At 51.6% G+C, this 71262-nt stretch overlaps 1 protein-coding gene and 1 long non-coding RNA gene across 2 annotated transcripts; one reads left to right on the top strand and one right to left on the bottom strand.

Annotated features, from left to right (window-relative positions):
• Window positions 19713-65947, top strand: UBE2QL1 (ubiquitin conjugating enzyme E2 Q family like 1). Its single transcript, XM_021076776.1, is given in 4 exon segments — window positions 19713-19922; window positions 19925-20063; window positions 20066-20616; window positions 64676-65947. Coding segments are annotated over 4 exon segments (927 nt in total). The 5' UTR covers window positions 19713-19817; the 3' UTR covers window positions 64808-65947.
• LOC110257244 lies at window positions 43518-48647 on the bottom strand. The gene is made up of 2 exons (XR_002339604.1): window positions 46553-48647; window positions 43518-45277 (listed from the first exon to the last, which is right to left on the bottom strand). It is a non-coding gene; the product is annotated as an uncharacterized LOC110257244 (long non-coding RNA).

Genomic DNA, 71262 nt, shown 5'->3' with positions numbered 1-71262 from the left:
GACGCCTCCATGAAAACCCAAAAGGACAGGGCTGGGAGAGCCTCCAGGTGGGTGAACAGGTGAAAATTCAGGGCCAGTGGTGCTCGGAGGCCTGGATGCTCCTTGTCCCTGCCCCACACCTCGCCCTGCGTCTCTTCCATCCAGCTCCGAGTTCGTTGCTTTATAACAATCGGGAGATGGAGAAAGTAACATGAGTTCTGTGAGCCGTTCCAGCACATTCGTCAAACCCAAGGCCGTGGTGGGGGTGGGGGGACTCCGAGGTTATTGGAATCTTGGATCCACAGCCAGCAGGTCAGAGGCACGAGTGACCTGCCATTCGAAGAGGGGGGAGGGTTCGTTCTTGAAGGACTGAGCCCTCAGCCTGGGGGATCCCACCCTATCTCCAAACGGATCGTGGTAGAATTATTTTTTAGGGTTACACTCACGGCTTATGGAAGTTCCCAGGTCAGGGGTCGAATTGGAGCTGCAGCCGCTGGCCTGCGCCACAGCCACAGCAACATGGGATCTGAGCCACGTCCACGACCTCAGCTCAAGGCAATCCCGGATCCTTAACCCCTTGCGCGAGGCCAGGGATCCAACCTGCATCCTCAAGGACACTATGTCAGGTTTTTAAGCCGCTGAAGCCCAAGAGGAAGTCCTTGTGGTGTTAGACGTGGGTCGAACTGCAGGCTCCCACCCGGAGACTCAGAATTGCTTGGTCGTGCAGGGAGCTCACAGCACAGGAGCTGCGGTCAGAGCAGTCGCATAGGAGCCCTGCCCTGAACACACGGGATGAAAAGTGCTGGATGCTCTTTGAAATAGCTTCAGAGGGTTTGGGTCTGAGTTGCACAAACCACCCCTTCGGAGTGGCATTTTAATGAGCCTCGGGTTCCTGCACCTGTCCTGGAACCCTGGGTCTCAGCGCATCAAAGACCCCACAGGAAACGCCTCCTGGGGCCTCAGCCTCCTGGCTGGTCCCTCGGGCAGAGCTCTTTCACTCAGGGTATCCTCACTTCTATCAGAAGATTCCCTGTTTGTATTCAGCGGCATCCTTAATTAGGGAAATTTCATTAAAATCCTTTAAATAAATAATCTCAACTTTCGTTTCAACGTCACCAGCTTCACCATAATTGAAGTGCCCTGGCAGATGTGAATCACCCAGAGGAAATCAAGGCCTCGAATTAAATTTCTAAAACAAGTGTGCAAATTCTTCTTACAAGCATCTGGACTCAACTGTCACTTCCTCCAGGAAGCCCTCCCTGACCTCCCCCAAAGCAGACGAAGCCCCTGGTCAGGGGCCTCCCGCTCTGTTGACTTTTCTGCCCGTCACTCAGCATCCGGAGCCGTTGATCCCCATGTGATTGATTCGTCTCTGTCTGCTGAGGCCCTGGCAGCTGGGTGGCTCTCTCCTGCCCTGCGGGGCTGGGCCAGTGCCTGGCACCATGCTCAGGTAAATGCAAGGCTCTTCCTCCTGCTCCAGAGACACGTGTCCTTTCTCCCACCTTGGCAGCCTCCTCCACCTGGCGAGATGCACTGAACACGAAATCAAAGGGAACGCAGGAAGTTATGGCTGGACAGGGACAATTATTAAAACCAGGAGCCAGGGGAGGGATACGGCCACTCCAGGGGCGGCTGCACAGCGGGCGGGGCTGCTGGGTTTGGGTTCATTCCACCTGGATTGCTATTGCTCAAGATCAAACACACACACGCACAAAAGAAAAGAAGAAAAATGGCATTTCTTGTCACGGCTCAGCAGAGAAGAATCTGACTAGCATCCATGAGGATACAGGTTCTATCCTTGGCCTCGCTCAGTGGGTTAAGGATCCGGTGTTGCTGTGAGCTCTGCTGTAGGTCGAAGACTTGGCTTGGATCTGGCGTTGCTGTGGCTGTGGTGTAGGCCAGAGGCTATAGCTCCGATTCCACCCCTACCCTGGGAACCTCCATATGCTGTGGGTGTGGCCCTAAAAGACCCCCCCCCAAAAAAAGATGATCAAACACAAAGCAGGGGACGTGCCACAGTTCTGGAGGTCAGCGAGCCCCCAGCAAGGCATGAATAAATGCCATCACAGAGAGGGGGCACTAAAAAGAGGAGACCTTTGCTGTTTTTAGGGCTGCATCTGCAACACATGGAAGTTCCCAGGCTAGGGATCGAATTGGAGCTACAGCCACAGCAACACAGGATCTGAACCACATCTCCAGCCTATACCACAGCTCTCAACAATGCTGGATCCTTGGATCCTTAAGCCTCTGAGTGAGGCCAGGGATCGAACCCACATCCTCACGGAGGCTAGTCGTAATCTTAACCCACTGAGCCGCAGCAGGAATTCCAAGAGCGACCTTACTTAAAGCCAGGGCCCTTCTCCTAATTCCCTGTGATGGATTGTACCCGGAAAATCTCTGGACAGGATTACAATTTTAGCGTTTGTCCTGGACTGAGCAGTCTGCTCCCAAATTCGTACGTTGATGCCTTCACCTCCAACGTGGCTGTATTTGGAGGCAGGGCCTTTCAAGGGGTGACGAAGGTTCAATGAGGTCCTGGGGTGAGGGGCTAATCCAGGGGCTGGCCTTTTACTGGAAGAAAAGAGACGCTAGATCCCTGCTCTCTGAGCACACACAGAAAGGGCGTGTGAGGACACGGCCAGACGGCGCCACCGGCAAGGGGAGGAGAGCGGTCCACCAGCCGCCCACCTTGACCTCAGACTTCCAGCCTCCAGAACTTCGAGAAAATACATTGCTGTTGTTTCAGCTGCCTTATCTGTGGTTTTTGTTTGCTTTTTGTGATGGCCGTCCCCCAAACTAACACAGCGTTAATCATTCCTGCTTTATCCATACCTCTGTGTTTGACGTCCATGTGTAAACTCTTGGGCTCCAAGGCCCCTTCAAGGAGATTGACCTCAAAGCCTCTGGTCCAGAGAGGAATTACCAGACCCTTATCATGGCCCCGCCATCTCCTGGTGATGCCCCTTCTCCTCCATTGAGCCACCTGGCTTCGTCCTTCCTGCCCCTATGAGGAAAGGTATGTGGCCAATTCCTCTTCTGTCGCCTCTAGGGGCAATACAGCCCCAATCAACCTGCAAGACCCCTCTTGTATAGCAAGACCTCTGCTCTCCCTGGGCTGTAAAAGGACAGACCACGGCGCCCCCTGATTATCAGGAAGTTGTCCTGCTCCACCAGCAGCATCTCTATTCTCAATTTACCCTTCTTTTGACCCCAGTATGAATCCTGAAATTCTTCCCCGCATGCACGCGGGCACAGACCCGAGGAGGCAGGGGGCACCCTGGGAAAATAAACAAGATGATTGACTTCAGAAGGCAGAACTGTTCAGAAGTAAAGCATGTGCTTGGATTCCTTGATGCTCCAGCATGAGGCACTGTTATCAGCAGCTCCGAGTCCCTCACATTTGGCCTTAAGTCTTTGAAACCTGCATAATCCCTCACTCTCTTCCTACAACCCACAAGTTCAAAACTGTGACAATGTCATCTTTTCACCAGGTCACTTGGTGATACTTCTTTTCTTTTTTTTTTTTTTTTTTTTTTTGGTTTTTTAGGGCCACACCTGCAGCATATGGAAGTTCCCAGGCTAGGGGTTGAATTGAAGCTGTAGCTCTGACCTACGCCACAGCCACAGCAAAGCTGGATCCAAGCTACGTCTGCAACCTAAACCACAGGTCAAGACAACACCAGATCCCCAACCCATGAGCAAAGCCAGGGAGCAGACCTGCGCCCTCATGGATCCCAATTGGGTTTGCTACCGCTGAGCCACCATGGGAACTCTGACCCGTCTTATTGTCACAACCAAAAGAGATGCTGCTGGCATCTGGTGGTAGGGCACCAGGATGCTGCTAAATGTCCTACAACACAGGACACACACAACCCCCCCCTCAGAAGGACCCTTCCCCAAGGGAGATCCTGCTGAGAAACCTGCCTCCACACCACACAGATTCAGGTTCTAAGTTGTCACCACGTTTTCAGACCCCAGATTCATTCAACCAAACCAGACGCTCTTAGCTGAAGGATGTAAATAACTACATGATAGAGACCAAAACAAGTCATGGAAGAAAACAGAAAGGAAACGAGTAACGATTACCTTTCCAGTTGGCCTTTATCAAAGTTAAACAGTCTTGTCAGACTTCGCATCGTAGCACAGTGGAAATGAATCCGACTAGGAACCATGAGGTTGTGGGTTTGATCCCTGGCCTCACTCAGTTATTGAGGATCCAGCATTGCTGTGAGCTGTGGTGTAGGTCAAAGACACAGCTTGGATCCCAAGTTGCTGTGACTGTGGTGTAGGTCGGCAGCTGTAGCTCTGACTCGACCCCTAGCCTGGGAACCTCCATATGCCACAGGTGCAGCCCTAAAAGACCAAAAAAAAAAAAAAGTCTTGTCACATCATAATGCAAATAAAATATTAGGTACCAAATAAGATGAGCCTTCTTTTTCGCTGACTTTTGTCACCTTGGCCTGTTTTCTGATGAGTCTCACATCAACAATGATAGCAAGAGCCCATGTGACAATCAGTGTCAGTGTCGGCTGACACTAAAATTCAATGTCAGCCAACAGAGAGGTGGGTAATTATACCCACAGGTGACTGAGCTACCCAAGAACCAGCTTTTCCAGCTTCGCATTTTACAATTTAATAAAATCCCATGTAACGATACATTGTTACAGCACGTGATGTCACAGATGCACTCAAAACTTTTCTTTGGGGGATGTTTTAGTGGCTATGCTGCACCCAAACGCTCTCCCAATCTTCAAACTGTGCTAATCTTTTCATCTTCTAGGACCACACCCACAGTATATGGAGATTCCCAGGCTAGGGGTCAAATGGGAGCTGTAGCCACTGGCGGGTCAATCCCTCCACAAAATCAAGGTGTAGGTTAAATTTAGTCCCACTTGCACGCAGGGACTGAGAGGACATTTACAGGAGCACATCTGCTCACACAGCTGGGCGTCCTAGCATCAGACTGAAGAACCGGGTCGGACCAACTCTAAAGGCCGTGCCCCTTCCAGTCCAACCTGTCACTCCCACTGCTTCCTTTGCCAGGAGAAAGGAGAGAGGGAAGGAAAGAGGAAGAGAGTGTTGCTGTGGCTGTGCTGTAGGCCAGTGGCCTGATTGGCCCCCCGAGTCTGGGAACCTTCATGTGCCACGCGTGGGGCCCTAAAAAGACAAAAATTTTTTGAAATTTAAAAAAGAACAAAAAATTAAACTGATGCAGATGAACGCAGCGTGGGGAGCAGCAGACATGGGGTAGCTCCATACACACGTCCTAACTTCCAATTCCGGGAAAGCTCCTCGAAGACAGGGCTCTATCTGCAGGCATGTTTTCAGGACTTTCTCCATTTACGTATTTCTACTTCAACTATTTTCGTATCTGGATGTTTTCGTATTGGTTCCAAATTTGAATATCTAAAACGTTTACGCTTTGGCAAAATTCAGCAAGTCCTAGATCTTTAACAGGGAGGTCTCGCGTGCCTTTTGACCTCAGGGGGGGTGACGTTTGCACACTGTCCTGAGATGGCTCACACTTCCCGCGTGGCGTGCAGACTAGTTCTATCTCACAGACAGAGCTTCTGTGTATTACTTTTAAAAATAGCTCCCTCTGGTTCCATGCCTGGGCCGGCTCCTTGTTCGCTGCTGCATTCGCCTGGAGAGCTTCCCAGGCTGGAGGGGCGCGGGGCTGAGTGGGAGCGGAGCCCTGCCCAGCCTGCTGCAGCCCGGGGCTCAGGGACCCTGCACTTAACAGGGGCCCAGGCAACGACATTGCTCTCTGCCTGGGAAGGCTTTTCATGGGGCGCTGCCACCCAGGAGCCTGTCTCCTGAGCACCAAGTGTTTTTGGGGCTCCTTCACTGGGAGATGGAGGAGCAAGCGGCTCCTGGTTTAGGAAGCTGACTCTCCTTCTCCACAGGTGCCAGCAGGTGCCAGCCTCGCCCCCTACACAGATGCCAGCTTCTTCCTCCCACAGGTGCCAGCCTCTCCCCCTTCACATGTGCCAGCCTTTCACCCCCACAGGTGCCAGCCTCTCACCCACACAGTTGCCAGCCTCTCCCCCTGAAAGGTGCCAGCCTCTCACCCCCACAGGTGCCAGCTTCTCCCCCTGACATGTGCCAGGAGAATTCCCCAGGTGCCGGGAGGAGAGCTCCCCGACAGGTGCCAGCCTCTTACCCCCTGACGGGTGCCAGCCTCTCCCCTCCCCATTACGCTGTCCGCTCCTTCCCTACAGAGCCATAAGGTCCTGAGTAACAGTGCAGGAGGACAGGGAAGAAAAGGAATTTTCTCTCGTTGGGAGCAGGTGTCCACGTTAGGAGAGAAGAGGCTGGAAGGTCCCCTCTGCCTTCGCACCCTCCCTAAGGACACAGCCCCTTTCAGCACCACCCCTGGACTCCTTGTGGGCACCTATGGGTGCCAGGGATTCTGCTGGGCCTGAAGGCTACAGAGAAGAAGGTGGGGTCAGCTCATAGGCAGGCAGTTCACAACCCACTTGCAGAAAAGTATGAGCAGAACCACCCATTAAAGCGACTTGCTTTCAAAGAGCAGGATGCAGGCTTGTAGGTCCCCCACCCCACCCACTCCGTCCCAGGTCCCACCTGGGTCTCACCCAGCCCCAGCACCAGCTCCGGGGATGAGCCCACGGGAAACTGCACAACACAGAAAGCAGCGAGCCCTCCAGGGCGGGGGTGAAGTGTGTGTGTGTGTGTGTGTGTGTGTGTGTGTGTCTGTGTGTGTCTGCCTGAGGTTGTGAGACAAAGCACAGATTGATCAGCCAGGTAATAATTCCACATATTAAGGTTTCAAAGGCCACCGTACGACGGTCTGAGCACATAACCACTGCCTATAACAGTTTTTCTTTCCTTTCTTTCTTTCCCTCTTTCTTTTTCTTTCTTCCTTCCTTCCTTTTGTCTTTTTAGGGCCACACCCTCGGCATACAACAGTCCCCAGGCTAGGGGTCGAATCAGAGCTACAGCTACCGGCCGATGCCACAGCCACAGCAATGCTGGATCCAAGCTGAGTCTGGAGCCTACACCACAGCTCATGACAATGCCAGATCCCTAAACCAATGAGCAGGGCCAGGGATCGAACCTGCATCCTCATGGATCCTGGTTGGGTTCTTAACCTGCTGAGCCACAACGGGAACTCCCATAATAGTGTTTTTAGGACCAATGAAATGTGTGCTCCAGCGGACTTAAGAGTGAGCCTTGGTGCTTCCCAAACCGGCTGGAGAAGGTGGGACTAGAAGCCGCGCAGAGCCGGCCGTGACTCTGTGCTCAGGGCCCCTGCCCTGAGCCGGCACAGCAGAGGGGCAGAGGGCCAGCAGACCTCCTGGGGGTGGGCTGAGGGGTAGGGGGCTCGGGGCAAGTGTTTCCCCGTTTACTGAGGCTGCCTTAACAAAGCACCATGCTTTCCCACTAGAAGATGCTAGAAATCTGAGACCAGGGTGCGGGCAGGACTGGTGCCTCCCGAGGCCTCTCTGGGCTCGCAGACGCCGCCTTCTCCCTGGGTCCTCCCTGACCCCCCTTCTGTGCCTGGCGTCTCTGCCTAATCTCTTCTGCTAAGGACCCCAGGCATATTGGACTAGGAACCACCCTAAGGTCCTGGTTTTACTTTAATTCCCTCTGTTACGGCCCTGTCTCCCAGACAGTCACATTGTCACCTGCTGGGGTTAGGACTTGAACGTGGGAAGCAGGGGCTGGGGACACAGTGCGGCCTCGTCACAGCGGGGACGCTGTGAACGTGTGTCTTGGGGAGAGGGAAGGATCTAGCTTTCTCCTTACCCACCCACCCCTGTACCTGTGCTCAGGGGACATTGTTGATTCATCCAAATAACGGGCAACCCGGGGGCCACAGGTAACTGCAGAAGGTGAGCTAAGGCATCTCAGGGGCCAGTGAGCCTCTTGGGGTGAAGGAGGGATCGCTCTCGGGCACAGAGGACACACGTGGGGTCAGGGCGGGGGGCAGGCCGAAGCCCGGGGGCAGAGCGAGTTGGCAGGAGGGAGGGGACAAGGGGCGCAGGGGGCCAAGGAGGGCTGGATCCCACCTGCCTCAGCCCAGTCCTGGCCCAGGTGTTCCTGAAGCAGAAGGTAGATGGTCCCAGGCTGAGCCCCTGGAACCTGCTTCCTGTGGACAGGTAACTTCAAGATGAAAGATGTGTCCTGCTTGGATAAAAGGCAGAGACCATCCCTGTCTCATTCCTGAGGTCAAGGAGACCTTTGGAACCACACGCTCGCAAAAACCCTCCTCAGGGGTCGGAGACGGGAGGGGCAAGAACACAGTCCATCCCAGCAACTTGCAGAGACCCCAGGGCTAAAATCCATCCTGAGGGCAGGGCCCTGAGTCAGGCCAAAGCCAGAGAAGCAAGATGATTGGCCAGAGGAAGCCGGGAAGGACCGCCCCCATGCAAATGATTTAAGGGACCCCCAAGGAAGGGGGTCTCTCTTCCTCTCTCGTCCTCTCTTGCTTTTTCTGTCTGTCTCTCTGTCTTTCTCTCTCCCCCTCCACCCCCTCTCACCAGCCTGCCCGTTTTTCCTCACGGCTCTCTTCGCTCTTTAAATAAACTCTTATCTGCCTCACTACCCTCCGTCTCTTGGCCAAATTTTTTCTCCAAAGGGAAAGTTCTGGGGACAAACATCAAGTGATTAGGGGTCAACGTTCTCACCCCACAGCCACCCGAGAACACTTGGACAAGGCTGGTAGTTCAACACACATTTTTTTTTTTTTTTGTCCTTTTAGGGACGCTCCCGCGGCATATGGAGGTTCCCTGGCCAGGGGTCTAATCAGAGCTGCAGCTGCTGGCCTACACCACAGCCACAGCAATGCCAGATTGGAGCCGAGTCTGCAACCTACACCACAGCTCACAGCAACACCGGATCTTTAACCCACTGAGCAAGGCCAGGGATCGAACCCACAACCTCATGGTTCCTAGTCAGATTCGTTTCCACTGCGCCACGACGGGAACTCCTCAACACACACGTTTGATGTGAGTGAAACAACAGGCAACCATCAAAAAGACACACACCTCAGCTTGAGGGGTGCCTCCACCTTGCCAAACATACATTTGCAAAAATGCTGTTCCCTGCAAGACAACACTACATTCTAAATTCCTCTAGCCCAAACCCCAAACATTGTTTATGTAACGAGTTAGAAAATAAAAGAAAAATATGAGAAGACGTTCTTCATGAATTCTGATAAGGATATTATTCTGTTCCGAGGCACCCTAATTACAAAGCTGCACAATGAGCCTCAATTCCAACAGAGTTATTTTTCTCTATCAGGCAGATGGTAATTGCTTTAAAAAAATATATGTGCACAACTCGTGGCTTATCCGTTTAAGTTATCTGTTTGCAGGAAGTAATATCTATCTTCTTAAATTGCCTAATTTTTTATCCTGCAGAGGCTCACTCTGAATAAAATTTCTTTTCAAGAAAAATATTGCTGCCTAGATGAAATAGCAGCACTAAAAATATAGGATATTTTTTCAGGAAAAGATGAGATTGCAAAGTGAGAGGTTTAGAAGGAGGGCTTTCTGGGTTTGCTCCCCAGTGATCTGAGAAAGCAACGAGCAGCAGTGAAGTTGTTGGCTATTCAGCCACCTGGGCTCAGGTACGCTGGGCAGGTGGGGATGGGGCAGTTCCAGGCATTTCAGAGAAGCCCCGGGGTGATGAGTCATAAGGGGAGGACCACCCTCTTTCTTTAACAGGTGGCTCCCTCTCAAGTGCTCCAGCCCCAGCTCCTGCCAATGCTTTCCTCCCTATCAAACGCTTCAAGGCTGGAGCTCCCCTTTTGGCTCAATGGGCTAAGCATCCGACTAGTATCCATGAGGATGTGGGTTGGATCCCTGGCCTTGCTCAGAGGGTTAAGGATCCAGTGTTGCTGCCAGCGGCAGTGTAGGTCGCAGACGAGGCTTAGATCTGGCGTTTCTGAGGCTGTGGTGTAGGCCTCAGCTGCAGCTTCAATTTGACCCCTTGACCCCTAGCCCAGGAACTTCCATATGCAGCAGGTGTGGCCATAAAAAAAATATTTCATGGAAACAAATATTTCAGGGTGTGTTGGGGGAGAGGGGTTACATTTTACTAGTAGCAGATGCTAAGTAGTAGATGGGGGAGGAGGGGGCCGGAGTGGACAGCAAGACATACTGCAGTCGACTTTGAATTGCTAAGTAGTTTTACAGAGCTAGGTGTGTGTGTGTGTGTGTGTGGTGTGTGTGTGTGTGTGTGTGTGTGTTCACATCGAGGACTAGTACTTACTGTTTCACACCCGGGAGCTGGGAGAAAAAACCTGTACAGTCTTTCCCTTTTGTGTAATAAAACGGGAAAATGCACAGTTGGGCATCCTTCCCCTCCCCCCCAACCATCCCAACCCCCCACAAATAACAAGCATTATCTGTGCCGGGAAGAATTTGCTGTCTTTGTAATTTGAAACTTTAAAATAAAATCGAAAAATAAGGAAAAAAAAAACCAAAAACTTATTAGAAAAGAGCAAAGTCAATTTAGCATCTTCTAAAAATGTCAGTCATAGAATAGACTAGCCTGGATAAGGGCAGGACAAATAAGAGAATATCCCAGTGGAGGGGGCATAAATTAGGACGTTGGGATTAGCATCTGCACACGACTCAGCACTGAACAGGTAGGCAACAAGGACCTGCTGTATCGCACAGAAACATCCACTCAATACTCTGAGGGCACAGGGAAAGAACCTGAAAAAGAACGATGTGTGTATACGTATAATGATTCACTTTGCTGTATGCCTGAAATTAAGTAAGTCAACCATGGCCCAATAAAATTTAAAAGGAAGGGAGGAAAGAAGGAAGGGAGGGAGGGAGGAAGAAAAAAGAATCCCACTGTCTTGCACAAAAATGTGTTTGTGGGAACCCTTAGCCCTCTAGGATGAAAGAATTTGCTCTGGGTGTTCGCACTCCTGTCACCAGCCCTCTGGGCAGAAGGGGCTCGTGCTGCCCCTGAGCCATTTATGCTAAGACCAAAAGCACTGGAATTGCTGGAAGGTGACCTCGAGACAAAGTGTCACATCACAGTACGGACCAGGAAGTTCTGTGGGGCACAACTGTCTCGGTCGGAAGGGGACGCGCGCTGTCTCTGCTCACTGCTCCAGAACAGCAAACACTCAGCTTCTGTTTGTTGACTCGCGAGCTGGGCTCAACAGAGATGCAAGCCCATAGCAAAGAGGAAGAGGATGGTCCCAGTACTAAGGTGCACTAAAACATGCACCTTTGCCACCATGGAGATGGGACATTTGAGATGTTTTCCGAAAGAGTCCATTTACTGCTAGTGACTTTGCTGTAGAGTTTTCCTGTCATTGCTGATATGTACGTTACAGCCCACTCACATATCTGTGTGCCCAAAACACATCAACGTCTTGCAGAAATGTTCATAATTAAAATTTACCTTTTTTGACAAGATAAAGAACAAAAATGAAGCCAAAAGTGGGTACGGAGGTGGAGACAACTCAGAAATATCACCCGCTCCTGAGATAAACATTTGATGTCTCAAACCACCGGCATTAACCCCCTCCAATATTTTTTTAGGGCCACACCCATGGCATATGGAGGATCCCAGGCTAGGAAGGGGTTGAATTGGGACTGAAGCTGCCAGCCTACACCGCAGCCACAGCAACACCAGACCTAAGCCACATCTTTGACCCGCGCCACAACTTGTCGCAACAGGGGATCTTTAACCCACTGAGCAAGGCCCGGGACTGAATCTGCAGCCTCACAGAGACAGCGTCAGGTCCTTAGCCCACTGAGTCACAGCGGGAACTCCTCCCCTCCAACACCTTGCTTTCATCTGGTTAAACAATCTTGCACATTGCCCTACACGAGTCTCTAAAATCATGATGGGACAGTCACAGTCGCATGTCCTATTTAGGGCCGCTGTGCTCCATCAACACCATCACAACGTCTGACCTTGGCTTTTTTCCCTAGGGCACACTCACCCTAAATTAAGCGAGAGTTTCATTTCGTGCCCTCCACTCCCAGTCCTTTCTGCCTACTTGAAAGAACTCCACGTTTGGGATCTCTTGTCATCTGATCTGTCTTTTGAAGCGTGGGCTCCTGTCCCACGCTTTAGAATGAAACCCTTTCCTAAACCCTGTGTCAGGGGTTCCAGGAAATCACCTGAGCTCAGAGACCCTGCGACATGGCCCTGGTCATGGCTGACAAGCAGTGGTCACAGCTCCTCCATGAGGGACACACCCCACAGAGCAACGTGGGGTTTCTCAGCGGTGGCCCCCCAAGCTGAGGCTGCACCCCCTGTTTCAAAAGCAAATGGGGAGCATACATCGCAGAAACAACAAGATGAGCCGGCAGCCCCTCCCTGTCTGCAGCGTCTGGATTCCTCCACAAGGACCATCCCGCAAGTATGTTTCTGGCAAGGCAGCGTCACAGGTGGGGAATGCTTTGATCAACACACAGCCTTTTCTATTTAAATAGCCATTACCAGCTCCATTCACTCGTGCATACAGTCAATCCTTCAGGAAAAATACATTCAGAAACGCCGTCCACTGAAAGAGCAGAATAGATTTTTATCTCACGTTGCTTTTGAAGGTATTTGTTCCATATCTTAAAATCTCTTTTGCGTTCAGATGTTAGTTCTTTGGTTAGGGCTGCTTTTCCTCAAATGTTTGGTGGTGTTTTATTCTCTGTGCTTACATGGTTGCTCAGGAATCCCCGCTCGCCCCCTGGGGAAGACTGATTCTGCATTTCTTGTCTTCTGTGATCGAGGGTGAAGGGCACGCATCCAGAAAGAGCAGACTGGTACCAGCCATCCAGGTAAAGCAGCTTCTAATCCACTCCCGGGGAAGCTCCAGCTGCACACATGCTTTCTCCCACGTGTGGATGCAGCTTCCAACGCTGCGGGTTGTGGCACAGCCAGACTCCTCTTGGTGACTCTCCATCCTCTTCCTTATCTTCAGTCTGAAACAGTTCCAACCTCCGGGCATAATGTTCACGCGGTGGATTCACGGAACAGCCTTCTCTGATAATCATGTGCTTCAGTCCGTCAAGGAGACTCCAAATTTCATGTCCACTGATGATCTTTCTTATTTCCTAGCAGCTACACTGGTGGGTGTATGCAACGGTCCAATTGACTTGGAAAAGAGTTTACAAGTGTCTGGCAGAGTTGAACACATGCCTAGCCTTTGACGCAGCCCTGCTACTCCTGGCTCGAGCCTGAGAGAGGAACAGGCATAGACAAAGACTCGCTCTTCGGTGTGCACAGGCGTCAGAGACGCAGTATTCAAAACTGGAAGCCCCCCAAGCATCCTTTGACAGGAAGATGGATAAACGTACATTCATGCAGTGAAAACTACCAAGTAACAAAAACTAACTACCAACACGTACACAACATGGCCGGATCGCCCCATGAGATGATAAACTGACTACATCATGATTGGCAGAAGCCAGATATAAAAGAGTACATACTGTGTAACTACATGTCTATCAGGTTCAAAACCCAGCAAAACTACTTTATGGCGACAAAAGTCGAAACAAAAAGTGCCTTTGGAGGCGTTCCCATTGTGGCTCAGCAGGTTAAGAATCCGACTAGTATCCATCTATGAGGATGTGGGTTGGATCCTTGGACTTGCTCAGTGGGTTAAGGATCCCATGTTGCCACAAGCTGTGGTGTAGGTTGCAGACAAGGCTCGGATCCCATGTGGCTGAGGTTGTGGTGTAGGCTGGCAGCTGCAGCTCTGATTGGACCCCTAGCTCGGAAACTTCCATATGCAGCAGTGTGGCCCTAAAAAGAAAGGAAGAAAAAGTGCCTTTGGTGGAGTTAAGATGGGCTGACCCCAAAGGAATGTAGAGAAACTTGGGGTGTAGGTTACACAGTGTGTGTATTTTTCAAAATCCATTGAGTTGTGCAATTAAGATGTGTGTCCTCGCTGCATGTAAGTTAATCCTCCATTTAAAATTTTTTGGAAATAAGATACTATTTTTGAGTACCAAATTTGCAGAGTTTATTTTTAAACACATTTTTCAAAGCTGACATGGAGAGCAATTAAGACATTTATTGTCATACACTGCTGGTAAGATAAACAGCAAAAAAGCTTCAGACGATTCCATTATATTCTAATGCTTTGAATGTGTAAAATAAATATAATACATGTTCTCAGTTTCAGCTAATTACACTATTTCACTCACCACCCCTCAGCTGTGCCAGGAAGCAGGAGTGACTTTCCTTCCCTGAAATACCATGTTTGGCCCTATATTTAAGCCTAATATTTAAGGTAGCCGTGAATAGAATACCACCTTGACACACAATATCAGCTGTCATTTCACACTTCCACACAACCAGAAAGTAACTGTCTTTGCCTCAAGCAAAGATGAAAAGGACAGGGAAAAACGAGATGATTATCTCTGGAAAGCTCTCCAGGACCAAGCAGTTTCTTCTTCAGAAAAGAATGCATGACTCATTTCATCAGTCAAGCATGCCTTCAACTGCCAGAGAACATCTAAATTCCTAATTACAAAAGCTACCTCGAGTTCTTTCTTCTCTGCTCAAAAAAGCTAAATACAGCCCAAGAGCAAGTCTTTAGAGACCTTCTCAGGGATGATTCCCCCGGGCCCTCCAGGGAGTCCACGCACTGACGCCTGTGTGGACTGGACCACCTGACTCTGGGAGGTCATGAGTTAACAAAAGAGTTAGGATGCTCTGCCAGCCCCTGGCGGTTGCTGCAGTGACAGCAGGTGAGACCGCTGTGGGCCGAGGCAGCATATAGAGACAGAACGTCTGCAGCTACTCTGGCACTGAAGGCAATTGTGGGAAGTGATTGGCTAAACCCCAGGGTAGTACCCCTCTTTCTTCTGGCTTCTTCAGCACCCCCGTTTCTTCCTTTATTTCTCAAACACTTCAGCGCCTTCGGAACCAATGATCTGGACTAAATCTCTTCTGCAGAGACACTTGGCCTGTCTCTGTGTTCCTGATCAGACCCTATAATGATACCGGCATCAGGCCAGGGTTCCAGGCCCCCTCCCCCACCACCTCCTATGACTCCGAGCAGGACCTCCCTGCTGAGACTTCCAGGGTCCATGCTGTCAAAGGAAAGGCGAGTTTTCATTAAAGAACAAAATAACGCGGGCATCCGCTGCAGGGGAGGAGGGAGGTCCTCAAACTCTCTGCTCAGCCCCTGCTAGAGCAGCTCACTACTCAGAGCTCGGAGGGCAGTGGAGATGGGGTCCCTGGAACCCAGGGCCAGGAGGGCAGGATTGCTTCCCTGCTGTCTCGGCAGTGACTGCCTGCAGCAGGTGTTTGCAGAGCCATGTTGGAGCACCACCTGAAGCTGTCGGTCCGGGTTGGAATCCTGGCTTCCCTGACTAGTCCCTGCATTATTTTGGATTAGTTAATTTCTCTATAAAGCAGGGATAGGGAGTCCCTGTGGTGGCTCAGTGGGTTATGAACCCAACTAGTGTCTCTGAGGACGTGGGTTCGATCCCTGGCCTTGCTCAGGGGGTCAGGGATCCAGCACTGCCATGAGCTGTGGTGTAGGTCACAGACATGGCTCCAATCTCGAGTCGCTGTGGTGGTGGCCGAGGCCAGCAGGTGTAGCTCTGATATGACCCCTAGTCATGGAACATCCATATGCCTCAGGTGTGGCCGTAAAAAGCAATAAATAAATGAATAAATAAATAAAATAGGGATACACACCTTACCTTCTTAAGGGTTTTTAATGATCATGAAGTGAATATATATATATATATATATACACACACAGACACACACATACATAAAACGCTTAGGATGACACGAGATATGAAATGCCACCTAAGCGCTGGCTTTGATGACGGAAGAACGAAGGCCATAAAGGGTCCTGTGACCTCGTGACATCAGAGATCCACACTCTGCTGCCTTCCAGTGACGGCTTCTGACAAAATGCTTTTGAGTATTACCAGCGAACTTCACGCCTTCATTCAAGGAAATAACCCATATGTGTGAACTGGGGGCTGATATTTGGAGCTGCTCTGGTTGATGCCTTTATGAGCTTTGGGGCCCCTAGAGAAATAGGACCCACTGGAAAAAAATTGGGATGCAGTCCTTTGAGACAAAGCCTCCTGGGCAAACCCAGTTCCGCACCTCTTTGTAAAAACTGCAAGTGGAGAAAGCCGGCCCCTCATGGGAGCATCACTGGGAGGCACAACGAAATTGCCAGATGATCTGCGACTGTGATAAGCAGCCTCCCTTCCTCCCCTTCCTGGCAGACTGGCCTGGGCTCTCTCTGCAGAGACTCCTGACCATTCCCCTCCCACCCCGGAGAAGGGAGGCGGAGCTAGAGATCCATAGCCGTCCTTAGAGATTACTTTATTTTACTAAACACTCTCGGTTCAACTGTCCTAATGCTGTAAACTTCACTGCCAATAAGCTAATTTCTAAAAACTGGCTAACAGCTTTTTTTTTTTTTCTTTTTGGAGTGTTTGAAAAGCAAATAAAGGAGAATCATTTTAACAACAAAATGTAACCTCTCCACGTGGCTGTAGGTACCCATTCACTCCACTGTCGACGTGGAACTTTCTAGAATCTCCTGGGATAGGAGACAGAGGAGGCCCTTCTTCCTACCCCTGAGGCTACCAACCCATCTCTGAAGCAAATATTTGTGGTTTCTGGGCTGGAGGTGTGAGGAGAGGGTAAGTCGAGAACACTTAACCTGTGCTAGTATAATAATTGTTATCCTTTCAAATTTCCTCCTTCTGGTCTTTGTTCCTATGCATATATTTTTGTCGTGGTAGCTATAGTATGGTGACATCAGAGATCCAAAATATGGGTATAATTTTGCACTCTGCTTTCTTACTTACAATTACAATTATTGTGTGGCTCCTAAATATTTTCATTTTACTATAAAATCTTCAGAACTAAAATGTTATTATTGCCGCATAAAATGTTCTCTCAAGTGGATTAGGTATAATTTACCTACCGCGTCCCCTGTTATTGTCAGTTTAGGTTGGTTCCAATTTTTAGCTAGCATTTGCCTTTAGCCCTCTCAAGAGTTGATCAGAGATGCTGAAAATGTGACAGGTAGATGATAAATAAGATAGCCACGATCTCACCTGACAGTCCTGTTTTGGCCTCTTGTTGCAGCATCGGTATGACCTGATCCTTTCACTCTCGAAACAAAAACCAAAAAAATCCCTGCATTTAGAGAATAAATTATATGATCAACCTAGTGATTCTCCAATCAGAACTAAAGGCCTTGCAGACAGCTGCTGGGATTTCAGCCAAGCCATTCCCAAGCCACACTGCATGACACACCTGCTTCGCACAGGAAACGTTTCTCCAAGGCCTCCCCCAAGGTCAGTTGGTCTGTGGCATGATGACCACACCTGCAGAGGAGGCCTTCTCACCTCCACCTCCTGGACTGGGACTGATACCCCACCCCAACAATAACCCCGCAATGCAGGCCACTGTCCCGGGCAACTGGTCAACCCCAGTGCAGGCATGAGGACACAGGGACCAGGCTACAGGTCCCAGCGCATGGCTGAGCTGCGCCAACTGCTGCGCTTCTTTGAAACGCAATTTCTTCACCAACAAAGTGGGTCAGATAAAACCCAAGACGCTTCTGTGGCCGCGAAATGATGAAACATTTATGCCTGCCTGTCACCTCTGGATCTTCTTGAATCCCTCTTCCCAGAGGTTAAATGAACTCGGGGAACGGATAGGCATTGTCATATCCTGCTCAACACCTCTTTAAAAATCAGAGCTGGAGAGAACAGGGTGCCCAAAAAAGCCCATGAGACCAGGTCAGCTAGATTTCCGTTGGCTACAGCCCAGATATGGTCACCAGCCTTCCAGCCTGCCCAAGCCGCTGCCCTGCCCAACAATCCCACCCACTGGAAAACAGCCTCTGAGAAAAGGCACCTTGGCGGCACAGCGGCCAATCCAGGGGCGGGTGTCCCAGGGTGAAAGCACTTGCCACAAGCCCTGGAGGCCTGGCTGGCCCCTTGCTCTTCCGGGAGACAAGGCCAGAAAACCAAACCCGTTAGGTCTGCGCTATCTCCGCAGTGGCCTGAAGAGTTATTTTTCACAGTGAACTCATCTTTGATAATTTGGAAAAAGACGGTAAACCGGTAAAGACGTTTAAAAACAATTGTCACGGTGACAGCAGCGTGAACAAGGTCTGGTGATAGACTTAGAGGCTTCTCAAGGTGAAAGCCAAACCAGGAACCGCGGGGAAGTCTGGGGTCCGTCCTAAGCCATTTCGGTTTTGGGGGTGATTCCTCCTACATGGCCGCGGTGGTCACCACTCCTCCCCACTGCGCACTTGGGCCACGCACTCGGGACCGTGCGCAGCAGTGCGATTCTTGCAAACTGATTCCCTCCTGCCAGGATGTTCCAGCTTCTGGGCTCTAAACGTGCTTTGTGCTTGAAATTTCACCAGATAAAAATAAGTTTCAATCGGTTAAAGGCAGAAAGGGAGACGCGTGATGAAAGTGTCCAGGCTGAGGGAGGATCCCCACTCCTTCCGCGGCGGGCCCCGAGGTCACCCGCGGGTAATGGGGACTCCGGGGCCTCAGAAGCCCAGCCGCGCGCCCTGAGCATCCGCTGGCGCCAGCACTGGACGCTTTTCCCCCGCCGCGCAAGCCAATGCCCCGCGGCTGCGTCTTCCCCTTTTCGGAACTCAGGAACCCTCCGGCGTGGCGGGCTGCAGAGGAGCTGGCCCGGCCGCAGGGGTGAATTCACCCTTTAACGTCGTGATTCGAGGTTGCCGCGGGGATGCTTCCCGCGACCTCATCCCCAGGCCCTGATTCTTTGCTCTGTCTTTGGGAAAGCGCTGGTTCCCCAGACCCCGGCCCAGGGTTACAGTGTAGGACACCGGGCTCCATCGGGTGCGAGGGAATCAATAAACAGGTTGCTTTCCACTCTTCTCCGACACCCCTTCCCCTCCGGCTTTTTCTAACCAGGTTAAGTGAGATCGGAGGCCGGGCCGGGGGCTGAGCCTGGATCCCGGGCAGAAGGACCGGGAGCCATGGAGATCCTCATTAACCTGCGCACACGCGAGCCCCTTCTCACCCCACTCCCCACCCTCGCCCCACTTCTGCCGGCTCCCCCCGCCGCTACCTCGCAGCCCGGCGCCCGGCCGCCCGGGCGCGCGCCGATGTCTCCCCCCAGCGGCCGCTAGCGTGTCGCCGCGGGAGCCGGGCGGCAGGCGGGCGGGCGGGCAGGCGGCGGGGGCGGCACGGCGCAGGCAGGCCCGCGGCTCCGCCCCGCGCCCCCCCACCCCCCCCCCCCCCGCCAGCCGAGCCGCCCCCTCCGCGCCGCGCTGGGCTCAGACCGAGCAGCCGCCTCTGCAATGTCAGCAGCCGCAGCGGCGGCGGCGGCGGCGACGCGAGCGGCAGCGGCAGCGGCAGCGGCCCGGGCCCCGCAGTAGCCGCCAGCGCGGCACGGCCCGGCGGGCGCGCACGGCGCGAGCCCGCGGCCACCTCGCTGCCTCCGGGGCGCTGCGGACGGCTCTGCGCGCCCCGGCGCGGCGCTCGGACTCGAAGCTAGCCCGGCTGCGGCCGCGCACAAAGGACCGCGGACACCGGGCTCTCGGGGCTGCGTCCAGGGATCGGCCAGTGGACGGCCAGCCGCGCCGCGTCCCCTCCACGCCTCCCCTCCCGGGCGGCCGGAGCCCGAACCAGAGCGGGCCCCGTCATATGACAGCGGCGACCCAGGAGCCGGCGAGCGCGCGTGCTGCCCGCTCGGCTGCGCCACGGCCGCCGGCGCCCGGCGTGGCCCGCGCCGCGCCCCGCTGAGTGGTCGCCGGTCGCTGCCGCCCCGCGCCCCCTACCCCCACCCCGCCCCGGCTCTCGGGATCCGGGAGCAGGAGCCTAGGGGAGCTCTCCGCCGGCGCCGAGCCTAAAATGGCCACGCTGCTCCGCAAAATCGGGCTCATCCGCCTGCACAACCGGGACACCGAGGACCCCAAGCACCACCACAACCACCGCGGCGGCGGCGGCGGCGGCGGCGGCAGCAGAGCGCGTCGCTGCGCGGCAAGGGCGGCGCCAAGAGCGGCGGCCACAAGCCCCAGCAGCAGCACCCCGCCGGGGGCGCGGGCGACGCCAGCCCCGGGCCGGGCAAGGGCAAGAGCAAGCGCGCGGCGGAGCTGGCCCGCGCGACAAGCCGCCGCAGCCCGCGGCGGGGGCGGCGGGGGCGGCGGGCGCCGGGGGCCCCCGGGAGCGGGCGGCGGGCGCCAGGGCGGGGCCGGGCCCGGCGGTGGCGGCGGCGGCGGCGGCGGCGGCGGGGGGCGGCAGCCTGGTGCCCGCGGCGCGCCAGCAGCACTGCACGCAGGTGCGCAGCCGGCGGCTCATGAAGGAGCTGCAGGACATCGCGCGTCTCAGCGACCGCTTCATCTCCGTGGAGCTGGTGGACGAGAGCCTCTTCGACTGGAACGTGAAGCTGCACCAGGTGGACAAGGACTCGGTGCTGTGGCAGGACATGAAGGAGACCAACACCGAGTTCATCCTGCTCAACCTCACCTTCCCCGACAACTTCCCCTTCTCGCCGCCCTTCATGCGGGTGCTCAGCCCGCGCCTGGAGAACGGCTACGTGCTGGACGGCGGCGCCATCTGCATGGAGCTGCTCACGCCGCGCGGCTGGTCCAGCGCCTACACCGTGGAGGCCGTCATGCGCCAGTTCGCCGCCAGCCTGGTCAAGGGCCAGGTAAGCGGGCAGGGGGCTGGGGGCGCGCGCGGCGCGCGGGGCTGGGCGCGCGGGGCTGGCTGCGCTCGCCCCTGGTGCGCGCGGCGCTCCTTCCAAACCTGCCTGCGAAGGGGCGACGTTCCCGGCGCCTCCACTTGTCCTCCGGGAGCGCCTTCTTCCTTCTCCACCTCTGCATCCCGCGTGCGCTGCCCAGTCCCTGCGGGTCTCCCTCTTGCTCCCTCTCCCCATCCCTCTAGGATGTGCCCTCTCCCTCCCCGAACACCCTCCTCGCCCTTTTCTCCTCCGCTTTCTCCCCTATGCCCCCTCTCACTCTACCCCTCTACCCTCTGTGCTCAAGTCCTAACCCGCTGCCCGCCTCTCCCCCTGCCCTCCCCCCTTCGCCACCTCCCCACGTTCCTCCATCTCGGCCCCCCCCCCCGTCTCCTCTCCCCCACCCCTCCCATTTCCCTCTACCGCCCCCCCCCCGCCTTGGTTTCTCCCCACCAACTGTCCCTGTCATCTCCCGCAGAGTGGAACTTTGCGTGGACCTCAGAATCTAAAAGTCCAGCCTAGTTTATGGCTCCTGTCCGGCCACACACACAAAGGTTCCCCCCCCCCGCAGCATTTCGGGAGGGCTCTGTAAGTGGGGAGCTCTGCGGAGGGCCAGGCTCCCGCTGGTGAATCTGCCCCTTTGCTCTGCTTCCTCCAAAACATCACCTAGTGCGAAGCGAAAATTTTGCTCTTGAGAAATTTCACGGGAAAGGCGGAGGTGTGGTTTGAATGGTACTTAAGTGACAAGACCAGACTCTGGTCAGGGAAAGGCCTGGTGCCTGCTTCTTTCCAGGACTGACACCTCTGGAGTAGTGGTTCCAGGTCTGGGGCTCCCTCAGACCTGTCTCTTCTTTTGGTTTCTTCGTGCCCCCCGGGGAGGGGCTAAAGATTTTAACTAAAAATGAAAATCAAGGGCAACTGGATGCCTGCATCTTCTGCCTTACTGCCCCAGGCGGCAGCTTTACCGAAAAGAAACCCCAGAGAACTTGAGAGCAGAGAATGATGGAATCGTCTGCAGTTCGTCCGCTGCAGGCAGAGGGTCTGCTTTTCTCTTCCCATATTATCTGCCTTTGATCATGTTTAAGTGGCTCAGCGTTTTCTCGAATCGTTATTAAACATTGCTTAATAAAATCCTAAGTTTATATGGGTGTCTTTTAGCTTTGTGAAGAATCGCTGTTTTGTCTGGAAGACCCTGAATGACCTCAGTTTGATCTTTCTACAGCCAGTATTTCAGAAGCCATCAGTCCCCTGTCACCTGCCTCTGTCCCTTTCACTGCGGGATCTTTCCCACTAATCAAATAATGCTTGTTCCGCCAATGTCACTAGAGGTGGAACTCCAGGGATTCCAAGCAGAAAGCGTTATGACTCCAGTGGAGAAAGGCACTTAGTCTTGACTGAGGTCTGCTCTCACCAAGGGACTAACCTGCTGGTCCCTCTTCTCTGGGGTTTAGCGTCCACTTATTTCTTGAGTTCCAAATAGGATGGCTGTGGCAGCTCTAGAAAGGCATCTGTAACTGAGCAAGGTTTAATGCTTTAGTATCAGTTAAGGATCATGCTGAAGCCTGCGTTCCAGGCTGGCTGGGATGATAAATGCCTGTGAGTCAAGCCACAGGGACGCGCGGGGCGGGGGGGGGGGGGTCGGGTCCCAGTTTCTGTGATTAGCAAGACTGATACAAGTGGCATGGAAGAGGATTTCAAAGAGATGTGTTTGTCATTAGTTTCTGAAAGCGTTGCTAATCAGAACTCTCTGGAACAGTCTCCTCACTTCTTTCATTCTTCACAGCAGTGACTTTGGGCATCAGGGGAAGAGGACTGTCATTTGGCCTGAAAACCGCAGAATCATAGTATTTCGCTTGGGAAGCGATCCCAGAGGTCGCTTGGATCACAGCCTGCATTTTGAAAGATGCAGGAAATGAAAGATTTCGAGTGAGAGCTAAGGACTTTCTTTTAGAAGAGATATATCTTAGTAAGTTAAATGTTTCCCACTTTGATATTGCCGCTCTGAATGATAGCTCTGTTGGTGCCTATGCACTTTGATTTAATTGGACAGGTCTGTGTGTGTGTGTGTGTGGTGTGTGTGTGTGTGTGCGTGTTTGGTTTATATATAGATAAACCATGGTTTATGTATAGATATACATATGCCAAAATTGAGAGCCTTGCCTTGAGTTTGCGCATCAGAGACTTCATTGTTGAAAGTAATTAGCAACATTTTTATTTACTAATTTCAAAATCTTAGCCGATTTGGGGCCCTCCACCTGGCCTCTTGTGGTCTATGAGCTAGTCTAAATCGTAGTGTATAAAAAATCTGAAAAAGTGAAGCCTCAGCAAATTATAAAAATACCAGTTCATTTTTTTTTTGCATGTTTCATGCTGACTTCAGCATCCAAAAGACAGTCGTATAGGATACACTCAAACAAGTTGAAATGCAGTGTGAGAACAGGACACGCGCCTGTCCGTGCTGCTGCAGGAATGGATTCTGTTACTGCTTCAGGAGCTTGAGCCTCATGGTGTCTTTCTTGCTTCTGTGCGTTTCCCACCTGCAGATTGGTCGTCCGTGGCAGGTACTGTAAGTTACCGAAGTATTTCCATAGTTGAAGGCAATAGACTTTGAGAAAGCAAGCTAAATACCGGATTCTGTATTCAGAGAGAACCAGGAGTGCTACCAAACCAATAGTTACTTTAAAAGAAAGAACCGTTCCATTCTAGTTACGGTCCCCCATCTGTTGGCCCTTCTTTTTAGGATTCGTTGTTCTTAAGTGACACATTTCCCTTTGATGACTGCTCAGCTTAGCCCTCTGAATCGAGGCTGCGCTAAGTCCACGTCGTTTCTGTACCTTTAGAGAAATCATGAAATACTTTTCAGGGTTTCGTGGGTGATCTTAAGAAAAGATCTGCTTCACCGCTCGGGGTCCAGTATGAAAAGTTGGGGTTCATCACATGGCTGTGACAAATGTAGTCGCTTCAGCAGACCTTTAAGTGACTGGTTAGCCCACGTTGTCAAAACCTCCTGTGCCCCGCCGTGCGGAATGTGGTGTTTTACCATAACCTGAATTTCTCATGTGGTGTATTCTGTGTACGACAACCGTACCTTGCCTCTTTGTTTATTACCGCATTTTCTCTTGACTGTTTACAAAGAGACATTTGAGGTCATGCTTGGCTCCAGCCATCAGATGAAACCTTCCCCCTCTGGGAGGGTCTTAGCCTTGGCGATATGCCTGCATTAACCGATGATGAGACAGAAACCCTCTCCTTGCAGTTGCAGGAGGCAGAAGCCTCCCAAAGGGGCTTGAGGGCCCTAACTCCGGGCTCCGCTTTCACATCAGTTCATCTTCTGAGAGCCCCCTTTTTAATGAGTTGGACATCGCCCGGGGCAGGGCGCCAGATGGCACGGGAAAGAAAGTTCCTTATTCCTCCAATCCCCTCGGTGCCAGGCCTGCGAATCGGGCTGGCATGAGGACGGTGTGGCAGTCGCAGCCGCCGCCACCAACATTCGTGCTCTCTCCGTGCCGAGCTCAGGCCGGCTAAGCGCTTAGGGTGTTCCGCCTCACCCGGTTCTGGGAGTTCCATGGTCACGCTGCCCATGAGGAAACCGCAGCCCCACGCAGGCCCGTGACATTAACGCAACTGCCTCGTGTTCTCATGCGAGCAATGCAAGGCTCTGAATACCAGTGCGAATGAGTGACCGTTGTCGGGCTGGCCAAGTCACAGCCGGGCCATCTGAGCGCCTGCTGTCTCCGGCCAGTGGGCCATTCATGGTGACCTGAGTGGTCATCCTGTGTGTCCGCAGAGAGCAGTCATCGATGGGCTGTCGGGGGGAGAACGAGAACCACGGCGCCACAACGTCTTCGGTTCCTGGGGTTTGAATTAAAAAGTAGCACGCGAGTCCGGGAGAGTTCTGCTTCCTACCCGTGCTGCTTTGGGGCATTTTTGAACATAGGAAACTGGCAGGTGTGGCCACTTGTCCGCATGTGATGACGAGGTAGCAGGCTGTGTGGATGAGCTCTGGCTGATGACAAAGTGCACGTCAAGGTCAAGGTTAGGACCTGAAGGCTTCTGCACCCTGGGCGTCACTGAGACTCTCGCACGTGCGCACACACGCAGGTGCGCACACACGCAGGTGCACACACACGCACACATCTTCAGAACCTCTTCACAAGTACTCGGCCTGGAGGTGGCTTTTCACCTATGATTACACCATCTCCAGGTCTTATCAGAAAAAGTCAAAAGATGAACAGCACCGGGGTTCTTAAAGTTTACCGGGTTTTAAACTTGTAATTCACACAAGCGCTGGGTGAGTTTGCGAGGGCTGCTGTCCCAGCGTCCCCCAGCCTCAGGGGGACAGACATTCCCTTCTCCCAGGTCTGGAGGCCAGAAGTCTGAGGTCAAGGTGATGGTGACAGTGGGGTCGGTCTTTCCAAGGGTGGGAGAGAGGGTGTGTCCGGCCTCTCTCCTTGGCTGGCAGACGCCGTCCTGTCCTCTCTGTGTGTCCTCACCTGTCATCCCCCCATGTGTCTGTCCCAATCTCCCCTTCTTGTAAGGACACCCGTCCTGCGGGATCAGGGCCCACCTGGGTGACCTCAGATGAGCCTGGTGACTCTGTCGAGACCCTGTCCCCACGCAGCGCCCCCGCCTGGGGTGCTGGGAGTAAGACTCCAACACGGGAGCTTTGTGGGGTCAGAGTGCAGAACAAGCCCCAGCAGGAATTCCTAACCCGTCCGACCTCTTGTGTCTCTAGAGGCTCCGAGTGGTTTGCCAAGAGGGAGGGACATGACTCATGCCAGTCATGTGAACGCAGGACCACGCGCCCAGGGCCAACTGGGAATAGAGAGCCCGTGGCCCCCTTAGAGGGATGCTGGGATAGACTGGCGTGTAAATGCCACAGCCAGCGGGCAGGACACTGCCGAGTGACTCGCCCAGGAGCGGGCTTTTGGATCTCAGGAATCACCCTGTCGTTGTGTCCTGCGCCCGAGGGTAGGTGACCAAGGCAACGACCCACCCAGGATGACTCTGCAGCTTGAGGGCTCCCTGCGCTTGACTGATGGGAGAGAAAAGTACTTGCTCTGCTAGCAAGGAGGGCTGGCAGGAGGACGCAGACGGGACTCTGCATCCTAAAAATAGTCCCACGCCGACTTGGCGAGCTCCCACACGCTCGCTCCCTGGCGAGGCTGCTCATCTCAGAGCTGATGGTACGGTTAATAATAGTGGTGACTTACTTTACCCTGGGTGGTCGACTTTTGAGAAACGAAACTTGCAAAAAGAGGCTGGAAACGTGTTTCTATTTACGCCTCTGAGTTCTAGGAAGGGTGTGTGCCGTTGATTTTCCCTTTTCAAGGGTCAGCATAGTTTGAGGATGGTTTGGTGGCCTTTTAATGGAACGTGCCAACATGGACAACACGTTGAAGTTTGTTTTAACCCAAAGTCCTGCCCTTTCTCATCCCCAGGAATAGGCACGTGTGATTCCAACTTTAGAAGTAAGGTGGCCTCTTCCACGTAGGGAGGATGAGCAGTAAGGGCTACTGTACAGCTCAGGGAACTGCAGCCATTCTCCTGGGATGGATCATGATGGGAAAAAATATAAAAAAAGAATGTAAAATTTAAAAAAGAAGGAGTTCCCCTGTGGTGCAGTGGAAATGAATCCGACTAGTATCCATGAAGTTTCAGGTTCCATCCCTGGCCTCGTTCAGTGGGCTGGAATCCAGCATTGCCATGAGCTGTGGTGTAGGATATAGACTCGGCTTGGATCCTGTGTTGCTGAGGCTGTGGCGTGGGCCGGCAGCTATAGCTCCAATTCCATCCCTAGCCAGGGAATTTCCATATGCAGCCGGTGCACGCCCCCCCCCCAAAAAAAGAGAGAAGTAAGGCAGCCCCTTAGTGGTACCACTTTGGGGACAGTTAAGAAACCAGCCAAATGCCTTTCAGTTTTTTTTAAGTAGCCACTAAGAGTGGGTTCCTCGAGCCTCCTGAATCCTAGCTCTTTGCTGGGTTTCGAGGCAGCGGGAGATGCACGGAGGATGGAGCGAGGAACTGCTGCCTTCCTCTCTGCCAGGGGCCCACGGCCCCCAGTTAATTGGATGCTTTGGGAGCCTCTCAACTGTCCCATTATGCCAAGGCCCCACCCGCAGAGACTCAGGCTTCTTGGGGCAAAGATCAGGCCCTGATAGAGGCCTGTTGGAAAGTCTCCTTCGAGCTGCAGGTGGGGGTGGGTGCGATGGCCCCTTCCCTCCCCTTCCCACCTGATGGACTCACTGTCCCGTGTCAACCCTGACCATCCCCCAAAGCCCTAGTTTTGCACAGGAGGCCATCATCCAAAAACTCCTTCCTTCCTGCACCAAGAGGGAGTGTCAGCCCTGGAAAAGGAGAAGTGCTCAAAAGAGTTCCTGCCCTGGGATCAGACACGCTGTGAAGGTCAGAGGCGCAGTGTGACTCCAGCTGCACAGGTACTGGGTGCCTGCTCTGAGCCAGATACTCACTGGGTGCCCACTGGCGAATGAGATTCACGGACAGGAGCTCCCTGGTGGCTCAGTGGGTTAAGGATCCAGGTTGTCACTGTGATGGCCCGGGTTTGATCCCTGGCCCAGGAACTTCTGCATGCCGTGGGTGTGGGGGGAAAATACTGACGGAAGTGCCAGCCACGGAAAACTGACCATCTAGCAGGAAGAAGGTAAAACCCGCTCAAGTGTGCCTTTGATGTGCCAGGCAGCTCAGCTCCAGATTTGGGTGAGTGCCCACTGACTGGTACATGTGAATTGGACACCTGGCAGTGGCCTGCATATACGATGGAGACGTGGGAGAGGCCAAGTCCTGGGGTCGGGAAGGTTGTTAAAACTCCTGCGTGGGAGTTCCTGTCATGGCTCGGGCGGGGGCGTTAAGAACCCAACTAGTCCACGAGGACTCAGGTTCGATCCCTGACCTCCCCTGGTGGGTTAAGGATCCATCGTTGTCATAAGCTGTGGTGTAGGTCCCAGATGCGACTCAGATCTGGCATTGCTGTGGCTGTGGTGTAGGCCCGCGGCTTCGGCTCTGATTCAGCCACAAGCCTGGGAATTCCACATGCCACAGGTGCGACCTTTCTAGAAGGAGCACTCCTTGCAGGTGTGTGACTAACCTGGAGGGTCGGTTTGTCCTTCTGGACATCGTTTCCCTGCTAATAAACGGAAAGATGAGGCATTTCCCAAAACAGACAGAGAAGTCGTCGTCTTGGCAGGCAGGGTCCCAGGACTGTCTACTGGCAGAGTCAGCACAGCGGATCAGGTTTGGCTGTTGAATTCCTCACATTGTCACGTACTTCCCTCCCCGCTTCATGCACTCTGCACCTGTTGGCTGCGGTCTCCTGTGCCTTGGGTGCTGAAGGTGCGTGGCCTTTGACACTCCCAAGGCGACCCTTCCCCATTCTGTGTGCTATTCTCGGTCCTCTCCAGAGGCAGGACCAAGGACCCCAGATGGAGACCGCCTGGGGAGGGAGCAGAATTGGAACCAATTGGGCGGCCAAGGAGGGGGAGAGGGGGGCGGGGCAGGATCCCCTTCCCCACCCGGCAGGTCGCAGCAGGTGTCGGTGTGGTGTGGTCGGGAGCAGGACGAACTGGGGCTCCTCCACCACGTTCCCAAGCCTGGCTTTGCCTCTGCACCTGCCCTCCTGCCTCCTTAGATGTTTGTTTTCCCCTGCTGAGGTTCCTGAAGTGCCCCTGTCCAGCCTCTGTCCCCTGCTGCCACCTTCCTGGTTCCCCTAAAAGGCACACCTGGCTTTCTCCCTATTCTGATAGGGAATACACCCAATACCCCATGGGCCACTCTTTCACCCACCACGGCCCCCAGGCAGGTCCCTTTCTCACCAGCCCCTCCCATCCAGGGCACATCAGCCGCTCTGCACCTCTGCTGAGCGCACAGGCTGGCCCCCATCTGGCGGGTCTCCCCCCGCATTCATCAGTCAAGCCCCTGCCGTCCTCCCAAATCCTGCCACGACACCCTCACTCCCAAAGAAGACCCCCGGTCACACCTGCAATAATGGCAGTGGCCCCTTTGTCAAAACACCCCTGCATTTTCTGGAAGATGTTCCTGTCTACACTGATCCTGTCTACAGTGGGCAGCAGTTCCCTGTTTCTAGCTGCATTTCCTCGTCGCCTCGCCCAATGCCGCACAGGTGGCATATGTGCCAAAGAAAAGCGTCCATTGCACGATTTGCGCAACTGAACAGACACACCACCCCCTTCTCTTGTCCCTACTTGAAATGTGATAGGATTGTGAACTTACCGAGGCGTCACTCTGGGCCAGGGACTGTGCGCAAAGGTTTGAGTGGGTCACGTGACTAAGTCCTTGCCACAGCTGTCCTTGCTGTCCTCCCGTTTTACAGAGGAGGAAACCGGGGCTCCCTGAGGCTGACTCTGCCCGAGGCAGATGGCTGGTAACGAGCAGAGATGTCACCCGGGCAGGCTGTGTCAGAGCCACCAGGGTCCAATGAGCTGTCGTGCTGGCAAGGGGCAGCCACCCTCACCAAGTAGCACGAGCAGCTTGGCTGTTCCCTGAGGGTCCCCCATGCTCCTGAGGGATAGCTTTGCAAGGGTGCTGTGCTTGGTTTTGCTGCAGCGCTCAGAATTAACTCACAAGGGAGGGACGACGTACCATCCAAGCTAACACAGGTGCTGCGTTACCCGCAAAGTTGAGCAACTCCACTGGCCCAAATCCACCAGAAGCTGGGTGCATCTATTCTGTGGAATGGAAGAATGTTTTACTGCTTTCAAACTGTGGGAGAAAGCTGATGGTAACTGCTTTGCTTCTTCTATACGCAAAAGGGAAAGGCATTTTAAAGATTCTGAAAATAACTGGAGAAAGGAATGCTTTTTGGACGTAACTGTTACATAGGCGAAGCCACTCAGATGGAAGAAATGACACCCTTAAAAATAATTTCTGTAAAATACGTAATAACTCTAGCACAATATTTGGCAAGCATTCCTAAGGTTGTTTTTTAATTAAGAGTTTTTCAGGGGACTTCCTGTCGTGGCGCAGCGGAAACAAATCCAACTAGAAACCATGAGGTCGCGGGTTCGATCCCCGGCCTCGCTCAGTGGGTGAAGGATCCGGCATCGCTATGAGCTGTGGTGTAGGTCGCCGATGCAGCTCAGATCTGGCATTGCTGTGGCTGTGGTTAGGCCGGCAGCTACAGCTCCAATTGGCCACCTAGCCTGGAGACCCCCATATGCCGCAGGTGCAGCTCTAAAAAGACAAAAGACAAAAAAAAAAAAAAAAGAGTTCTTCGATGAGAGAGATAAGAAAATTCTATCTTATGATGGATCAGATTACATTTAGAGTGAAAAGGTATTCTGCTCACTTGGGAACTGAAGGAAAAACTCCCCGAGAAAAAGATTGTTAAGGAAGGGAGTTCCCCTTGTGGCGCCACAGGTTAAGAACCCAACTGGTATCCATGAGGATGCAGGTTGGATCCCTGGCCTCAATCAGTGGATTACAGATCCGGCGTTGCTGTGAGCTGTGGTGTAGGTCGCAGACTCAGCTCGGATCCCGTGTTGCTGTCAGCTGCAGCTCCTATTCAACCCCTAGCCTGGGAAATTTCATATGCTGCTGGTGTGGCCCTGAAAAAGAAAAAAAGAGAGAGAAAAAAAAAAAGATTGTTCAGGGAGTACTTTCCATTTTTTGATCCTGAAAATCAGACTTTTCCAAAAATCAGAATATGGAATTACAAATTGTATTATACACTGGTTATGCTAAAAGGCTGCTATTCCTCTTTCATAAAATTGGACATTTTGTGCTCAAGAAAACCATTACTTTTGCCTTATTGACTCACACGAATTTGGGCGATTTTGAGTGTCAGGCCGGGTGCCTGTTGTGCTTCCTGGAAGCCACCAGTCAGAAACTGGATGTAATTGTACGAAATAAGCATTAATTGCTGCAAGGATTAACCTGGGTGGGTTTTCCAGGGTTAGGCTTTACCCTACTCCACTCTGCTTCCCAGCCAGTAGAAATATGAAGGAGGAAACGGGGACCCGAATTTGTTACAAGCTTAAATTAATTGTAACAGGTTGACCTAAGCCTTTAAAATGTCCATTTTGAGAGGTGGGGGGGGACTGAGAGTTTGGGGTTAGTAGATGCAAACCGTTGCATTGAGAATGGATAAGCAATGAAATCCTGCTGTGCAGCACAGGGAGCTACATCCAGTCTTTTGGGATAGACCAGGATGGAAGAGAGTGTAAGAAAGGGAACATATATATATACGTATGACTGGGTCACTTTGCTGCACAGCAGAAATGGGCACAACATCGTAAATCAACTATAATTTTTTTTAAATGGAAGCAGAAAAGGAAAAAAGAAAATGTTAAATAAAATACACTTTTGAAAAAGTCTTCAAAATACTAAATCATAGTTTCTTTCATCTCACTTTGTACAAGGGGCCTGTTTCTAGGTGAAGCTTACTCTGCATCTCATGGGTGTGGGCAGAGACTCCCCTGGGGTCCAAGCCCCTCGAGCTTGGCCTGGGGAAGGCAGAGCCCTGCACATCTGCAGGTTAGGGTCCTTGAGAAGCCACTTCATCCAGTGAAAAATGCCTGAAGCTAACACACATCAGCTGCCCAGAGTGGCTGCTGTCATCCCTCCCCTCACGGATCGCTTGTTTTCCCTTGGGTCACTTGTATAATGTCTCTTATGAAATACTGTAAAAGACACAGTTTCTCTAAGTCCAGCATCAACCAGTAAAATTGCATAGAGCATAAAAGAAATCATTTAAACTCGTACGTAAAACTAATCTAATAAAAAGTGACTTTGAACTCTTCTGGATTGAATTACAGTGATTTTTTTTTAAAAAGTAATTGTATTTGAAAGGGAATTCTGGCATCTGCCTTTTCATAGACAGGAGAGATGGACGCCTGGTGGTTAGTCTTGCAGATGAGTCGGAGAGGAACGAGAGAGCCTAGGAGCCTCTTACCGCCACCTTTGACCCCACAGGGCCACCTGGAGGGCTGCACAGCCCCTTGGCATCTGGGGGTGTCTTGTGATCCCTCCTTAGAATAATGCTTTTAAGCGCACAGAATTCAACCTGTAGGTTTCAAAGGAAAACAGTCATACCTAAAAAAAAACCCAGTTATCACATTTTTAGTGATAAACTAAAATACAAAATTAAAAAACAAGTCTTAATAAATGGTAAACTACAGCTCCAATTAGACCCCTAGCCTGGGAGCTTCCATATGCTGCAGGTGCCACCCTAAAAAGACCAAATAAATAAATAAATAAACAATTTTTTTTTGCTGATGCTAAATTAAAAAGTTACATAAAAGAATATTATTATTTAAAACATTTGGTGTTCCCATGATGGCACAGTGGGTGAAGAACCCGACCAACATCCATGAGGATGTGGATTCAATCCCTGACCTCAATCAGTGGGTTAAGGATCCAGTGTTGGTCACCGATGTGGCTCAGATCTGCTGTTGCTGTGGCTGTGGTGTAGGCCAGCAGCTGCAGCTCTGATTCAACCCCTAGTCTGGGAACTTCCATGTGCCGCGGGTTCGGCCCTAAAAAAATAAAAATAAAACATTTACCTTTATCATCTCTTGGTCCCATTACATATTATCCAGATTCTTTATTATAGAATATGATATCCACTTGAAAAATTTGAGGATACCAGTTTGTTTCACAATGAAAGGCTGGGTTCAGAAATCAAATTTAAAATGTTCTCGAGCGCTGTGGCTTCCAACAGTTATCACAGGTCACACAGACTCCCTTCATACAATTGAAAACAATTTCACGGCAGTCAGCTATCCTCTGCCTTACTGATAGCTTTAGAAAGGCCTCTTCTTTAATGAAATTCAAGAGAAATCTAGTGGAGGTGTTGGACATAACATATGTATATAAAATATTATGACACTAGGAGGCGAATCACAATCTTCTCTTATTGCTTAGTCACATAATGGCCCTGAGCACTGGCCTGGAGTCTAGGGTAAAGCATCCTGCATTTGGTGGAGAGTGACTAGATGTCTCCAGGGTTCTTTCCAACTCTTAAGACTCAGAGGAATAGAAGCAGCATTCTCACAAGACCAGGGAGGTGACACAGTTCCTCCAGGATTTCCAGGCCGCTGGAAATTGTACACTGTTTAGCAATATCGAAAACTGAAAGTCAGCCCTGAGACTAGAATCATGAAATGTTTTCCTGTCTCCAGCGTTTCTCAGCCTGCAGAGTGTATCATTCTAAGAAGGGGTATAATCTCCTTCATGGAAGCAGAGTCTTGTAACAATATCTAAATCAGTGCGTGGGCCTGGATGCTGTTGCCATAACTACCACTTGAGGCTGGTGATGTTTTCAGCATCCTTGTCAGCAAATAGAAATGGTTCTGCCTAGCACTGCTCAGACTCTTTTTGTTTTTTTCGTATTTATTTATGTCTCTTTTTCCTTCCTGTAAACTGATGATTTGGCTGTCACTGAATCTTTTGGTTGAGATCATTTTGGTTGCCCTACCCTAAGAGAAATCTCAAAGGCCCTCAATCTGAAGCTTGGCCCCAAGCACATACCACTTAGAGTCTCCAGGCCCTCCGGGTTCCCTATTCAGATAAGGGTGCACCCAGCACAGGACTGCACAAGAGCAGGTGACCACTATTTAACCCTTTTGGGCGGTTGAAGATGGTCTGATGGTTGATAGAGGGTCTCACGTCATCTTTGTAGACAGAAGGTCCCCACAGGAACTTCAGTGCTGGGTCTTGGTCAGCACCCAAGCAGGAAAGACGCCCACAGCCCCAAACTCCCAACCCAGATGTGGGAGGAGGTATATGAAGGATGCCGGCCATGGGAAGATGGAAGAGGCACAGGTCTGCGAGGCAAAGGGAGTGAGGTGCTGATGGGCCTGTGACAGGGGTGAGCAAGAAAGACCCCACCCCAGAGCGATGCTTGCATTCAGCGTTACTGCTTCCAAAGCTCTTCTATCTGCGAGGTTTTCTTGAGCTCCCAAAGGCAATGTGATTACCAGACCATTGCCTCTCAATTAGGAACCAGGGGCTTTGTGAGAACTTCCAAGAGGCATCTTCTGTCTCTGTGGTCTCATTCTGCAGCATCATTAAGTACGAGTTGTCCATTATTCAAGTTTGAGGGACCACTAATTAGAAAGAAGACAGTCCACCACGAAGGGCTGGACAGAACGAGCTTGTACGAGGACTCAGGGAAGTAAAAGACCTTCCTCCCTAGTGTTGATTCGGGACGGAAAGAGCCTTGTCCAAAATTCCTGTGGGACGGTCCCCATAGAGGCGGTAGAAACTTCCGTTTCTACTGTGCCATTAAATTGCTCCAAAAGGTTGAGAGGAATAAGACTTCGGCCACAAGGAAGTGTTTCTGACATGTCCACCTTCTAAATCGCCAGTGAATTGGGTGATTCGTTTGCTCTTTAAAAGAACAGTGCAGAGATGTCACCTAGTCTTATAAGTCAAGCATCGTTTGAGTGATAAAAAGAAGGGAGGTGTTCCTGTTGGCACTCAGCGGGTTAAGAACCTGACACTGTCTCTCTGAAGATGTGGGTTGGATCCCTGGCCGTCAGTAGTAGGATCGATTGCGCAAGCTGTGGCTTGGATCAGGTTGTGTAGCTGACTCTATAGCCAGATTGACCCAGCTAGAATTCGTATGCACAGTGAACATAAAATAAAATAAATAAATAAAAAAAAATTTTCAAAGCATGAATGTCTATCATTTTTTGCTATTTTTTTTTTGTTCGACGCATTACGTGATGTTGTAATTACATTTTTTTTATTTTGATTCATTATCACTTTTTGTCTTCTATAGAGTCATAATATTTGCAGATCGGCAGCATTTTAGAAAACACTTCAGCATGTTCGAGAAGGTTTCAGTCTGAGGTTGGATGAGTAAATTCTTTAAAACATGTTTCTTGCAACCTTTGAGCCGAGTGTTCAGTTTATCATCCAGTGAGTCTAGTAATTTTCTTTACTTAAACAGTAAGACTTTTATGATTGCAGGGACTCAGAGCCCCGTGCAGCAGACAACCTGGGGAAGGAACCGGGGTTTGGTAGTGACCAGACGGAAAAGAAAGCCATCGATGACGAGAAGGGTGGTGTTTCCTCTGCGCAGGGCCTTGGGTGGAGCGTGCCTCTGTTTCTCCGTGCTGGTGTAGACTGCAGAATTATAGGCCTGCGGTGTGTCTGTTACCTCCTGCTACCCTCCCTGGGCCTCAGGCCATGGTCAGGCCTTGATCCAAAATCTCCCAAAAGCCAGTTCAGCTTCTCATCTGTGCCATGATTTTATTTATTTTTTATTTATTTATTTTTGCTTTTTAGGGCCGCACCCACGGCATACGGAAGCTCCCAGGCTAGGGGTCGAATCGGAGCTGCAACTACTGGCCTACACCACAGCCACAGCAATGCAAATCTGAGCCATGTCTGCACCTACACCGGCCACACCAGATCCTTAACCCACTGAGTGAGGCCAGGGATCGAACCCACATCTTCACTGATATTAGTCGGATTTGTTTCCACTGTGCCACCACGGGAACTCCCTATGATTTTAGACTAAAATTTTGTTCTAGGAGTTCGCGTCGTGTCTCAGTGGTTAGATTCCACAGTCAAGGTGGTGAGTTATCTCATCAATGGACAAGAACTGGGGAGCAGCCCCCGGCAGTTCCAGAAGAACGATTCAGTGATTCTAAGTACTCCGTTTGTTTGTTTGTTTGTTTTAAGGTTCTGAAGGCCTTTATCAGAAGGGCCCGATTACACTTTGGCCTGTGTGAGGGTTCTGGGCCACTGCCGGCGGCCCTTCTGAGTGAGAGCTGGACTGAACCGGTCACACAGAGGTCCAGAGAAAGCAGGAAGCCAGTCGGCGCCCCCATCCCCCCAGCCCTCCCTCCCTCAGGGCCCCCCGAGGGTCCAGGGTCTGGGAAGGGGCCTTTGCCAGCACCCAGCGCTGTCCCCAGGGCCACGCCAAGCCTCAGGTCACCCCCGGAGGATTCTGGGCCCTGATGATGCTGGGGAAATGGAGACGGGTTTGGGCTCGGATGCACATTTTTTCTGCTCTGGGTGTTTTAACGAGGTGCCGGCAGAGGCATTCAGAGCGCTGAATGGCCACCTGTCCTGGGGCCCGGTGAGAAGCCACTCTGACCTGCGGTGTCTCCTGCACGACAGTCACCAGGATTGGATGCTGTTTCCATGCAGCTGCTTTTTGTTTTCTTAGGCTCTTTCTTAGCAGATACTCAGACTGAAATTTCGGAGAAAGTGAAGCCACAGGCTTCACTATTTAGATTCTGCCTAAATAAGAGTGACTATTTTAATTTTGTCATAGAAAACCTGTTAAACCAGCAAAAAAACAGTTTTCACAAAGTCACGCTCTCCTAACCTGTGTTGTCAACCTTGGGCTCCACTGCCCAGTGCCCGCGGGCGACCTCGCACCCGGTCAGGACAGAGTCCTGTGGGGCAGGACTCTGAGATGCTTCTAGGGCCCACGCCCCCCCCAGGCCCCGGGACTCAGTGTGGGGTGGGGAGGAGGCCCGCCAGAGCCCAGGACCCCAGCTCCCTCCCTGCTTGGCCGTCACCATGAGCGCCTGAGGAGCTGGCCTCCAGACACCAGTGACCAGCCTGCCGGGCCCATATTGAGCCTCAGGGACCACGCAACCTTGACGCTGTCATGTCCCGGCTTTCAAGTCTCTTGGCCCCTGTGCAGAAAATTCAGCTAATACACCTCTTTCTTTCCATCGATGTATCATCCGCGCCCCCTGCACCAGCCGCTCCCTCGCTCTGGTCAGGCCCTAAGGCAGCCTCCCCTGCGTGCCCCTCCCTGCCTGGGTCCTGGACGGCGGTGCTGGTCCAGGGAAACAGTGCTGGGGTCTCAGCAGCAGGGCTGGCCGCTCTTCTCCGCCCCATTTCCTCTTCTTCAACCAGGACACCCCTGGTGATCGTGAGGAGGCCGTGAACAGCGGGGGGGACTGTCCCCTCTCGGTGTCCCAAGGCCCAGCAGCCTGCTGGCACCCCACCCTTCCCTCCAGGCCCATCTCCAGTTACGCCCCCCACAGCTCTGCTGGGCCCACCTGCCCAGGCTCTGCCTGCGCAAACCCCAGAACACTCTGCCCCCAGCTCCTCACAGGGGGAGTACACCCCACAGGAGGAGCAGCTCTCACAGGGGGAAGCAACTGCTCACAGGAGGAGCAACTCCCCGCAGAGGGAACACCTCCCACAGGGAAGCACCTCCCCACAGGGGGAGCAGTTTGGTGGTCCCCCATGGGGCCTGTGGGGCCCACGGGACGAGCCCAGCCCTTGCCCCTCGTAGCCAATCCACAGCTATTGTGGAAAGAGGTTGACCTGATGACCTCAGGTACCGCAAGGCCGTGAATCATCAAAGAAAGACGACGGGTGTTGAGCGCCCTGCAGTCGCCGCGGCAGGAACGCGGACACTTTTAAGCAACAAAGAGACACTCCGTCAAAAGTGTCTTCTGGTTGACACGGGGACCCAAATAGTGTCCCCTCATACTGCGTGCGTCCCATGTGATGTGAGTTTTTGGTTTGTCTCTAAACACCGACCTTACTGCTCTTGCCGTCTTAGCAAATGAGAATCGGGGTTTTGAGGTTTTGTATGTAATCACGTGCCCTGAAATGTCATCATTCTCTCTGCCAGAAGGCACACCAGGTGGGCACTGGACGCAGGCCGGTATTTAGGGTCAAGGACTAAATGGGGGAGGGATCCTGCCTGCTGTCCTCCGTCAGTCAGCACGTGGGGGTTGGTGTTTATTTTGTCAAATAATTGTAACGTGCGGGGTGTCCTTGACATGCTAACCGGTCAGCATCCTCTCTTCGGCTTCTCTGCGGTGTTCAGGTGGCTGGATGTTTCCGCGGTGCCCTCTGCACCCGGTCCTTCCTCCTCCCTCCCTCTCCCCCTCCTTCCCCTCCCTGTGATTCTAACTCTCGGCACGTCCTCTGGCCGGTGTTATCATTGCTACCCTTGCAGGGCTGCTGCAGCCACAAGGTGCCGCAGCCCGGGTGGCTGAAGAGCAGACACTTGGGCCTCACGGTCCTGGAGCTGGACGGCCAAGATGAGGGTGTCGGCAGGGCGGGTTCCTCTGAGGCCTCTCTCCTTGGGGGGTGGCGGCTGTGTCCTCACACGGTTGTCCCTCTGGGTGTGTCTGTGTCCTCGTTGCCTCTTCCGACAAGGAGGCGGTCAGATTGGATTAAGACAATGACCTCATTTTGCCTTAATTACCTCTGTACAGACCCTGTCTCCCCACAGCCACAGGGGGAATGGGGGGGGGGGCAGCGCTTCAACACACAAATACTGGGGGACACAGCTGAGCCTGTGACAGTCTTTTTCAATTTTTTAAGATTATAGTGGAGTTACAGTGTTCTGCCCATTTCTGCTGCTCAGCAAAGTGACCCCGTCATACGTATATACACACTCTTTTTTATCGAATTACCCTCCGTCACCCTCCATCGCCAGTGAACAGTCTTTCTTTCCAAACACACATGAGTCTGGGCCGTCTGTTTTCCTCTTGTGACACGGATCTCAGATTTCCCATCTTCCCATCATCCCGGCTCCTCGGCCCTGCTGCCTCCAGGCCCCAAGGGGGTATTTCTCCATCTTGCCAGCCCCTCCCCCTCCTCCGTCCACCTGCCTCCTCAGGTTTCCCAAGTGTCTTTGCTTGTCTTCACTGTTTCAGGTCTCTTTACTTTTTTTTTCTTTTTGGCCTGGCCTGCAACATGCAGAAGTTCCCAGGCTGGGGATCGAACCCACACCCCAGCAGCAACAACACCGGATCCTTAATCACTAGGCCACCAGGGAACTCCTGGAATGGCTTTCTTTTCCACTTATTCCCAGTGGCTGTCTTTGCCTTGGTTTTTTTTGTTTTGTTTTTGTTTTTTGTCTTTTTTTTGCCGTTTTCTTGGGCTGCTCCTGTGGCATATGGAGGTTCCCAGGCCAGGGGTCAAATCAGAGCTGTAGCCACCGGCCTATGCCACAGCCACACCAACGTGAGATCCGAGCTTCCTCTGCAACCTACACCACAGCTCATGGCAATGCTGGATCCTTAACCCACTGAGCAAGGCCAGGGATTGAACCTGAAACCTCATGGTTCCTAGTCGGATTCGTTAACGACTGAGCCACAACGGAACTCCTGCCTTAGTTTTTTCATGCCTGTCTTTTCTTCTCCGCCTGAAGGATTCCCTCTGGCTTTGTTGGCTGCGGGCTTCTCCCTCTGCTTTATTGAAACTGGCGATCGGGGCTCCTCATTTGCTCTTTCTCCTGTGTCCCTTATGATTTTTGCCCCTTTCCCTTTTTTCGATCTATAAATCTCTCCTCCCCTGCTCCCGCTCTGCCCCTCCAGGCTGTCCAGGTTGACCAGAAAGCTCTTTTCTCTCCTTTCTTTCCTGCCGTCCCTGCCTCCAATATCCTCTCCACACTGGCCAGTTGCCCATCCTTTTGACTCTCTCTGGTTCAGTATTTCCTCCCCTCCACTTCACCAGCATTCTGTGCCTTCTTCTTCTTCTCCCAGTCACCTCAGCACTGGTGGCAGGTGGCTGAGAAAGGGACCTTCTGCTCTGTCCTTTTCCCTGGATGCCTACAGCGAAAGAGGATTCTGGACAAACCCAGGGTGCAGAGCGCTGGTGTCAGGCAGGCAGTGTAGACATGCTGGATGGACCAGAAGGGAGAGGGGCTGTTTGTTGCCATTGAGATCGAAATTGGGGTGAATATGCTTAATGCAATTGGTTTTTATGCTGATACACCCAAGCGGATGCAGTTTCTTAATCATTTTAGGTGTCTTTACCAGACTTAGAGGTAGGATGCTTTCTGAAAGCTCTCATTTCTATATTTCTGGTCATTTTGTTCATTCCGTTTATAGTTACATGAGAACACTCTTCTTCATTGGTAAGTTTATTGACGGGGCTTGAAACACATACTTATGAGTTTGGGGGAACACCTCAGATCATAAGGTTTATCAGGGAAACAATTTTGCTCCATCGTTTGCACTTTGCATGCATGCATGTTTTAGTCAACAGTAGAGGACTTTATTAAACTCTCCCCACGTATCTCTACTGGCCTGAGAATAGGCTGGGACAGACCTTCGTGTCAATTGCGGACAGAGGCCAATGTAACTTACGCACGCCGCCATCCCCGGCCCCCCGTTGCGTCCTTGAACCCCTCTTGTTCAGCCCCAGTCCACCCGAACAGTCCCTCCCACTTCTGGTCTCCTTGGAACGTGGAACTCTGTAGAGCAGGGCAGGCTGGGTTTCATCACCAACACTGACAGAGGTCAGTGACACTGTTTCAGCCCTCCTGGCATCTCTTCAGTCACGATGGTGTTACTTCTGCCTGCCCAGACGAAACGCTTCACAGGTGACATTCAGCATCTTTTCCTTGATGGATCACCAGGGCCACCTGACCCCACCTGTTACATGAGGGGAAGGATTTTTCCAGAAGCATCACAAATATTAGAGTCTAAACCTAAACCAAATGTCCCAAGACCAAGCTCTTTATCCCTATAATCCAAGGCTTCTTATCCAATATAAATGCGGTTTAAAGTAGTAAGATAATTTTCTAGCTCAAACAGCATACACTTGAATGTTTACATTTTAATTTCAGGGTGATACTCCTGACTTTTACAGAATCATAATTAAAATGATCTGTGGGGTTTCTTTCCTGCCACTAAATGCATTTAACCACAAAACGCCCATTAAGCGGAAAATAACAATGGGTTTTCTCTGTTGCTGCGACTTTGATCTGCCCCCATGATGATAATGATTTATTGGACGAGTAGATGGCTCTAATTCGGTTCAATTTAACAATTATTGAGGTGGAATCAAATGCCCTTCTGCAGTGAAAGTGAGAACAGGAGACTTTTAAATTTTGTTTTATTTTTAATTTAGTCTATTGAAATATAGTTGATTTACAATGATGTAACTGTTTTCTAGTGTACAGTAAAATGGTTCAGTTATACATATATTGGTTAAGTGATACATACATTCTTTTTCATATTCTTTTCCATTGTGGTTATTACAGGATATTGAAATATAGTTTCCTGTGCTAGACAGCAAGTCCTTATTGCTTATTCATTCTATATAAAATAGTTTGCGTCTGCTAACCCAAACTTTCAACTCATACCCCTCCCCCTTTTCAATCACAAGTTTGTTTTCTATGTCTATGAGTCTGTTTCTGTTTTGTAGGTAATTTCTTTTGTGTCATATTTAGATTCCTCATATATGTGACATCATATGGTATTTGTCTTTCTCTATCCGACTTACTTCACTTAGTATGAGAATCGCTAGGTCCATCCATTGGTTGCTGCAAATGGTATTATTTCATTCTTTTTTCTGGCTGAGTAATATTCCATTTTATATGCATGTACATATCTTTTTATCCAGTCCTCTTTCAATGGATGTTTAGGTTTCTTCCACGTTTTGGCTGTTATGAATAGCGCTGCTGTGAACATCGATGTGCATGTGTCTTTTTGAATTGGAGTTTCTCTGGATAGATGCCCAGGAGTGGGATTGCTGGATCACTAGGCAACTCTATTTTTAGATTTTTGAGAAACTGTCACACTCTTTTCCATAGTAGCTGCACCAGATTACACTCCCACTGACAGTGAAGAGACTTAGGCAAGAGCTTGGGTTGGTCCGTGGTGATCACAGGTCTACCAGGAGCGGCTGTTGGGATGGCCAAGGTGCAGGTGTGTTTCTCTGCACCAGCCCTGGTGTCAGAGACTCAAGGTCCATAGGAGACAGCACATGGTGTGAGGATTTTGACCCCAAAGTGAAAGATAGCCCCTCGGAAGACTGTCCTTCCCAGAGGGCAGTTCTGGGAACAGCTTTTGTCCACTCAACAAAGAGCTTGCTATGAGACAGTTACATGATGCTATTACAGCTTTTATCATCATCATCATTAAATTTTTTGATTCCTGCCATGCATACCAAAGGCTCATGATTTGCAGAAGGGGCCAGGAAAAGCACAGAGTTGGTGATAAGGCACAAAATTTTAATGTTGTGTGTTATTCTAACACATAAAATGCTTAACAGTTTTTTTTCTGATTATGGAAAGTACTTCATGCTTATTGTACACAATTCATGCAGTACCTGAAGATACAAAATAGAGAAGAACAGATGTAGGATTCCACCTGCCAGAAATAACTTCTGACACCCACACACACACTCACGCTTGTGGTCAACCAGTGTAAACTTTCACAGTAATGGGATCACGCCCTTCGTGATGGTCTGAAGTTTGCGCATCTGTTTTCACCGGTGACCCTGGATGTCTTGGCATTAGGTCGGCTGATCTAGATCAAGGTCACTCTCAAAGGCTGCCCAGCGCCCCAGGTGTGGAGTCGTGGGTTGCTGAGCCGTCCTCTTGGCAGCCCTCTCTCTTATCTTCCTGTCCATCGGATTTGCTCACCTGTGCCTGTGTTACCAGAAAGGAGACTCCCAGAAATGGGTCCCTGGATCAGAGGGTGTGGACACTCTACTTGCTGATGGGAAATGTTGTCCTGTTGCCCAAGGCCAAGGTTATGCCAGGTTGCACTCCCACCAGCAGCCTGGGCTGGGGGCCTCCCACTCCAGTCAGTACTCCCTAATCTCCGTGGCAAAACAGAGCTTATTTATTTTTCTTAAACCCTACACTTAACTGCCGATTGATTGATTGATTGATCTTAATCTGTGGGTTTTTTAAATTGAAGTCTAGTTGGTTTACAGTGTTGTGTTAGTTTCAGGTACACATACAGTACAGGGATTCACTTATACATATATATGTATATAAGTGTGTATATATTTCAGATCCCTTTCCCTTTTAGATTATTACAAAATATTGAGTATAGTTCCCTGTGCTATGCAGTAGGTCCTTGGTGGTTATCTATTTTGTATAAAGGAGTATGTATATGTTAAACCCAAACTCCTAATTTATCCCTCCCCCACCTTCTTCATCCATAACCAAGGATCAGCTTCCAAGGTCACTCATGGCATTGGCAGCATCGTGGTCCTTGGTGGCTGCTGGCTGGAGCCTCCCTGCACCCGGGCCTCTGCATGGGCACCTGGATCTCCTCTGAAGGAGCTGGTGGCAGAACAAGGCCTTGCACAGAAGCCTCATCTCAGCAGGGACATCCCATCAATTCTGCCACAGGCTCTTCCTTAGAAGCAAGTGACAGGTCTCACCCATCGTCAAATCACAGGGGCATGAACACCAGGAAGCGGGGGGGGGGGGTCTTCGGGGCCAACTTAGAGGCTGCCTGTCCCAGGATGGGCAGAATTTGCTAGTTTTGTTAACAGGCCTTTTTTCATTACATTTTCTAAACAGCTAATATTGATATGTAGGAAAACTAGCAAATTTTCTTATCATATGTATTTTATATGAGTGCGTATCAATTGACACCTCATTTTTATTGTGATTTTTTTCCTTGTGCTTCATGCGCAGAGAATGAGGTCCATCATGGTCCACCAGTCTGTCTTTCATCTTTTATCAGAAAAACACAACAACTAATTTTGGAGTAGTTCCATTTATCAGTCTTTTCCCAGCAAGAACTGTAAGAAGACCCATTTCCTCACCATCGTATCACGAGATCCACCCCTCCATGTTCTTCCATTGGCTTTTTAACCTTAACTTTTGCATTTTAAGTTGATTTTGGAGCTCCCGCTATGGCACAACAGGATCGGAGGCATCTCTGGAGCGCCGGGAAGCAGGTTCCATCCCCGCCCAGCACAGTGGGTTAAGGATCAGATGCAGGTGCAGCATAGATTGCAACTGCAACTTGGATCTGAACCCTGGCCCAAGAACTCCATATGCCACGGGGCGGCCAAAAAAGAAAATAAAAAGGTTAATCCATTTGCCATGAGTGCCATCAGGTAGAAGCCAGCTTCTCTGTGTAGCGAAGGGGGCCCCTCAGCCTGGCCACCCAACCACCTGGCCCTCTTTGACCGCCGTTTGCTTTTTTTCTTTCTTTCTTTTTTTTTTTTTTTTTTTTGCATTTTTGCATGGACAGATCCCAACGTAAATACGAGTCTCTTCAGCTCCACTCATATATGTCCCTGCTCCTGCGTGAATATTACTCTGTCTTAGGAATAGGACCCCTCGGTCTGTCTAACACTGGGTGGGACATCTACTCATCTCAGCTCGCTGTGGATCATTCCCGTTCCGGGTAAATCGTTTGCAGTGATTTGTCAGGAATCGTGTTCAGGGCAGGGAGCTTGGTCTCCGCAACAGAGCCCACACGCTGAGGTCTCAGGGTCACACGGGGAGCGTGCATTTCCTGCCTATGGGATTGGGGGTCCCACCCCATCTTGCATCGGCTTCTGGACCGGGCACCGCGGATCCAGAGTCCCGGCGTGGGAGGCTGAGGATGGGGGCGCGCTCAGCGCTGCCCCGCCCCCACGCCGGAGGGACATGCGCACTTCTCACCGCCCCCTGGCCGGAACCAGCCACGTGGCCGCAATCCCATGCCAGGGACGTGGGTGCGTAGAGGCATCGCGTGGGTGTTTCTGGCACGCTCATCCCCTCTGCCCCCTCAGGCACCTCACAAACAGCCACCTCTTAGACGCATCAAGTTGTATATGCTACATCTGGGCAGCCTTTTGCATGTCAATCATACCTCAAAAAATTGCTAAGACTCCAGGAATTTCTGTGTAGGTGTTTCTATCCTCTGCATGTAATGAGGTCAGCAGAACATTGCATCCTGGTGGCACAGAAAAACCCTCAATACTGGGAGAGGCAGGCGAACAAAGCAGAGGCCAAACTGTTGTTTTTCTGTTTACAGGCGGTGCCTGTGACATATGGAAGTTCCTGGGGCAGGGATCATATCGGAGCTGCAACCGCGACCTAGGCCACAGCCACAGCAATACCAGATCCTTAATCCACTGAAGGAGGCCAGGGATTGAACCCACATCCTCACAGAGACACTATCAGGTCCTTAAGCCACTGAGCAACACGGGAGCTCCCAAACTACTAATTTTGCCACTTCAAATATGAAGATTGAATAAACTTGATTTTTTGTGCATTTGAATCTTTTTTTTTTTTTGGTCTTTTTATGGCTGCACCCAGGGCATGTGGAAGTTCCCAGGCTAGAGGATGATCAGAGTTACAGCTCTGGCCTACACCACAGCCACAGCAATGCGGGGTCCGAGCTGCATTTGTAGCCTATGCCACAGCTCACGGCAATGCCGCGTGGAACGCACGGAACCCACATCCTCATGGATACTAGTCGGATTTGTTTCCGCTGCACCACAAGGGGAACTCCCTGTGTATTTGAATCTTAACACAAGCCAACATAAATACCACATGACAAAGCCAGGAAATGTTGAAAAATTGTCTTTGTACCATTTAAAATATCCCTGCAAACCGTGCCTGGGATTAATGTTCCCATTCCTGGCAGTTTTGATGCTTGACTCCTTCATTCTCATGATGTCTTATCAACGCCAGCAAAGTACACCCCTCCCCGGAAAATGAATGACTATAAACACCACCCATTGCATGAGATGTGTTCAGTAAAAGTGGAAGGTTTTACTTGGAAATCGGTCTTCTGAAAGCGTTGACCTTGTTGAAGATGCTTGGTGGAAAGCCGTGGTCAGAAGTGGCGTGCTGGTTGGTTTCCGTCTGTGGAGTCAGCATGACGTTGTCTGGCTGGTACCCCCGCAGGCCGTGACTTGGTGGAGATCGCCTGTCCAGCTCGGAGCGCTGGCTCTTCGGCTCTTCCTAAGGACGAGTCAGGCAGGGGTGGGATGGTGGGAACGGGGTATGCTGTGGTCAGATAAGGTTGGCACATCCCAGCTTACTCAGAACCATTAACAACTCTTAAGAGAATAGGTATGTGTACATGCATGATTGCGTGGCTTTGTTGGGGTGTTTTTGGTCTTTCTAAGACTGCACCTGCAGCATATGGAGGTCCCAGGCTAGGGGTCAATTGGAGCTGCAGCTGCCGGCCTGCACCACAGCCACAGCAACACCACGTCTGAGCCAAGTCTGCACCTACACTACAGCTCACGGTAACACTGGCTCTTTAACCCACTGAGTGAGGCCAAGGATCAAACCCGCATCCTCGTGGATACCGGTCAGGTTCGCTTCCCCTGAGCTACAATGGGAACTCCTGAGAGTTGTTTTTCGTTTTTATTTATTTTACTTTTGTATGTTTTTGCCCAGCAGAAATTATCAGAGCCTTGTCAATTAATTACACTTCAATAAAACTTAACAATTCTTAGAGCCAAGAGCATGGGGAGAGGTCTCGGTGAAGCTCAGACACGGTTCAGCAATGCAGACTTTGGGTTCCAGCTCTCATTCCAGCCATAGGCTCGGGGTGCTGGGCGACACTGCCACTTACTGCCCGGAGTAAGCGATCTGCCCCTCCATTCTCCACTGGCTCATTCACAAAATTACTGGTGTGTCCACCTCCTGCGTGAGGATCAGCTAATGTTTGAAGGACCGTGTGGGACACGGTTGGGAAGTGGCAGCCCCCCTACTGGCTTTTGTCGGGAGTTCTGGCGGGGACATCAAAGAGGCTTCGGCTCGTGCTGACCCTTCTACCGGATTCCTCCCTCTCAGCTCTGGCCGCCTGCTGGGACACCCACGGGTGCTGGGCATGCAGGTGTGCCTCACTGGTCTCAGGGCCCTGGGTACCCGAGACCGTGAGCGGAGATGCCACAGCCTCACGTTTTCATCCCAACACCCTCTGAGACGTGGTTCTGTTCACCCCAGGTCTGTGCCCTAAGTTCACAGGCATATGAAAATCCGCGAGGGTCAGGATAAACTAAATGCCCATAGCTGACCCGAACCCACCGTAGAGACTAAATCCATAGCGTACATTTACGGTTAAAATTAATTATATCCCCCGAAGAAACTAAATCCATAGCTTATATCCATGGATCAGATCGAAATCTAATTCCCTTAACGTACAGCAGGCTAGTAATTGACAACCGATACAGCTTTCCCACGCTTCCCGCCAAAGGTCACCCAGCCAAACTTGGGTCTGCTCACCTTCGCGCGGTGACGCCAGTGTCCCGACACAGGGAGGAAAGCATCCAACAAGGGCCGAGCTGGAGGATGGGCAGCTCGTGCTCAAAAGACCCGAAGTCTCGAAGGCTGTCAGGGGAGGGTTTCAGGGCAGCGTTAAGGGTGAGCGTGGCGGGGCGTGTGATCAGCTTCTGGACTTTGTTCTGATGGGCTGGTGGTGAGACAACCAGGTGGGATCTGCGGAGTCAACACCACCAGCCTTCTGGGTCCAGGCAGCCCGGGCTCTACGCAGTTACCGTCTTCCACCTGGTGGGGGGCTTCCATGTCTGCAAAACAACTCAAGGACACGGCTCAGGGTGTTATCTAGAAGCTTCAAGGAGGAACTGAAGGTCCTTGGCTTTGTTTGAGGGCTAAACTGTTATTATTTTGTCTTGCTTGACTCTTTTCCTTAGTTTCTGCATTTTTTCCACTTCTCTGATAAAATTCATTCTTTGGAACTCTGGGAAAGCTTAGGAGGCTAAGCTTTTCTACAAACAACAGGGAGGGGACATGGGAGGGAGGGGACATGGGGGGGGCCACCAGGAGAGTCTGTCCTCAGAAAGGCCCCAGGGTGTCCTGCTCGGTCTCAAAAACTTAAATCTAAGATCCTTTAAAATATTTGATGTATGCCGGTGTCTAATCAGAACTCTTATTTATAAAAATTGCTTTATTTAAATTAAGCAAACTCCATTTTAGATTTCTTGAGAATATATTTGAGTGCAATTTATGTCGTTTTGATTAGGCTTCACATCAAGTCTAGCCTTTAAATAAAGTTCCTGTCTCTGTGAAACACACCATTTATTTGCATCATGTCTGCAATGGTAGCTAGAGAATTTGTTTTTCCTTAAAGGCTGTGTCTTTATAGAGACACCATTCGGCCATCTGTGGCTACATCAGTTTTCTTGGCTACGTTACTTGGTACTGTGTACAGTGATATTGACCAAATAGTTACCCACCTCGATCTTAATAAGGAAAACAAAGTAATTGGACTTGTCATGCCATCGTCTCGACATTGAGATTATACAGCTAATGATGGAGAAATTAAACGTTCCTTTTCATCCCACTCCTCAAATTCCCCAGATCTGCGGGGTTTGGTGGAATGTCAGAGACTGCTGTTTACTGTCTTAGATAATGTGGAAGGAACGCTGAGGAGTCCGAGGGGGATCCAGTTCGAATCCCGACTCCGGCATTTCTTAGTGGGATGACCAGGTTCCCCACGTGCCAGCATCTGTTTCCACCCTTGATCAGGGGCAGTAACAGTTGCTCTCTCTGCCACGCCAAGGAGCGAGATGCCCCTGAGAAAGATCAGCTGAAAGTGATGGAGACCCAGCGAGTTTGCTGGGGTCATTGTCAACGTGTACAAACACCCTGGGGTCCCTTCCAGGCGGTGGAGCGGAAGCAGAGCAGAGGTAACCCCCGGGGAGCAGAGCAAGCCTGGCCACCCCATTTCCATTACAATGCCTGCCCTTCGTGCTTTGGAGGCTCCGCAGCAGGGGTGTGTCACCCACGAGTCCCTTCTGGTCGGTGGCTGCTGCTCTCAGCACTCACGTGGGCTTCGGGTAAAGACACCCCCCACGCCTGCTGTGCTCGGTTGCAGGTTCCTATCCCCACGGAAGGGACAGGAGGGAGGGAAAGACTTCCTCTGACCCCCAAGCTCAGGGCCCTCATATGAAAGAGGAAAATTAATTTGGGGAACTAATGAAATGATTAGAATATAATCCTGATTGAGTATGTGGTGGGAGGAGGGGGTGGGGCTAGGAAGGGACCTCATTGTCTGATATAAGTACAGAAAATGACTTTCTTTCTTAAGGGATTGGTACAATGGGGTTTATTGCCTCAAAATCTATTTAGCATTTAAATACACTTGTGAAATGCTCAATTAAAAACTGGACCAGTTGTGCAAACCTGCGGATGATCTAGGTATATTTTGGGTGTAAACCACTAAAGTAAGCCACTCAGTATTTATATGTACTTTCTTTCTTTCTTTTCTTTCCTTCTCGGGCCACCCCCACGGCCTACGGAAGTTCCCAAGCTAGGGGTCAAATCGAATCGGGAGCTGTAACCACCAGCCTATGCCATAGCCACACCAATGCCACATCTGCGACCTACACCACAGCAACGCCAGATCCTTAACCCGCTGAGTGAGGCCAGAAATCGAACCCACAACCTCATGGATACTAGTCAGGTTCATTTCCGCTGAGCCATGACGGGAACTCCAGTATTTATACTCACCAACTGCGTGAGTTCCAATTCCAGCTCTAGCACCTACCTGCCGCACCTACCTGCCGCGTGACCTCAGACAACTGAATTTCACTTCATGGGCAGTTTCCTGATCATGATGGAGGCTAGAGCTCTAGCGGGCTCTCTGTGGTGTGGACCGAGTGAGTTTACACAAGGAAAACCCTCAGAACTGTGACAGGCACAAGCATTACCTATACCGTGTTACAAAGTTTGTGTTACAAAGTTTGTGTTGTTTACAGATTCCCGTGATATTTCTCCAGCTTACTGATTGAATTCTTGACTTACTCTAATTCTGACTTAAAAGATACTGTAGCAACATCCTGATACAAATAGAAGAACTGAAATCAGAACATCCCCAAAGTAATGACCTAAAAGTAATAATAGCCGTCCCAGGTGCTTATAGAAAATCTCTTTTTCATTTTTATTAGGTCAGCCACAATCAGCCCCTAGTTTTGTAAGCTTTTCAGACAAGGACTAGAAATCTGAATTTAGAACCAACGTCCTTTCTTGATTACAATCTGAGACTATTTTATGGTAACAAAACATCACGTTTTCCAGAAAGATCTTCCACCCCTTTGTTTCTCAACACCAAGCAAGACATTTCATGCCATGTCTTTGCCTGCATTTCCCTACAAACAGAACGAGTGTGTGTTGGGTTTTCTCTGCACTGGGACCGTCACCTGTATGACACCTGCAAATACAGGTGACAGTGTGCAACCCTGAAATGGTTTGCATTCCTTACTCTTGTCCAGGTTTTCACAGCACTGGGCCAGGTGGGCCCTTCCCACTCCTACTGCTTTCTTAATTTAACAAGAAAATAGTGTAAACAAGGCAGTGTAAGAGGCAGGTGTGGGGACACCGGGGAGGCCAAGGGAGGCAGGGCTGTGATGCAGGCACCGCAGACTCCAGCCCTGGAAGCAAAACGCTGACGTGTGAAGGATGCTCACGGGGAAGAAATGCACAGGCTTCCAGCACCTGCCCCAACGTTATGGGTACCGTGCCTGGTTACCAGTGCTGGCGTTCACCCCAGGACCCTCCAGAAAGTGTACTTGATGAAACACACTCAGTTTTTTGGGTTTTTTATTTTGTTTGTTTTTTAGGGCTGCACCTGCAGCATATGGAAGTTCCCGGGCTAGGGATCAAATCAGAGCTGCAGCTGCCAGCCTACACCACAGCCACAGCAACTCAGGATCGGAGCTGCACCTGCGACCTACACCACAGCTCACCGCATCGCTGGGTCCTTAACCCACTGAGCGAGGACAGGGGTCCAACGTGCTAGTTGGTTACCCCTGAGCCACAGTGGGAACTCCAAAATACACTTCGTTTTTAAGGTCAGGTGACCTAGGATTCCCGTGTTAGGATAAGGTCTTTACACCCATTGACGCGGCTCGGAACACTTTGGGGTGCTCGGACGTCACGGTGGGGAGACTCCTGCTCTGGTCTTGGGGCGGGGGTCTCTGCAATCTGGGGGAGGAGGGGGGCTGGCCTCACTCTCTGCGGCTTTTCCCTTCCTTCCCTCTGCGGCCTCTGCCCCGCACCTGCACCGCATCAGCAGCCTGCACACCAAACAGTCAGAATCCTGTTCTCTTGAACACAGGCCGAGGTTCAAGTACGACGTGCTTGCCTATTAACAGTGTTTCAGCACAGAGCGGGCCACGTTGCCCAGGCGGGAAGACACCCCCTTTGAAGCCTGTGGGGCGGGGGGGGGGGGGGGAGCAGCCGAGTGGGCGGGGCCTGAGGAGGCAGCCAAGGCACAGTCCCCGCCCACGCGTGACTTATTATGGGATGGAATCGGCCCCCCTGCAGACAGCCTGTTGCACATCCCAAGCGCCCCACACCAGCCCCACCCGGGCCAGTGTAAGCGGGTGTGCTGAGGATGCAGTGTCCCCATGTGTGTCCCGTTCCTGGTCACGCTCCTCTGGCCCCTTTCACTACTTGGAGCAACACGTCCTGTTGGCCATGCCCACCTGCCAGCAGTCTCCCCAGCAGCAAAACAGATTTTGCGTTTGTACAAACAAACCAGATTTCCTCACTGGGCACTAGTTGCCACGGATAATGATGTGTCCTTTGCAAGGCGGGAGTGGCCCTCTTCCTTTCAAGAGAGCTGGAAACATCTTCCCCCACTCACCCCAAGGAGTCAGAGACCCCTGCCCTGCATCGTCACACTGGCGGCCTCGCCTGAGCTCTGGGACCACAGCTCACAGCAGTGCTGGAGGGCAATCGTCACGTGGCGGGGACAGCGCCAGACCCTCCCACGTGCCCCACCCCCACCCCGGCTTAAACCCCCCCACAGCGTCCTGCGTCAGACTGAGTCACCATCTGCCCCTCTGCCATCTCCTGTGCTTCTTCATCCCCGCCAGGCCTCCCCACACCTCCCACCTCACCCCTCCCCTCACCCCTCCCCTCCCAAACCCCCAACCGCCCCCCAGCCCCCCCTCACAGACAGAGCTTGGCCCAGGTCATGCGCCCCTCCCGCCTAACTGATGTAGCAGGGTCCCCCATCTCAGGCCAAGTTCACGGCTCCCCACTTTCAGCCCCAGTAGAGCTTCTTGGTACCCTGGCCCCAGGGTCTCACCTGGGGGCGCCCTGCTGCGATGTGCTGCAGGTGCACTGGCTAAGACGAGGCTTGCAGGAAGGTGCCCCCCCTTCTCCTTCCCAGGACAGGTGTGACTGGGATCCCAGGTGATCTCCACCCCTACCTTCAAAACCGGAAGGGCTGGCCCAGCAGGCCTCCTTGGCCAAGGGAGGGGCCCTCTGAGAAATGGTTGAGTAGAAAGTGGTCCATCTTTGTTCAGAACACTGACATTAAAGGGAAACCGCCTGTCGAATGTGTCCAGCAGGAGGTGGCTGGTGTCTGGGGGTGGGGGTGGGGGCTGAGGTGTGGATTCCAGAGTCCCCCGCACAGGGCCCATGCGACCAAGATGTATGGGCTGGAGGCCAGGTCCGTGTGGTTCCTCAGAGACCCGCTGAGTGTCCAGGGCTGTCGTCTGAGGCTTTGTCCATGTCCCCTCATGAGGGCGTCCATCTTTATCCAGCACATCAAGAAAGAAAACCAAGCTGGAGTTCCCATTGTGGCTCAGCAGTAATGAACCCCTCTAGTATCCATGCGGATGCGGGTTCGATCCCTGGCCTTGTGCAGTGGGTTAAGGATCCGGCGTTGCCATGAGCTGTGGTGTAGGTAGGTCACAGATAAGGCTCAGATCTGGCGTTGCTGTGGCTGGGGTGTAGACCCGTAGCTGCAGCTCCGATTCAGCCCCTAGCCTGGGAATTTGCATATGCCACACTTGGACAAAAAAAAGGAAAGAGAAGAAAACCGTGCTGACGACAGACCATGCCCGCTCAGGCCTGTCCTGCTGGAACAAAGTGAACGACAGGAATGGGGTCCTTCCCAGGGGTCAGAACTGAAAGTTCACGTCTTTATCAAGCTGCTCCTTTACTAAAAATCAGTAAAGTCGTAAAGAATAAACTCATCCACATAGTCCTTGCCTTGCTGTGTTTTTAGAGCAAAAACAGACTCGTCTCAAAAGTAATACGTATTTTAGAGAATTTGTGCCCACATTGTAACACTTTCACCTTTGAATTTTGGGGCAAAATATCTCTCAGGCCTTCCAGAGACTGCGGAATCTCATTTATTTATTTAACACTGCAGAATCTCCTTTAGCGTCTGACGTCCCTGCGCTGGCTGTGGCACGCAGTGGGCCCTTCCGCTGTCCCTGTCCCATGGAAGGCAGGGCGCTGGAGATGTCCCCGGAAAAGGCAAAGACAGGCAGGCCTCCTGACCCCAGACACCGTCTTGAGAATGAAGCTTACGTGACCTTGGTTGCCTGTGCAAATCTCAGGTTACTTCGTGATGTAGTTTTTCCAGAACAATCCAGTGTAGGATTATTTCATCCCCAGCAGGAAGCTTCTGCTGGCGGGGGCAAGGGCGGAAGGCGGCCGTCCTCTGTTGTGACAGGTGGATCCCGGCGCGGATTCCTGTCCCGTTCTTGGGGACACTCTCAGTCTCCGCTGGCACTTTGGGGTTCCCATCGAGGCAGTGGCCCTACCTACCGTCTGTGCACACACGGAATTGCTTCTGTTGATGGGAGTGGATGAGCGTCTGGGTTCCGGGGCTGCCAAGGGTCATAAAATCACCAGCACACCACCCAGAAAGGCATCTGGCTGGAGGCAGAGTCTCTTGCACCCGATCACGCCAGGTGAAGTTGCAGGGAGGGCTAAGGCCCTTGTGTCTGTCGGGAGGGACAAAGGGCACGAGGGGGGGGAAGCGGGTGTCTCCTCTTCCCGGCAGCGGTGGGCTCTGGTCACCCTGGGATAAAGGAAGCCCTAGCCTTTCCCGCGAAGCCCCCATCCCTGTGCACCCCTTATTCCACCTGCCCCGCCTCCATCCCCGCGCAGCAGCAGGAAGCCTCTGCCTCCCCAGTGCCTCCTTCTTAAACTGAGGCCACATGGCCGGACAGGGGCAGCCTGGCACCTCGCGGGGCCCCGTGATTGGGTGGCCGCAGCAGAGTCAGCAGGGTCCACCCCTGGTACGGGGGGGTGGGGGGAGGTCTGCCGGAAGGATTCAGTCGCCGGCATGAACGCCTGGACTCTGAAACCAGGGGCTTGCGGTGGGGAAGAACCAGATTCTCGTCCTTCTTGAAATGCGTCCCTGGAAAGGAAGAGAGGGTGCCCTCGAAAGTCACGTGTGAAGGGCAGAGGGTCTGACCTGGGAGGGCAGGTTGGTGGGAAAACACCCCCAATGCCCCTCTGTTCAGGGGGTGCAGGGCAGGCGCGGGGCTGTCCCCAGGCAGGTGAATGGATGACCACGTGCTGTTGATGGAGCCGGTGGGGGCATGTCCGTGGTGATGAGGTGCCCCCTCTGGGATGGTCCGGCAGGGCTCTCAGACTTTTCCAGAACCCCACATCCAGGTGGCTGGAGTCAGCTCACAAGTGGAAAAGCCAGAAGCGGTGGCTGTGTTGTGTTAAACAGGCCTTGAAGACGGAACACGTGGCCCTTGGCTCCGCTGGTGCCAGCCGCTCCTCCTGCAGCCTGCATGTAGCGAAATGGAAACTGCAGGTGGCCGGTGTCCAGGGTGGTGGGGCTGGGGAAGGCACGGCTGCCCCCAGAGCAGGGCAAGGCTCCAAGGTCCACACGGCTGGGGCCAGAGGACCAGGCTCCTTGCGGTAAAGGCAGATTCGGTGCATTGATCACCTGGGTGTTTGCTCATGGCATGGAGACCCCCCAGCTCCATGTTGAAAGGAGGGTGCGGTGCAGAGGGATGGGGGGCTCCTGGGAGGGGTCCCAGTGAGGGAGGGCCAGAGTGGGTGGCACTCTGTGCATCGAAGGGTCAGCATCTTGTTCCCTCGCCGACACCTGCGAGCCTTCTCCACGTGGAGAGCCACCCAGCCTTGGGGGTCCAGTCCCGTTTAGAATCCTGCGTGATTTCCAGCACACGATCGACTTCTCCGTCTGTCTCCTCATCCGTAAATCAGGGTTGACAAGAGCAGAGCCCACTGGGTTGGGGTTTCAGGGAAGGCTTAGGGATCTGTTCGAGGCCCATCCTGGGGGCCTGAGGACGTCCGGCTGCCACTGACGGGGTCCCCGCCCAGCCAGTGAAACCCACTGGGGCCCAGCCACTTAAGCAGAGGTCCCAGAATTAGTGGAATCTCCAGGAAAAAAAATAATTTTGAAATGTTTATCTGATCTAATTTGAAGTTTTAGCTGAAGTGCCTTTTTCTCTGCTTACGTCTTCCAAGAAAACATAATGTCTTAAAACGGATTTCATAACTGCTAGGACGTTCTTTAAGATGGAGAGGAAAGAGATGCTTATATTTTGCAAGAGTCCAAAATATCCATGGGCGTTCCTGTCATGGCTCAGCAGGAACTAATCTGGCTAGCATCCGTGAGGACGCAGGTTCGATCCTTGGATCTGCTCCGTGGGTTAAGGATCCCATGTTGCCGTGAGCTGTGGTGTAGGTCACACGGCTTGGATCTGGAGTTGCTGTGGCTGTGGCGTAGGCCAGTGGCTACAGCTCTGATTAGACCCCTAGCTTAGAAACTTCCATATGCCATGGATGTGGCCCTAAAAAGACAAATATATACATGTTTTGCATCCTGGGCATCATTCTGTTTGTACATATAAGTGGTGCCTCTGGGTCTGCCCATGGCTTGAGGATCTTTATGGTAACAAAGTTATCCCTTCTTATCGTCAGGGGATCCTTTCCAAGTCGCTCAGCAGATCCTGAAATCGCAGTACGGAACCCAGGTGCTGTGTTTTTCCCATACCTGGAAACGCTGGACAAAGGGACAGTTTGCGTCCCTGGTGGGCTGGAGTGGGATCAATTCACTGCACTTGCGGATACTGTGTTTTTTTCACAAATTGAAAGTTTGTGACAACTCTGCTTAAGCAAAGCTGTAAGTGCCATTTTTTTCCCAATAGCAACTTTTTAACTTTAATACTGTTTTTTAATGTCTAGATTTTTTAGACGTTTTTAATGCTGTGCCTCCTTTAATATACGTTAGTGCGCGTGAACATAATTTTAAAGGCCCCAGGAAACCAAAAAATTCATGTGACTCCCTCTTTTGGGGTATTCCCTTTGTTGCAACAGTCTGGAAATAAAGCCACGCTATCGCCAAGGTCTGCCTGGGCATGAGACTTCATCTTGCTCTTCAGAACGGTGTGCAATTTAAAACTTAGGCATTGTTTATTTCTGGAATTTTCCATTTAATAGTTTCAGACCATGGTTCATTGAAATCACAGAAGGTGAAACTGCGGCTGCAGGGGACGGCTGCATTAGATGATGTGGCTTCACTTTCATTTCTCTTAAATGTTATCGAGGTTTATGCAGAACTGATGCTGGCTTTGTCATCCTGAGAGGTTCACTGAACTCAAGAGAGAATGACCAGCTGAGGAGATTTATCGCCCAATAGTTGGGAACTATTTTACAGACTGTAATGGAGAGTCTGTGGTTATATAAGGTTTCTCCATGGAAAACACTAGAATGTTCCACCAAGGAAACATTCCTTTCTGAGTAAAGTGGCTTTGCATCCTGGGCATCGTTCTCATACTTGGCCCTGATGACAGTCCAGGCTGTGGAAAGCTGGCCTGTGGTCCTGCTGCAGAGGGAGCATGAGTCCAGCCGGTCGCATTCAGGCATCCCCACTGCTGCCACCCCCTAGCCGGGGACATCTCGCTCGCCTGGCCTCACCTGGTGTCTTCAGCCACCTGCGTGAGGTTGGTTCCCTGAGGCACTTAGTATATCTGTGGGAAACACGGCTGCTCTTTTGGAAGTTTCTCGTAGCTAAGCTGCACTTGCCAGATTTTTTTAACGTGCAGTGATTGCTAAAAAACAAGGTCAGGAAGCGTTTTTAAAGTTCTGGTTTTATTATAAATCAAGCGAGCATCACACTTCTGAGATGACGGCTCCTTCCTGGCGGCTGGACCACGGATGCTCCCCAACAGTCTGCGTGGACCCCCATCCACAGCTGGGGTCGCCTGGCATGTTTTCCTCCACCCCCACCAGGAGAGCCTCTCCCAGGCGGGGTCTCTGCTTCCCGCATGCCCAGCTAGGATGCTGTGTCTCTTCTCGGTCCTGCACCCCCTGGGGCCTCTGGTCATCACTCGCCCGGAGTTTGGCGGGGCAGCTGTGCCTGGTGGGGAGGAGGTCCACTTTGCTGAGCAGCCCCGACAGTCAGACTGAAGTAGAATTTAATGTCTGGGGACTGTAATGAGATACCGTGTGTGAAGGTGGCCACATCCCCAGACATCACCTGGAAGTGGATCAGATGCCATCCCACTTGTGGACAGAAGCCACGTGGGGAACCAGCACTTCACTCATGTCTGTCAAAACCTAAACCAAGGGAGTTCCCACTGTAGCACAGTGGGTTAAGAGTCTAGCTGCAGCAGCTCAGGTCACTGCATAGGTGGGGGTTCATTCCCCAGCCCGTGCAAGGGTTAAGGATCCAGCGTTGCTGCGGCTCAGATTCCATCCCTGGCCCTGGAATTTGCATTTGCCATGGATGCAACCATAAGGCAAACAAACCAAAAAGCAAACAAAATAAAACAGAACAAACACCAGCCAGAGCTCCTTAGCTGCTCAGTCGGCCAGACTGCATGGCCTCACCCCGTCACTCTGCCCCTCCCCCTGGCTCTTTCACCCCCTTAGGCTCCCCCTCCCTGACTTGGCTGGTGCCAGGTGGGGTCCCTGATGGGCAGCGGGTCTCCCCCCATAAACTGACCGTCCTTCAGGTCCATGTGTGAGGCCTGGGGCTTCTCTCAAGGGTGCTCTTGGGTTGCAGTCACCACAGGGACGCTCATATCTCTCCCTACAGTTTAAACATCACCACTACAGCCAGGCACGCGTGCACGCACACACGCACACACATGCACATACAAACACACATGCACATATGTGAATGCTCATGTCCATAAAACACACAAGTCTGTGCACACGGGAACACACACACACGCGCACACGCACACGCACACACACACACACACACGTTCTGAGACTCCTGGTAAGGGCTGTGGAATCAGCGCATTTCCGCGCCCCGCTTCTTCTCTTTGATGCTTCCTGGACCAGGTCCAGCTCACATCCCTCCCTCGCTGGTAGTGGCCTCAGAGTCCTTGCTTTGATTGGGGAACGAGTTTCTTTGAAGCCACCTCGCCAGTTGTAGAGTCTTATCAGTCCTTTAGAACTTGTAAGTTGATCTGCTTTGAACAGCAGACCTTAAAAAAAAAAAAAAGAAAGAAAGAAAGAAAGAAATCACTGCTGCTGTCTCTCCGAGCAGACCTTTCAAAAATGCCTGCGCCTGTGTCTTCCCGAGCCAAGCATGCGTCCGTCTGAGCCCTTCCTCCAGACCCAGCGTCCCAGAAAGAATCTAAACTGAGCACAGCACAGGCTCGAAACCCTCTCTGGAGGGGTGAGGGTGCATGTGAGTGCTTTTAGACTAATAATTGTACGTTCAAAGACTTTAAAAACAAGTAGCAGCAGCTCTGCAATTCAGCCCAGGAAATGAGGGAAGGAGCCTCAAAGCTTTTCATGAGCTTTTTGTGTGTGTCTGGAAATCTAACTATTTTTTAAGGAGCAGAAACCTGTAATTCATGGACAAGTGAAACCCAGCAACACTATGAAAGTATGTTTGCAAAGAAAAAAAAATAGTAAGAAGAAAATCTAATCGGGTGAGAGATATTAAATGAATAATTTATGTCAACCTATTAAAACGATGTTATTGAAAAGGCTGAGAAATTAGCCCTATAAATGCAAAATGTTGGATTTGCCTGAAAATGTTTTTGTGACCGAAGAAGCCAAGTCATCATATCCACGGAAACACAGAGAATTATGTGCATTATTTTTTCAAGAGGACAGAAAGAAACTTTGCCAAAGAATAAGACCCTCTCTGAGAGTTCCAAACATAAAAACTCACAATTATTGTCTTCATCCTGCACCCAGCACAGTCCAGGCATCTTATACGCTTTAACATATTAAATCCCTATAAAAATCCAGTGTCATATGGCACTGTTATTATGCTTATTTTACAGATGAGGAAGTTGAGATTCAGAGAGGTTAAGTAACTCCCCCAGGGTCACACAGCCAGAAAGTATTGGAGCAGGGATTTGAACCCAGATCTATTGAAATCTGCACCTGCACCGCTCCCCTCCACACACACTGCACCCCAGCTTCATCCAGTGTCTGTCTGTCCTTCTCTGAACATAGCTGCATATTTTAGCCTCACGTTAGAATCTTTATCCTCAGCCACCATTGCCTGACAAATACCACCTATAATTCTTCTTTTATTTTTTTTCCTTTTTTGGCCACCCCGAAGCATATGGAAATTCCCAGGCCAGGGATCACAGCCGAGCTGCAGTTGCAACTTATGCTGTAGCTGTGGCAACTCAGGACCCTTAACCCACTGTGCCAGGCCAGGGATGGAACCTGCATCCCGGTGCTCCAGAGACACCACCAATCCCACTGCACCAGAGCCGGAATTTCCACCGCCCATAGTTCAAGTGTCTTCAGCCGTGGAAATCTTCCTGAACACACAACACCACCCCCTTTCTCTTCCTCTCCCCCAGAAAGAATCCATCTCCTTTGAGCAGTAAGTTCCACCAGGACCAGAATCGTTTCCACTTAGGAAAGCCCTGCAGTCCTTGTAACCAGCACAGGTCCTGACTCGGGGAGAACTTGCAGCATCATTTCCTGGATGAATAGAGATGAACCTTCTCCTCCTTGCTCTGGGCCATATTTGTTCCAGACACCAGAGGTTCACCTTGCAGGGGGGGAGGGGGCACGGGGTGGGCATTTTGTCTCTGAGGGGACATGGGTGATGTCTGGAGACAATTTGGTTGTCCTAGCTCGGGGGTACTCCTAGCACCTAATAGGTGGTGGCCACGGACACTGGACAGCCTTCCAACAAAGAGTCACCAGACCATGCTGTCCATAGCACTGGGGCTAAAATGCTGACGGCCCCTTCTGCCTCAGCAGCATCACAATCTCTCCCCGCAATGATTCTAAGGTGCTGCAGCCAGGTACCAGGTCTTTCTTCACCCAGCACCCAACATACTGAGTGAATGAATGCAGGACTAAATGAACAAGAAGAGGTGTGCGGAATGGCTGGAGCCAGACTGACACTAGGTGTACACACTGGGGTAACGAAGCCACAGTAAGACTGGGCAGCTGGGATTTCCCATCATGGTTCAGTGGGTTAAGAACCCAATTAGTATCCCTGAGAATGCAGGTTCGATCCCTGGCCTCGCTCAGTGGGTTAAGGATCCTGCGTTATCGTGAGCTGTGGTGTGAAGTCACAGATGTGACTCAAATCTGGCATGACTGTCGCTGTGGCTGTGGCTGTGGCTGTGGCTCCAATTCCACCCCTAGCCTGGGAACTTCCATATGCTGCAGGTGCAGCCCTAACAAGAAAAAAAACAAAAACAGGCAGCTGGTCTGAGGACCCGAGTCTGGGGTCGCTTGTTCGCTGTGTGGAACTGTTTTCATGTTAATCATTGTGATTGGCCCCCAAAGCCATAAGCAAAAAAAATGAAAGGTCAAACCCAAGCCCCAATTCATGATTTTGTTTCTCCGCAGCCGCAGTCACAGAGAACTGTTCTCATTAGCGCTGCTCGGCCTCAGTATCACAGTGAGACTCTGCCACTGTGAAGGCTGTCAGGGCAGACCCCTCAGAGTGCTCATAACCCCACGTGTACAGTCCGTGGCTGGGGAGAGAGTTTACTCTTCTCATCGCTTCATGACAGCACAGACCCCCCCCCCGGGGGGGGGGGCTGGGCACACAGCCACACCCTTAAGCATCAAATACAAGTAGAGGTATTTCAGGAAAAATGAGTTATTTGAAGGAAAATGTCCAAAAAAGACTCTCTGAGTATCAGTTAATGAAAATAGATAAGGCAGAAACGTCAATGTGAGGAAAATAAGAAAAACTTGGAATTCCCGTCATGGCTCTGGGGTGAACAAACCAACTCGTATCCATGGGGACACGGGTTGGATCCCTGGCCTCGCTCAGTGGGTTAAGGATCTGGCATTGCCATGAGCTGTGGTGTAGGTCGCAGACACGGCTCAGGTCCTGTATTGCTGTGGCTGTGGCGTAGACGGCAGCTGTAGCTCTGATTCTGTCGTTCCACCCATAGTCTGGGAACCTCCATATGCCGAGGGTGCAGCCTCAAAAAGACACGCACACAAAAACTGTTCTTCATTAGCTGGATACACTTAGAATTGCTCAGTGCGTTTTCAAATTCAGTATTTTTTTTTTCAGTTGCACCTGTGGTACCTGCCCGTTCCCGGGCCGGGAATCTGAGCTGCCGCTGCACCCTACACCACAGCAGGAGCTCCTCAAATTTTGTATCTTATCTGATGTTCATAATGATGCTGTGAAGTGGGTTTTGTCCCTGATTCGTAGAGGAAAACGCAGAGCGTCAGAGGAGTTGCCTGATGGCTTCCCGGAGGTCCGGACTCCGGGAAGCTGTGCCCTGGAGGAAGAATGGGAGCGGCACCATTGCTGATTGTTAGACAAACACCAATCAAAACCACCGTGAGGTTCCCCCTCGCACAGGTCAGAAGGGCCTTCACTAAAAAGCCTGCAAACAATAAATGCTGGAGGGGGTGTGGAGAAAGGAGAACCCTCCTACACTGTCAGTGGGAATGTACATTGGTGCAGCCACTATGAAGTGTCCTCAAGGAAACTAACTATAGAACGACTCTGTGATCCAGCAATCCCACCCTGGGTATCTATCCAGAGAAAACTCTAATTTGAAAAGATACATGCAGCCCAGTGTTCATTGTAGCACTATATGCAATAGCCAAGACGTGGAAGCCACCCAAGCGTCCAGATGTGTGACAGAGGAATGGTTGAAGCAGATGTGGTGCATATATACAACGGAATACTACTCAGCCATGAAAAAGAACGAAATCATGTCATTTGCAGCAACATGGACGGACCTAGAAATTATCACACTATGTGAAGTAAGCCAGACAAAGAAAGACAAATATCCTATGCTATCACTTACATGTAGAATCTCAGGGGAAAAAAAAGAAAAGAAAAGATACAAATGAACTTACTTACAAAACAAAAACAGAGAGCATTCCCCAGGGGCTCAACCGGTTAAGGATATGGTGTCACTGCTGTGGCATGGGTTTGATCCCTGGCCCAGGAACTCCACATGCTGCAGGTGTAGCCAAAAAAAGAAACAGACTCACAGACATAAAAAGAACATTGCTGTGGTTCCAAAGGGGAAAGAAGGGGGAGGGATGAATTAGGATTTGGCATTAATAGAGTCTATATATAAACCACTATATATAAGATAGATGTATAAGATATTGAACTCTAGTCAACATCATATAATAACAAAGGAAAAGCATATATGTGATATATGTATACCTTACATTCAGGGGAACACATATGTGTGTGTGTATCTCAATCACTTTCCTGTACACCTGAAATTAATGCAAGATTGTACATCAACTAGACTTCAATTAAAAAAAAAAAAAAAAAGAACGGGAGTTGGTTCAGCATTAGTGGCCCTGGACCATCAGGGGCCCCAGGTGCACCGAGTGACCCGCCCCTTCTTGGTGCGGTGGCACCGGGAGAGCATTTCAGCAAGAACAGCTCAGCTGCCCTGGTTTTCAAGCGCCGTGTGTCTCTGGGTGACTGATGCTTAGACAGCCGATCAGAGAAGGACAGGCAATCTCTGAAAAGCTATTTGTTGACTGCAGACTTGGGCGTAAGACAGGGGCCGAGAGGGGGTGGCCCGAGGGGGCTTCTTTGTGGCCAGCTGGGTGCAAGGAAGGCTCGGAGACTGCTGACTGCCTTCCATGGGCTCTGTCTCCCAGCTGCTGAATTGACTGAGCGCTGGGTGTCTATGTTCATAACTCTTCCCGGGAAGAAGAGGCAACAAAAACTGGTCTGTTCGTGTGGGGTTTTGTCTGTTGTTTTTTGAAACAAGTGAGACTTTCACGAAGAATAAGCAAAGTATGTGTACATGCCAAAAGCAGCAGAATATTCCAAGATTATTGTAAGCCTGTATTTGTCTGGCTGCTTTGAGTTCAGAATTCTCAAATCATACCAGAAATTTTCAGTGTTATAGAAAAGAATGACCGGGATGGTTAGAATTTGCATCTTATGCCAAAAAAAAAAAAAAAAAAAAAGCCCCGACATTTGTTCCCACTTATGTAGAAATTGATGCCGCCGAAGTCCCTGCACAGAGTCCTTGGCTTATGTTTAATGACATAACATTGGACTTTGATCTTAACCCACGGGATGGTTATCGTAATATATCAGCTTTTCGTGGTCCCTTTTTATCAGGTATAACGACACCACATAAGCAAACTGGGGAAGACGAGGGGGAGTTTCTAGACGTGAGTAAATGGTGGATTCCTGGCCTCTTTTCCAGTTTCCTTCACCCTTCAGTAGCTCATTTGATGTGAGTGGATCAGGCAGCTAATTAGAAGAGGTGGTCCCGCCCTTCACTGGCGGATGGAAAAGTCCAGGCAGAGAGATGTCAGGAGGAGCCAGAGCGGGAGTGGCTCTGGGCTTCTCAGTCCCGACCTGGGTGTTGCTCTGAGTCGCCACTGTGGAAAAGCCAGCTGGGGAAAAGGCTCCAGAAGCTCGGGATTTAAGTACATGGCACAGCCTTCCGTTCCCCGTTTGTGGTGATCTGGTGCCATTTCCCCATGGATTAAGCTGTCTTCCCACGGGAGTGATGAGTGGGTTTATCCGAGAGCGCTAAGATCGGGGGATCTTGCCCCCCAAGCCACGCACGCCTGGGTGGCTGCTGCCCTCCATGCCCGGCCGAGGGAACAGGTGTGCAGTGTGACCCGGGGAGGCTGTGGGTGGTGAGGTCTGGTTCCCAGCAGGTCCCCTTGCAGAGATGGCACATCCCCACCATGTGCTGGGACAAAAATGTCACCTGCGAGGAATGGAGGAACGCAAAGGACCTGTTCAGAGATCCTCCTTAGTGACCGTTCACAAACAACAGGAGACGGTTGAGAGCAGGGTGTGTGCAGGCACCCTAGTGGGTGACACTCAGGGCGTTTCCATCCCGCCCACAAAATACGTGCACGAGAGGGCTGGAAAGACGAGCAGACCTTCCAGGACGGGCGGTGGGAAGTCAAGGGCAATGACACTCGGGCTAAGGGGGAGTTTCCCTTGACGGGAGGATGCGTTGTGGGGAGGGGCTGAGCCTGGAGGAGTAGAGGGCTGCCCCCCAGCTATTCTGAGGGTCCAGCACCACCAGCACCTCACAGTTCCAAGTGCGCACTTTCCCTCTGATGCCAGGGCTCTCTGGAGGGGTGGTGACGGCCTGGGACCTGGCCACTCACTGGTGTCTGCTGGCTCCTTCTGGCTTGGGGTCTGAGCCTCTGTGTCCCCCTTCAGGTGAATCAGACTCCCTGGCACTGCAGACGCAGAGGCGGCTCCATCCCTCAGACCAGAACACACCCGGTCACTGCCAGGGCCGGGGTGGGGGGAACACACCTCGGGCCTCTCCTGGCCAGCCCCCACGCATCACTGGGGATGGTGCAAGGAAGCACTGACCCCCTCCCCTCATGCCGCACTGGGGACTCATGATAGATTTCCGCCCCCATGGTAATGGCTCCCCCGTCTTCTCAGGACCCGGTTCCCTTGTGACAACAATGACAAGAAATTCACTAGTGGCGCCTGAACTTGAATTTTAAAAGTCAGGGTTTTACAATGTGTGTGTGTGACTACAGAAATACACACATCTAACCATAAACACTAAAGGCACTGTGTGGTGGGGAAGAGAAGTCAGGACATCGTCTTGCCTCCAGGACGTGGCACTCCGTCCCGCGTGGATGCTCTTTGGATAAAGCTCGTCCTTCCAGCGACAATGAGCGTCTTACTGGGAGCACTGGGTTTGTGACAACAGCAGCCTGCATGTCTCTCCCTCCCTAAAAAGCTTGGGGCCACTGGACTCCTGCCTCTGTTTTGTGCCCAAACCGTGATTCTTTTTTTTTTTTTTTTTTTTTTTTTGTCTTTTTGCCATTTCTTGGGCAAAAGACACATGGAGGTTCCCAGACTAGGGGTCTAATCGGAGCTGTAGCCACCAGCCTACACCGCAGCCAGAGCAACGCGGGATCCAAGCCGCGTCTGCAACCTACACCACAGCTCACGGCAACACCAGATCCTTAACCCACTGAGCAAGGCCAGGGATCGAACCCGCAACCTCATGGTTCCTAGTCGGATTCGTTAACCACTGCGCCACGACGGGAACTCCCCCAAACCGTGATTCTGTATCTCTCCTTACGTGACGCTGATTTTTGGACATCAGAAATCCCACGGCTTGGTGCGTCCTCAACAGAAAGGGCAGGAATCGGGTGACTGCCGGATTCTAACCTGGTTTATCTCTTCCTCTCCCGCAGGGGCGGATCTGCAGAAAAGCTGGAAAATCAAAAAAGTCCTTCAGTCGCAAGGAAGCTGAAGCTACCTTTAAGAGTTTGGTGAAGACTCATGAAAAATACGGCTGGGTCACCCCGCCCGTCTCTGATGGCTGATGTTTGCAACGTGCTTTAGACGCTTAAGCCGCCTCTCCACACACACAGACACCCGACATCTCCTCCTCCACGCTGAGCATCCTTCGTCCTTTTTTACTCCAGCCAGAACTGCATCCCGAATGCCAAGGAGACGTTTAAGTTATTTATGATCAGATGTGTTTACAGAGAGAAAGAGGGAGCAAACGCTGTTCGGGATTAGGTTTCGATGATAAATGAATGATCATCTCTCTAAGTCACTTTAGAACAAATGTCGAGAAGGTGACCGTCCCCTGCCGTCCTGCCCCTCCGCCCACCCATCCCTCGGCCCTTAGCTTCTTTCCATGACAGCAGCTCCAAAGAGCAGGCAGGAAACCCAATGCCCCAGGCTCGACCCGTTTACATGTAATGGCACCGTTCCCATTTCCTAGGACCGCCCTGCATTGCCAGTACCTGTCCGCTGTGCTCCGTAGCTCTGTTCGCCCCTCCGGCAGGTCAGCATAACTCGAGGACTGTCTTTCTGTGACCTCATTTGTGCTCTGACCTTTGGCTTAGGAAAGCAAAAGTGGAATATCGCCAGGTTCTAGTGATTTAAACCAACAACTGCGCTCTTGGTTCAAACGTGTCCCCAAGGCCGATGCTGGCGGGGGTGGGGGGGTGAGGGAAGGCGGGGATGCCGGGGCCACGCTGGGGTTCAGAGCGATGGTGGTGAGACGTGGACAGTCTCCCGGATCCTGAGATGCTCCCACGACATCTGTGTTCCTGTCTTCTCTCTGATGCCCCCCACCCCCCAAAGCAAAAGACAATGTCCCATTCGCTGATGTCACCTGACTCCTCTTCTCATGTGTGCTCGTGACAGGAAATGAATGCCACCACTGCCCCAGGAGACCGAGTGACCGGACGACAATTTGCATGGCCCACTCGTCACTTGTGTGTCCCCAAGGCCGGGGTGCTCACGCACTCCGCTAGGATATAAACTTCTGTTATTTAATCTCCCCACAGGTTCATTTTTTCTCTTCTGTTAAGTTACTTAGAACTTTCTAAGAAACTCCATGGAATGAGGCAACACTGTTTCTAATAATATGCGGTAAGAGGTAAAAGGTTCATTCCAAGTGGAAAAATCTTATTGGACACATTTTAAATAAAAATCATGCATACCTGACACACCGCCTCTAGAATCCAGTCATTGTGGGCTATGCTTCTATTTAAAATATAAATATTTTAACCTATTTTAAAACGACAATATTTCAGGAGTCCCCGTTGTGGCTTAGCAGGTTAAGAACCCGACAGAGTATCCATGAGGATGTGGGTTTGATCTCTGGCCTCACTCAGTGGGTGTAGGTCACCGATGTGGCTCAGATCTGGTATTGCCATGGCTGGCATAGGCCAGAAGCTGCAGTTTTGATTCGACCCCTAATCTGGGAACTTCCATATGCTGCAGGTGAAGCCCTAAAAAAATTTTTTTAAATCCAGTACTACAACAAAGGGCAGGAAAGAAGTCTCAGGATGCCGTGGTCTGTGCAAAAATCTAGTGGATTAAAATGCTTCCCAGAAATAACCAGGGAGACGTCAGAAACCAACTGGGAGCATTCAAGAATGATTGGGTCAAACTCAAATGCTGCCAATCATCGCTAACCACTCCGAAGGGAGAGATTTTCTTTGCCAATGATGTGAAATTTTCAGGTGGTTTTGGGTCCTCAGAGACCTGCTCACGTGTCCCAGGTGATCGGAGATCTGAGAGTCCCCTCCTCAAAGGACGGGGGTCAGCTCCTCCTAACAGGCTCGGTCCCTCCCCGATGGACCCCTCCTGGCTCCTTTATACTCTGACGGCTTCCTTCTGCACCCCCAGATCCACGTGCAGCTCCGTCCGGCCAAAAGGCTCCACCTCTGCTCGAGTTCCCTCGGAGGAATCATCATTGTGACATTCGATGACAATGAACTTCAGGCATCCATTCGCCTGACCCTCCGCGGCGGAATTCGCAGTCCTGGAAACCTGACGTTGGATGCGTGGTCTTCAGGCCCTGGGCTCCGCCTCGTAACGGGACAGCCGGTGGCTGAGAAGCCCCAGAACGGAGACACATGCGAGGGAGGGCACCTGCATTTGTTTCTTTCCAGAGCTCCCTCTCCCATTTTTTTTTTTTTTTTGTCTTTTATCTTTTAGGGCCACACCCACAGCCTATGGAGGTTCTCAGGCTAGGGGTCCTTTCAGAGCTGTAGCCGCAGGCCTACACCACAGCCACAGCCATGTGGGATCCTGGCCACATCTGCAACTACACCACAGCTCACCACAACGCCAGATCCTTAACCCACTGAGCGAGGCCGGGGTTCAAACCCACATCCTCATGGATACTAGTCAGGTGTGTTACCGCTGAGCCACGATGGGAACTCCCCTCTCCCAATTTTAAATAAAAGCAACTTTCCTTTAGGCACGTGTGTATATATTTGGAGGCATATCTACACACCCAAAGCAGGTTCGGGGCAATGCTGCCTATGCGCTGATTGAAGGGTCTGGTCACAGTCTTTCTGGTGTAGCCAGGAGGTGACTTGCAACGGAAGGGCAGGCGAGGTTACAGCCAACAGCAAGGGCGATGGAGAATCTTGGCTCCATTTCAGCCTCTCTGTACATTCTGAACGTGACTTCTAACTAGTTTGGTTAGAAAGTGGAAGTTACAGAAGAAATACTGTTTGGTGAAAGAAATGCCATTATTCACTTAAATTGGTAAGACTTGCTCATTTTAAACGTGGCAGGGAATAATCTAAAACTCGGCTAAGGCTTTGATTCTGAGTCAGAAGCAACTCCCTTTCCGGGAGTCGGAGGCAAGCGTGGAGGTGTCGGGAGCCCAGGCTTTTGGACGTTTCCTGATGCCCGTGCACACGGGGGCCCACCCGCCTTTGGAGCCCGGCAGGCAGGGCTCAGGGGCCCACACAGGCCAAGAATCCATCCCTCCTCAAAGCAACAGCAGGGGAATCACTGGACCGGCATGCAGCCCTTCGCAGCCCTCCAGCTCGGCAGCCCCACTTATCCACGGGAACCTGAATCCAGCCAGTGGCTATAGAACCAGGAGAGGAGAAAATACAGAATAGGCCTGCTTCCTTTCCGTTCAGTGTTTTCCTGGACTGACCGCCCTTGTTCCTGGGTGACACCCCCCACACACACACACAGCAAGCTGAGAGCTGTGCACGGCACCTGCTCATTGCCTTTCTGAAGATCAAGAATTACTCATGCTTAGGAAGTTCTCTGTAAGCAGGAAAGTTCCAACTGTGTGTGTGCACACACACACACACACACACACACACACACACACTCCTCCCTGAAAGAATCAACTCAGAAAAAGCAAGGTTCAGGCAGGCCTCAATTTTTCAGCTCCAAGTTCACCCCATTTATCACAATTCAACCTTGTGTTAGGAGCAAAAATCTATGGCCTCTTGAAAAAGACCCACCATAGACAAACAACTCTAGTGTCCTGTGATTCCCTTTTCCTGCTTGAGTCTCAGTGTCCTCGGCGGTAAACTCCCAGCGGTGGGTGTGAGAATTGACTTAAACAGTGAAGGCATGTGCTTGGGGACCAGACAGAGTCATAGGAGATTTACACATGACTTGATAGCGTGGGGAAACTGACGTTACCAGCACAGGATTTTACTAGCACGCACTTGACTAAAGGCTCAGGTTGAGCAACTAGGGGCTTCCACTAGAACGACCTTGTCCTCCTGTGCTGGCTTTCTGCCCCCGTCTCCTACTGTCGGTCCATCAGCCAAGCTCAGTGACCGTCTCTCTACCCTCTCGAATGCAGGGAATATAGAAGTGAAAGACACGTCACCTTCCTGGAGGAATTCATAAGACTAAAATAGCACGCAGGCGGCCAAATGCTCGATTGCGTTGCAGGAGTGTGGACACGTGCAAGGCTGGAAGCTTCCTGGCGGATGCCTCAGGAAGATTTCAGAGTGAGGCAGCCTGGAGCCACGGCTGGACCGGAGGGACGGCCCAGGCGTGATCTGGGTCTACACTGGCCTGGGGTGGGGAGCTGGGCCACTGCTTGTCACTTTCCACCTGCAGGGACCCCGTCTGTAGATCTGAGTTCAGGAGACAGGGCACAGTCCAGCCTCACAGCCTAACTCTATGGGGCTGGCCCCTTCCCCAAGAATCCCCTTTCCGGGTTTTCTCTGAACCCTCCTAATAGCGCGTGTGCAGAATTTTAAAGGCGTTTGCTTTCTAGACAAGCAGGCCTGCTTCCCAGCTACGGTGAGGGATGACTTAGGGACTCTAGGGGGCACTTAGTCTAAGTCCAAATTTTTTTTTGTTTTTTGAAACATGTGAAAGTTCCCAGGCCAGGGATCGAACTTTCACCACAGGAACAACCCTAGTTGCTGCAGTGACAAGGCGGGATCCTTAACCCGCTGTGCCACAAGGGAACTCCCCACCTAGTCTCACTTTGTACACTCTACAGTGGAGGCAACAAGCCCAGAGTGGTTGAGGGTAAAGCCAAGCGGAGAGGTAAAGCCGAGATGCTTTCTTTTTTTTTTTTTTTTTTTTCTTTTGTCTTTTGTTGTTGTTGTTGTTGTTGCTATTTCTTGGGCCGCTCCCGAGGCATATGGAGGTTCCCAGGCTAGGGGTCGAATCAGAGCCGTAGCCACCAGCCTACGCCAGGGCCACAGCAACTCGGGATCTGAGCCGCGTCTGCAACCTACACCACAGCTCACGGCAACGCCGGATCCTTAACCCACTGAGCAAGGACAGGGACCGAACCCGCAACCTCATGGTTCCTAGTCGGATTCGTTAACCCCTGCGCCACGACGGGAACTCCCGAGATGCTTCCCGTGGACCATATGGCAAGTCGCATGGCCCATATCCAAGGACACACTTTTCAGCCCGCTGTTGGGTCAGAAGAGTCACAGGTCTTCTAAGCTGGTGGGAATCACCCAAAGCGACCCACCCTGTGTTGAAGCTGGTCCCATTGTTCCCATTGAGGTAACAAACCTGACTGGCATCCATGAGGACTTGGGTTCTATCCCTGGCTCCACTCAGTGGGTTAAAGGATCTGGCACTGCCATGAGCTGCGGTGTAGGTTGCAGATGCAGCTCCGATTTGACCCCTAGCCTGGGAACTTCCACATGCCACCAGTGTGACCTCAAAAGACAAAATAATAAAAAGGAAGGAGGGAGGGGAGGAGGGGAGGGAGAGAGGAAGAAAGCGGGTCCAAAGGGCAGTTTCGACTCGCTACTGCCTGGGGAGCTATGGTGAGGCCCTTGGAGCTCAGTCCCTGTGGCCACAATCAATACATTTTCTTCCCCCTCCAAAGACATGAAGACACAGCTTCATTCCTTAGCTTTATGCCAAGATGCTATGTTCCACCTTCTCTGATTTTTGTAGCCTCCGGTTTCCACAGGATTGAGTATCCCTCAATCACAGGGCGATCTGACCTGCAGGATGTGACCCGCCAACCGGAAAGGCCAAACAAACACTGCTGTCATCAGCAAAGGCCAGAGCAATGTTAGCTCAGTTCCAGAAGAAACGCAGGAGCAAGGCACGCTGGCCAAAGGGACAAAATCGAGGCAGAGTATTTGACTAGAGTGCAGATCCCAAAGTAAGATAGATTCTATCGCAAGGTCATGACTGGGCTAGAAAAATAGCCGAGTGGATCCAGGGGGAGTCTGGTTCCAAGGTCACCCTCTTGAGTCAGTAGCGCAGTAGTTGGTGAGGAAATAGACGCCTCTACGTCTTCTCACTGCAGAGTTGCCCTCTTTGTTCTGCACAGTGAAAGCCAGGAGGGGCAGCCCCCTTTCTTCTCGGGGAGGTGAATGAAGCAGCCATCCTTGCTTGTAGACAGGCGGTCACTTTGTATCTCCAGATCTTGGGCTGTCACTGGTGACGACACTGAGCTAAAATAGAACGGCCGTAACTGATACGCTTGTTTCCTTCCTGCTTGGCCCCCTCTCCCGATGGGATTTATTTCACAAACGTGATCACCCTTCTGACGGGGGTAGGATGCGAATCAGCGTGGCCTGGGCTACTGATAACTTCCACGCCATCACCACCACAAGTACACGGAGGCTTTGGCATCTATGTGTTCTGAAGGTGTCCTAGCCTGCAGTCCTCAGGAGGAGAGAGGGGACATGGCCTGTGCAGTAAAATAAACAGGAAAGAAGTGGTGACTCTTGGAAGAGGTTTGACCACCTGTCTAATGTAATCTAGAGGCAATGTCCAAGGGGGGAAACAATAATTCTGAAAAGAAAGGCTTTAAAACCAATCAGTGTCTTTCCATGCCTTGCATCCATGCCTGGTCTGTGCTCAGCATCTGTTGGAATTTCTCGGGGTTTCCGTACGTGTTCTCCTCTGTGGTCCACAGCGGGCCGCTTTCTGTTGTGTGGTGCCCTCTGATTTGTTTGGGGTTTTGATTTCTTTGTGGTTTGCCAGAGGAAGGCTTCGACGCACGTCCTGGGTAGTTTCTATAAAATCAATGAAATGGAACTGAACCAAATCA

The sequence above is a fragment of the Sus scrofa genome, chromosome 16 (genome assembly GCF_000003025.6).
Source record: "Sus scrofa isolate TJ Tabasco breed Duroc chromosome 16, Sscrofa11.1, whole genome shotgun sequence".
NCBI lineage: Eukaryota > Metazoa > Chordata > Mammalia > Artiodactyla > Suidae > Sus > Sus scrofa.
The sequence above is the reverse complement of the archived record's forward strand: the minus strand, read 5'-3'. Positions and strand labels throughout refer to the sequence as shown.